We start from the raw sequence: 72,089 nt of genomic DNA on the forward strand, positions 1-72,089 counted from the left end.
ATTAGCCCTTTGTCAGATGGTGAGATTGTAAAAATTTTCTCCCATTCTGTAGGTTGCCTGTTCACTCTGATGGTAGTTGCTTTTACTATGCAGAAGCTCTTTAGTTTAATTTGATCCCATTTGTCAATTTTGGCTTTTGTTGCCATTGTTTGGGTGTTTTAGTCATGAAGTACTTGCCCATGCCTATGTCCTGAATGGTATTGCCTAGGTTTTCTTCTAGGGTTTTTATGGTTTTAGGTCTAACCCTTAAGTCTCTAATCCATCTTGAATTAATTTTTGTATAAGGTGTAAGAAAGGGATCCAGTTTCAGCTTTCTACATATAGTTAGCCAGTTTTCCCAGCACAATTTATTAAATAGGGAATCCTTTCCCCATTTCTTGTTTTTGTCAGGTTTGTCAAAGATCAGATGATTGTAGACATGTGGTATTATTTCTGAGGGCTCTGTTCTGTTCCATTGGTCTATATCTCTGTTTGGTACCAGTACCATGCTGTTTTGGTTACTGTAGCCTTGTAGTATAGTTTGAAGTCAGGTAGCGTGATGCCTCCAGCTTTGTTCTTTTGGCTGAGGATTGTCTTGGCAATGCAGGCTCTTTTTGGTTCCATATGAACTTTAAAGTAGTTTTTTCCAATTCTGTGAAGAAAGTCATTGGCAACTTGATGGGGATGGCATTGAATCTACAAATTACCTTGAGCAGTATGGCCATTTTCACAATATTGATTCTTCCTATCCATGAACATGGAATGTTCTTCCATTTGTTTGTGTTCTCTTATTTTGTTGAGCAGTGGTTTGTAGTTCTCCTTGAAGAGGTCCTTCACATCCCTTGTAAGTTGTATTCCTAGGTATTTTATTCTCTTTGAAGCAATTGTGAATGGGAGTTCACTCATGATTTGGCTCTCTGTCTGTTGTTGGTATATAAGAGTCCTTGTGATTTTTGCACATTGATTTTGTATCCTGAGACTTTGCTGAAGTTGCTTCTCAGCTTAAGGAGATTTTGGGCTGAGACGATGGGATTTTCTACATATACAATCATGTCATCTGCCAACAGGGGCAATTTGACTTCCTCTTTTCCTAATTAAATACTCTTTATTTCTTTCTCCCACCTGATTGCCCTGGCCAGAACTTCCAACCCTATGTTGAATGGGAGTGGTGAGAGACGGCATCCATGTCTTGTGCCAGTTCTCAAAGGAAATGCTTCCAGTTTTTGCCCATTCAGTATGATATTGACTGTGGGTTTGACATAAATAGCTCTTACTATTTTGAGATACGTTCTATCAATACCAAATTTATTGAGCATTTTTAGCATGAAGGGCTGTTGAATTTTCTCAATGGCCTTTTCTGCATCTATTGAGATAATCATGTGGGTTTTGTCTTTGGTTCTGTTTATATGCTGGATTACGTTTAGTGATTTACGTATGTTGAACCAGCCTTGCATCCCAGGGATGAAGCCCACTTGATCATGATGGATAAGCTTTTTGATGTGCTGCTGGATTTGGTTTGCCAGTATTTTATTGAGGATTTTTGCATCAATGTTCATCAGGAATATTGGTCTAAAATTCTCTTTTTTTGTTGTATCTTTGCCAGGATTTGGCATCAGGATGATGTGGGCCTCATAAAATGAATTAGGGAGGATTCCCTCTTTTTCTATTGATTGGAATGGTTTCAGAAGGAATTGCACCAGTTCCTCTTTGTATCTCTGGTAGAATTCGGCTATGAATCCGTCTGGTCCTGGAATTTTTTTGGTTGGTAGGCTATTAATTATTGCCTCAACTTCAGAACCTGTTGTTGCTCTATTCAGGGATTCTACTTCTTCCTGGTTTAGTCTTGGGAGAGTATAAGTGTCCAGGAATTTATCCATTTCTTGTAGATTTTCTAGTTTATTCGCATAGAAGTGTTTATAGTATTCTCTGATGGTAGCTTGTATATCTGTGGGATCAGTGGTGATATCCCCTTTATCATTTGTTATTGCATCTATTTTGTTCTTCTCTCTTTTCCTCTTCATTGGTCTTGCTAGCGGTCTATCAATTTTGTTGATCTTTTCAAAAAACCAGCGCCTGGATTCATTGATTTTTTTGAAGACTTTTTTGTATCTCTATCTCCTTCAGTTCTGCTCTGATCTTAGTTATTTCTTGACTTCTGCTAGCTTTTGAATGTGTTTCCTCTTGCTTCTTTAGTTCTTTTAATTGTGATGTTAGAGTGTCAATTTTTTTATCTTTCCTGCTTTCTCTTGTAGGCATTAAATGCTATAAATTTCCCTCTACACACTGCTTTAGCTCTGTCCCAGAGATTATGGCCCGTTGTGTCTTTGTTCTCATTGGTTTCAAAGAACATCTTTATTTCTGCCTTCATTTTGTTATGTACCCAGTAGTCATTCAGGAGCAGGTTGTTCAGTTTCCATGTAGTTGAGTGGTTTTGAGTGAGTTTCTTAATCCTGAGTTCTAGTTTTATTGTGCTGTGGTCTGAGAGACAGTTTGTTATGATTTCTGTTCTTTTACATTTGCTGAGGAGTGCCTTACTTCCAACTATGTAGTTCATTTTGGAGTAAGTGTGATGTGGTGCTGAGAAGAATGTATATTCCGTTGATTTGGGGTGGAGAGTTCTGTAGATGTCTGTTAGGTCTGCTTGGTGCAGAGCTGAATTGAGTTCCTGGATATCCTTGTTAACTTTCTGTCTCATTGATCTGTCTAATGTTGACAATTATTATTGTTTGGGAGTCTAAGTCTCTTTGTAGGTCTCTAAGGACTTGCTTTATGAATCTGGGTGCTTCTGTATTGGGTGCCTATATATTTAGGATAGTTAGCTCTTCTTGCTGAATTGATCCCTTTACTATTATGTAACGGCCTTCTTTGTCTCCTTTGATCTTTGTTGGTTTAAAGTCTGTTTTACCCAAGACTAGGATTGCAACCCCTGTGTTTTTTTGTTTTCCATTTGCTTGGTAGATCTTCCTCCATCCCTTTATTTTGAGCCTGTGTGTGTCTCTGCACATGAGATGGGTCTCCTGAATACAGCACACTGATGGGTCTTGACTCTTTATCCAATTTGCCAGTCTGTGTCTTTTAATTGGAAAATTTAGCCCTTTTACATTTAAGATTAATATTGTTATGTGTGAATTTGATCCTGTCTTTATGATGTTAACTGGTTATTTTGCTCATTAATTGATGCAGTTTCTTCCTAGCATTGATGGTCTTTACAATTTGGCATGTTTTTGCAGTGGCTGGTACTGGTTGTTCCTTTCCATGTTTAGTGCTTCCTTCAGGATCTCTTGTAAGGCAGGCCTGGTGGTGACAAAATCTCTCAGCATTTGTTTGTCTGTAAAGGATTTTATTTCTCCTTTGCTTATAAAGCTTAGTTTGGCTGGATATGAAATTCTGGGTTGAAAATTCTTTTCTTTAAGAATATTGAATATTGGCCCCCATTCTCTTCTGGCTTGTAGAGTTTCTGCCAAGAGATCCACTGTTAGTCTGATGTGCTTCCCTTTGTGGGTAACTCGACCTTTCTCTCTGGCTGCCTTTAACATTTTTTCCTTCATTTCAACTTTGGTGAATCTGACAATTGTGTGTCTTAGAGTTGCTCTTCTCAAGGAGTACCTTTGTGGCGTTCTCTGTTTTTCCTGAATTTGAATGTTGGCCTGCCTCACTAGGTTGGGGAAGTTCTCCTGGATAATATCCTGCAGAGTGTTTTCCAACTTGGTTCCATTCTCCCCGTCACTTTCAAGTACACCAATCAGACATAGATTTGGTCTTTTCACATAGTCTCACATTTCCTGGAGGCTTTGTTCATTTCTTTTTACTCTTTTTTCTCTAAATTTCTCTTCTCACTTCATTTCATTCATTTGATCTTCAATCACTGATACCCTTTCTTCCCCTTTATCAAATCGGCTACTGAAGCTTATGCATGCATCACGTAGTTCTCATGCCATGGTTTTCAGCTCCATCAGGTCATTTAAGGACTTCTCTACACTGTTTATTCTAGTTAGCCATTTGTCTAATCTTTTTTAAGATTTTTAGCTTCTTTGTGATGGGTTTGAGCATCCACCTTTAGCTCGGAGAAGTTTGTTATTACCAATCGTCTGAAGCCTTCTTCTCTCAACTCATCAAAGTCATTCTCCATCCAGCTTTGTTCCACTGCTGGTGAGGAGCTTCATTCCTGTGGAGGAGAAGAGGTACTCTGATTTTTAGAATTTTCAGCCTTTCTGCTCTGGTTTCTCACCATCTTTGTGGTTTTACCTGCCTTTGGTCTTTGATGATGGTGATGCACAGATGGGGTTTTTGTGTGGATGTCCTTTCTGTTTATTAGTTTTCCTTCTAAGAGTCAGGACCCTCAGCTGCAGGTCTGTTGGAGTTTGCTGGAAGTCCATTCCAGACCCTGTTTGCCTGGGTATCACCAGCAGAGCCTGCAGAACAGCAAATATTGCAGAACAACAGATGTTGCTGCCTGATCCTTCCTCTGGAAGCTTCGGCTCAGAGGGGCACCCAGCCATATGAGGTGTCAGTCGGCCCCTACTGGGAGGTGTCTCCCAGTTAGGCTACTCCAGGGTCAGGGACCCACTTGAGGAGGCAGTCTGTCCATTCTCAGATCTCAAACTCCATGCTGGGAGAGCAACTACTCTCTTCAAAGCTGTCAGACAGGGACCTTTAAATCTGCAGAAGTTTCTGCTGCTTTTTGTTCAGCTATGCCCTGCCCACAGAGGTGGAGTCTACAAAGGCAGGCAGGCCTCCTTGAGCTGCGGTGGGTTCCACCCAGTTGGAGCTTCCTAGCCACTTTGTTTACCTACTCAAGCCTCAGCAATTAGGGGCGGATGCCCCTCCCCTAATCTCACTGCTGCCTTGCAGTTGGATCTCAGACTGCTGTGCTACTAGTGAGTGAGGCTCCATGGGCATGGGACACTCTGAGCCAGGCGCAGGATATGATCTCCTGGTGTGCCATTTGCTAAGGCCATTGGAAAAGTGCAGTATTAGGGTGGGAGTGTCCCAATTTTCCAGGTACCGTCTGTCACAGCTTCCCTTTGCTAGGAAAGGGAATTCACCAACCCCTTGGGCTTCCCAGGTGAGAGGATTCCTGCCCTGCTCCGTGGGCTGCACCTACTGTCTGACAAGCCCCAGTGAGATGAACCTGGTACCTCAGTTGGAAATACAGAAATCACCTGTCTTCTGCATTGCTCACACTGGGAGCTGCAGACTGGAGCTCTTGCTATTCAGCCATCTTTGAATCTCATCGATCTTTTGTATTTCAGTGGTGTCAGTTATAATACATCCTGTTTCATTTCTTGGTGAGGTTATTTGGATTTTCTCTCCTCTTTTCTTAGTTAATCTTGCTAATGGTCTATCAATTTTATTTATCTTTTCGAAGAACCAGCTTTTTGTTTCATTTATCTTTTCGAAGAACCAGCTTTTTGTTTCATTTATCTTTTGTATTTTTTGTTTTTTTGTTTCAATTTTGTCTAGTTCTGCTCTGATCTTGGTTATTTTCTTTCTTCTGCTGGGCTTGGGTTAGGTTTGTTCTTGTTTTTCTAGTTCCTTGAGGTGTGACCTTGGATTGTCTATTTGTGCTCTTTCAGACTTTTTGATGTAGACATATAGGGCTATGAACTTTCCTCTTAGCACTGCCTTTGCTGTGTCCCAAAGGTGTTGATAGGCTGTGTCATTATTGTTGTTCAGTTCAAATAATTTTTTAATTTCCATCTTGATTTCATTTTTGAACCAATGCTTATTCAGGATCAGGTTATTTAATTTCCATGTATTTGCATGGTTTTGGGGGTTCCTTTTGGAGTTGCTTTCCAGTTTTATTCCACTGTGGTCTGAGAGAGTGCTTGATGTAATTTCAATTTTCTTAAATTTATTGAGGCATGTTTTATGGCCTATCATATGGCCTATCTTGGAGACATTTCCATGCACTGTTGAATAGAATGTGTATTCTGTGGTTGTTGGATGAAATGTTCTGTATGTATCTGTTAAGTTCATTTGTTCCATGGTATAGTTTAAATCCATTGTTTCTTTGTTGATTTTCTGTCTTAATGACCTGTCTAGTGCTGTCAGTGGAGTATTGAAGTCCCCTACTATTATTGTTTTGTTGTCTATCTTATTTCTTAGGTCTATTAGTAATTATTTTATAAATTTGGGAGCTCCAGTGTTAGGTTCATATATGTTTAGGGTTGTGATATTTTCCTGTTAGACAAATCCTTTTACCATTATATAATGTCTCCCTTTGTCTCTTTTAACCACTGTTACTTTAAAATTTGTTTTGTCTGATATAAGAATAGCTACCCCTGCTCACTTTTAGTGTTCATTTGCATGAAATGTCTTTTTCCGCTCCTTTACTTTAAGTTTTGTGAGTCCTTGTGTGCTAGATGAGTCTCCTGAAGGTAGCAGATAGTTGGTTGGTGAGTTCTTATCCATTCCGCAGTTCTGTGTCTTTTAAGTGGAGCATTTAGGCCATTTACATTCAATGTTAATAGTGAGGTACCATTGCATTCATCATGCTCTTTGTTGCCTGTGTACTGATTTTTGTTTTATTTTGTTTTTTGCTTTTGCTTTTTAACTTGTTTTTGTTTTATAGATTCTGTGTGATTTATGCTTTAAAGAGGTTCTGTTTTGATGTGTTTCCAGGATTTGTTTCAAGATTTAGAGCTGAGCTCCTTTTAGCAGTTCTTGTAGTGGGGGCTTGGTAATGGCGAATTCTGCCAGCATTTCTTTGTCTGAAAACAACTGTATCTTTCCTTAATATATGATGCTTAGTTTTGCTGTATACAAAATTCTTGGCTCACAACTGTTTTCTTTGAGCAGGCTGAAGATAGGGCTCCAATCCCTTCTAGGCTGTAAGGTTTCTGCTGATAATTCTGCTGTTAATCTGATAGGTTTTCCTTTATAGGTTACCTGGTCCTTCTGACTCACAGCTCTTAACATTCTTTCCTTCATCTTAACTTTGGATAACCTGATGACAATGGGCCTAGGTGAAGATTTTTTTGCAATGAATTTCCCAGGTATTCTTTGTGCTTCTTGTATTTGCAGTCTAGGTAACTAGCAAGACTGGGAAAGTTTTCCTGGATTATTCCCCCAGTTATGTTTTCCAAGCTTTTAGAATTCTCTTCTTCCTCAGGAACACCAATTATTCTTAGGTTTGGTCATTTAACATAATCCCAGACTTCTTGGAGTCTTTGTTTGTATTTTCTTATTCTTTTTTCTTTGTCTTTGTTGGACTGGGTTAATTCAAAGACCTTGTATTTGAGCTCTGAATTTCTTTCTTCTACTTGTTCAATTCTACTGCTGAGACTTTCCAGAGCACTTCACATTTCTAGAAATGTGTTCAAAGTTTCCTGAATTTGTTATTGTTTTTTCTTTAAACTATCTATTTCCTTGAATATTTATCCCTTCACTTCTTCTATCATTTTTTGGATTTCCTTGCATTAGGTTTCACCTTTCTCTGGTCCTCCTCGCCCCCCTGCCCCCCACCCCCAACACACACACACACACAATTAGCTTAACTAACCTCCTGAATTCGTTTTCAGGTAAATCAGGTATTTCTTCTCGGTTTGGATCCATTGCTGATGAACTAGTATGATTTTTGATGGCGCGGGGGTGGGGGGTGTTGAAGAGCCTTGTCTTGTCATATTACCAGTGTTGGTTTTCTGATTCCTTCTCATTTGGGTAGGCTCTGCCAGAGGGAAAGTCTAGGGTTGAAGACTGTTGTTCAGATTCTTTTGTCCCACAAAGTATTCCCTTGATGTAGTACCCTCCCCCTTTTCCTATGGATATGGTTTCCTGTGAGCCGAACTGCAGTGATTGTTGTCTCTCTTCTGGGTCTAGCTGTCTACTAGGCTCTGAACTGGTACTGTGGGGTGTCTGCACTGAGTCCTGTGATGTGAATCATATATGGGTCTCAGCCATGGGTACCAGTGCCCGTTCCAGTGGAGGTGGCAGAGTGCAATGGACTCTGTGGGGGTCCTTAGCTTTGGTGGTTTAATGCTCTATTTTTTGTGCTGGTTGGCCTCCGGCCAGCAGGTGGAACTTTCCAGAAAGCATCAGCTGTAGTAGTGTGGAGAGGGACTGGTGGCGGGCAGGGCCCTAGAACTCCCAAGATTATATGCCCTTTGTCTTCCACTACCAGGGTGGATAGGGAAGGACCATCAGGTGGGGGTGGCGCTAGGTATGTCTGAGCTCAGATTCTTCTTGGGCTGGTCTTGCTGCGGCTGCTGTGAGGGATGATGGATATGGCTGCCTGCAACGGCGCTCCATACAAAGAGAAGCGGGGGCAACCAGATTTCATAGTCCTGTAAGGATGGCCCAAGAAGAGAAATAAAAGACCTCTGAGTCCCATAAAGCTGCAGAGGAGCCCTCATTCACACAGACAGCAGCTGGGCACCATAATCCCAGCGTGCACACCTCGTATATGCAGCACAAGACCACTTACTAAAGCAACCACAATTGGTCAACACAGCCCTTACCCGATGCCTAACCAACTAGCCCACACAGTGCTTGCCAAACCAACACCCAGCACTGTCTTTCTCCAATGTGGGACAAAGACTGTGAGTCTTGGCTTTAAAAAAATGTCTCACCCAACTTTCCCGCCAAGTCTTACCTCCCAAAGTCTATCCTCTCTTGGTTGAAATGGATTTCCTTTTTAGCAGTAAAACTTCCACTCATCACTCAGCACTTAGTCTCAGAGTCTTTTGGTTGGTGTATTATTTCACATTTTTAAGCTAGTGGGAAGCCCAATCACCTGACTCATCATGCTTTCCAGGATAACCCATTTGGTTTTGAGTACCTTGGATAATTGGGGTGGGTTTTGTAATCTCCACTTCTATCCAAGTGCAGACTCCCAGGACTTTCCCACTCACAACCTGTCAAGCAATTAAGTGGTCCCCGAGCAGCAGTGTGGTTGGTAACAGGGCTACGAAGCTCCTGAATGCAACTGCTAGGTTCACACACCACACTTCCATAGATTCAGCCAGTAGGGAGACCATGAAGTCAAATACAGTCAGACAGTTTATTACTTACACAAAATGCATAAGAACCACCTGCATGGTGTCAGCTCCCTGCATCCCTAATTCCATAGCATGACACTGAACAAAGAGGCCAGATGACAGATGGCACAGGTGGTCGTTCTGCTACTGAGGAGTCAGCTCTAACCCTTAGCCAAATAGATAAACTCACAAAGAAGTCTGCAGTTGAACCCTGAGGGAGCAAGGTCAAAAGTCCTGTGATCAACTGAAACTAAAGAGACGAATGAGAAATGTCCTTGTGGTCATCTCCCACAAGATAGGGGGGTGGGTGGGAACTGCCCGTGGCATCTCTTTACCAGCTTGCTTATCCTTTCTTGCTCCAGGAGGAATCACAGGATACTTTGCCAAGACTCAGGTTGTGCGGCAGTCAATTCTGGTCCCATATGTAATCCGTAAAGACGTGGTCGGTATGGAGTTGTGCAAGGTTGTCAGGAAGTTGCAGCACAGCAGTTCCCCTGAATACTTCTTTCAGATCTCAAAGTTTGGGAAGAATTGAGTATCCCGGATGGTTCAGAAGGAGGCTGGCCACACAAGAGTGTGGATTGGCTAAAAAAAGGTTTTAATGCATCAAAGAGGGTGACTCCTACAAGATGATTCATGGCACACATGCGGGCCCTCGCCAGTCAGTGGTGTGCTCAATGGCTGCTCACCCACTGTGTGGGTGGATGGTCTGTATGTATCAGTGTCACCACAGTGTAACTGTTTCTCAAAGATGACTCTGCCCTTTTCCCAGGATCACCCCATATCTTGACCTCTCATTTTAAGTCCTTCTTACCTCCTTCAACACATGACTCAATCAATATCCTCTGCAGCTGGTAGCAGACAGGATAGCAGAGGGGACCCATCTTTAATCTGTGAAGGTAACTAAATATCCCTCTCCTTTTTAGTTTATTATTGTGACATAAATTCTATACCCTGCATCCTTCATAGTTGGCCATGTTAATTTTCTACCATGCTTTCTTTAACCAAAAAGGTAAAACAAACAATACTTTCTCAAAACTAAAGCTTTAACTTTCAACATGATTGTTTCTGATGTGGGTTTCAAGAGTCTATTTCAGCAGTAAGAAAACAAATGTTGACTTTCTTTTCATTTGGATCCTTTTTGTCAAAAACTCCAATCCTTCTCCAGGCAAAGTAAATCTCTTTGAATGATGAGGAGAACAAATAGTGGAAGTGTAAGAAAGGCAGAAAAGCATACACACTTTTCTCCTTTTCTTTTGAAAAGGAAAATCTAAAGTAAAGAAACATGAGTCTCAGTTTAAAAAAAGAATCAACATCAATTGAAAGTAAACCATGACGCAATGACTTGGACATTTTGTTTATCCATGTACAGTGGAGCAAACATTTTCTGCCCTAGGTCTTTAAAATACTTAGTGGGTTAGAAACTCATTAACTTGATTTGTTGGTTGAAGAATAAAGGTTCTCATGCAAATTACACTCTGTTATATCCTGGTCTTTCTCAGGAGGTTTTTCCCTTGTATTTCTTGGCTCCCAGGGCCCAGGAAGATCAGACCACCATTAATATGTACAGAATTCATCTTACCTCTTTTTAAAATACAAATTCCACCCTCAATATTTTAGTAAGGGCTCAGCAAACTTTCACTAAAAAGCAAAAGTCAGCAAACTTCTTTTTTGAAAGACCAGGTAGAAAGTATTCTTGACTTTGTAGGCCATACAGTTTTTGTCACAATTACTCAACTCTAACACTGTAGTGAAAGCAACCATAGACAATTTGTAAACAAATGAACATGATTGTGTTCCAATAAAACTTTATCTGCCAAAACAGGTGATGAGTCAGATTTGGCCCACAGGCCATAGTTCACTGATCCCTTTTTAGATGATTGTATAAACTATGATCATTTTTAAAATGTTGTTGTCATTAATCACTTAAGAGATAAACTATATCTTTTTCTCTTTTCTTTGTGTGTGTGTGTGTGTGTGTGTGTTTCAATTTGAAGCTTTGTCCTTTGCTTCAAACTCTGTTCAAAAACTCAGGAAAATTTCTGATGTTTGATACAGCAACCTGTGGATTTTCTCCTTTCTGCAGCTACATATTTATTTTTTATTTTTATTTTTTGAGACAGGGTCTTGCTCTGTCACCCAGGTTGGAGTGCAGTGTTGCAATCACAGCTCACTGCAGGCTCGATCTCTCAGGCTGAGGTGATCCTCCTGCCTCAGCGGCCCCAAGAGCTGGGACTACAGGTGTGCGCCACCACGCCAGGGTAATTTTTATATTTTTTAGTAGACGAGGTTTTGCCATGCTGCCCAGGCTAGTCTCCATCTCTGGCTCAAGCAATCACACCTTCTGCAGCTATTTGATAAGATGTTTCTGACAGTTCCTGGACCTAGGCACAGCAAGAAGTATTATCTTTGATAAATAATATTTAAAGGTAACTTTTTCACTATACTGTCTTTTAAAATTCTGTAACAAGAATGATCAGGTATGTCTCACCACTTAGCCAGCTGAGGGGAAGCTTGATCTTGGTTGTAACTGTAGGTTAGTTCTGTAAAATCAACAACACAACCATTACTCCTGCTACGTAAAATGGGCTATGATCAAATCCAATACACCAAACATTATGAGAATAACTGTCAGTGAATGCCCAATACCTGAATTGCACCCAGGGCATGTCTTAAGCACACTGTATTATCCAGAAACGACTGAAACATTATCTCTCATTCCTCAAGCTATTCTGCAATGTGAGGTTGCCACTTCTCCATCAAGGTGTGAGGGCTATTTCTGCACCCACTTCAATCTGACAGCTTTAACTAACAAGTAGAGAGTAACTGTGCAGCAGTCCCAGGCTTAGCCCACAAAACTAGCCTGTCAATCTCTGCTTTCAATTTGCGTGGAAACTTTTATTCGTAGACCAACAAATCCAGTTAATGAATTTTTACCTGACTTTTTTTTTTCTTCAACTTTTAAGTTCCATGGTACATGTACAGGATGTGCGGGTTTGTTAACATAGGTAAATGTGTGTCATGGTGGTTTACTGTACATATCACCCCATTGCCTAGGAATCAAATCCAGCATACATTAGCTGTTATTCCTGATACTTTCCCTCCCCTAGTCCCCACTTCCAACAGGCCCCAGTGTGTGTTTTTCCCCTCCCTGTGTCCATGTGTTCTCATTAATATTCAACTCTCACTTATAAGTGAGAACATGCAGTATTTGGTTTTCTGTTCCTGCATTGGTTTGCTGGGGATAATGGCTTCCGGCTCCATCCATGTCCCTGCAAAGGACATGATCTTGTTCTTTTTTATGGCTGCATAGTATTCCATGGTCTATATGTACCACAGTTTCTTTATCCAGTATATCACTGATGGTCATTTAGGTAGATCTCATGTTTTTGCTGTTGTGAATAGTGCTGTAATAAACACACATGTGCATGTGTGCATGTTTCTTTATAATAGAATGCTTTGTATTCATTTTTTCCTTTTCTTTTTTAAACAGAGTCTTGCTCTGTCACCAAGGCTGGAGTGCAGTGCCACAGTCTCCACTCACTACAACCTCCACCTCCCAGGTTCAAGTGATTCTCCTGCCTTAGTCTCCCAAGTAGCTGGGACTACTTGGGAGTCCCACCACATGAAGCTAATTTTTTTTTTCTTGCTAGAGACAGGGTTTCACCATGTTGGCCAGGATGGTCTCAATCTCTTGACTGTGTGATCTGCTATATTCCATTGGGTATATACCCAGAAATCGAATTGGTGAGTCAAGTGGTATTTCTGCCTCTAGATCTTTGAGGAATTGCCACACTGTCTTCCACAATAGTTACACTAATTTATACTCCCACCAACAGTGTAAAAGCATTCTTTTTATCTCCAGCCTCATCAACATATGTTTTTGTTTTTCTTTTTTGACTTGTTAATATTAGCCATTGTGACATGTGAGATGGTATCTAATTGTGGTTTTGATTTGCATTTCTGTAATGATCAGTGGGGATTTTGAGCTTTTTCTCATATGTTGCTGGCCATATGCATGTCTTCTTTTCTGAGATGTCTAATCATGTACTTTCCCCACTTTTTAATGAGGCTGTTTTGGGGTTTTTTGTTTTTGTTTTTTTTTTTTTTTTGGAAATTTGTTTAAGTTTCTTGTAGACTCTGGATATTAGACCTTTGTCAGATGGATAGATTGCAAAACTTTTCTCCCATTCTGTAGGTCGTCTTCTCACTCGGGTGATAGATTCTTTTGCTGTGCAGAAGCTCTTTAGTTTGATTAGATCCCATTTCTGATGGAGTATTTTAAATCCTGAGCTACCGTATAAGAAGTCCAGCCTATTCTGCAGGAGCGAGAGGTCCTGTGGAGAAGCACTGTGGCATATGGGACGTGCAGCTCAGTCAAGTTTTGGGATGATTCTTGCACCCCATCTCTGACTATGCCATTTGAGAAATCCCAAGTGAGAATCATGCAGCTGAGCCAAGTTAACACACAGAAACTTGAGAGAAAACAGGGAATTTGTATTTCAAACTACTAAAAGTTTGAAGGTGATATGTTAATAGCAGCAGATAATTGGAACAGGAACTGACAAGCATAGAGAAAATCTGCGTTGGTGAGAATTAAGGAATTCATGAAAAAGGAGAGAAAATAAAAATGATAACACAATGCAGATAAGCATAAAGTTAAAAATAAACTGAGAAGACTATATACACCCTCATTTGGTAAGAAAATATTAATACAAGTTCAATACAATGAATAGCTAGCTGGTAAAAGTCCTCATGTTCTGTATCCTGAGGAGAAGATTCTTGGTCTTGAAAAACAAAACAGCAACCTCTGAAAAAGCCTATTATGAGAGTAGGAGATATTTTCCTCTTGAGGTCACACAACAAAGTTTTGCAGCCACTTCCAGCAATGTCACCATGTCCTGAAGGAAAGGGCTGGCATCATTATAATTATATTTTAACTACATCCTCTGAGTTACATTTTAAGGTGGAACAAGACATCTTTCTAATATAAAAATAAAAGCAAATTATATTGACACATCTTCTCTTTGCTTGTAAGAGAGGAATGGGTAAACAAAAAGCCTAGAGGAATGAACACAGCTAGCTTCATGCTCTGCTGTGACCCTCCATGATTCTGCATCTGGCTGAAATTTTTATGGCTTCTGTTGAAATTCCCAAATGCTGAGAGAAAAAATAATAACTAAAAATAAAATTAATTTGAGGGTAAAGGAGAAAGTTGGTTGTAAGTGATGCTTTAGAAAAGGTGACCTTTTTGAGCTTAGGATGATTGTTGATACTCATGAATGAGTGTGTTTAAAATGAAAACATTCCTTCTGCTAAAAACAGGGCAAGGCTCCCAGCACACTCATTTTGGACTCTATTTTGGAGATCAGTGGGAAGTAAATACTTCTACGAAATGCCTAAAGCCTTGACCATTCTAAGCATCTGTATGGTAAAGAGGAGATTTCTCAGCATGGACCCCTCTGTTCTATTCACAACACTTCAAAGACTTGCCCACTGACGCAGGATGGGGAAATACTGTTTATTTGAAATGTATATAAATTAGAAGATAAAGAGTTATTTTGGCAAGTTAGAACATATGGAAAAGTATATTGTATATGTAAAACAGAGAGTTATTTTAGTTAAAACATATGGAAAAGTATATTGTGTAAGTCCGTCTAAAATGATGACAGAGAAATGTGTTACCTTAATAGAGTCAAGAATAAATTGAGGACTGTGATAGCAGGGAAAAAAGGACTTCCTACAAAACTAAGTTTGAAAAAATGTATATCAAAGCAATTAATCCCAGAGCACAAGTACAGAGAAGATGGGGCCTAGAAATAGATGAGAAAATGAAACAAAACAAAACAAAACAAAAAGCCTTATTCCTGGGTGAGAGTCCAATAGCTGGAACTGATAGTATAGGTTTCTAGTTAGCTAACATTTTACGAGATTGTTCACACTCAAGTGAGGGGTAAGAAATGAAAAACGTACAACAGGACGAAACATGTTCCATGGAGTACTTCCATCCAGATTCTCTTTGAGGAGCAACTCTTTGTGTCAGTCTGAGCCAGCAAAGTCAGGCTAGGTACATCACTGGTGCAGGTGTCCATTTTTGAACCAGGAACCAGGAACCAGAATAAAGTTCAAGTGTCCATTTCTTTCCCTTCTCAGTTGTTTCCTGTTTTTGTTTGTTTGTTTGTTTGTTTTATTTTGTTTTGTTTTCCAGTTAAATAGAGATGGTGTGAAGATACATATTTTTTTACAGACTCCTGGTTTTAACTTTAGTTATTGGTTCCTTAGAAATGTCACGGCAAAACTCTTTATTATACAATAACCTTTAGAAAACTTATATTGAGTTTTTTGAAGTTCAATTTCAACACAGAGGGCAAGTTTTAAGAGGGTAGAAGTAAAATCTCAACTCCACAGAACTTAGGCAAAGGATCATTCTACTAATTTTTTTTCCCCAGAATTTCTTCTCTGCAACATTCTAGCCAGAATAGGCTCTCTCTCTCTCTTTTTTTTTTTTTTTTTTTTTTTTTTTTTTTTTTTTTTTTGCTTTTGTCAATTGTAGGTTCTAAATTTAAAACTCAAGTTGAATTTTTTTAATTTAGCTTTGAATTCATTTTAGCTTTGAGAGCAGTATATTTAGCTACTGCCAGTTCACCCCTTGGTAGGACTAGTGGCTAAGCCAATTTTTTTCTCTTAAAACTGTATACATTTTCTTATCCTAGAACACAGGTTTTTCTAGATTATAATTAATTTTCCATCACTCAAACGAAAGGGAAATCTTTTTAATGCACACTGAAATTCATTTGAAACTAAGAAAGACACATTTGAGGAATATCTGAAATTATTTATAAAATTATAGCAATAAAAAACTGAACATTTCCTAAAGCACATATCAAGTGCTTGCTCTTTAACTGGATCATTCAAAATATAAAGTTAATGTTATGAAACAGTGTAACAGCTTAAAAAACTGCATTATATACACATTATTATAGAAATTCCTGAATTATTACTTTAATAGCATATCCAAAGTTGAAAATGAGCATTTTTGTGGATTTCACTTGTCTTCCATTTAGAAAGCTCTGTATTTCCATTCTGTCTCATAACTGGCTGAACACTCTTTGTTGCCTACTTTCCTTGACTTCCATTTCCTTGTTAGCTCCTTTCTATATCACCTAAATCCTCTTTTTTTTTTTTTTTTTTTTTTTTTTGGACTTTGCTGAAATTCTGGTCATGGATTCTCTGTGCTCCTTATTTTCAGTTGGAGAAACTGAGGCACAGAAAAGTTCAAATTAGTTGTTTAATCAAGTTGCCACAGTAAACAAGTTGTAGAGTCAGGATTTGAACTTAAGTGTATTTGCTTCCAAAGCTACTAGAGTTCAATGTTTCCACTGTCAATGACAATATTCAAATATTCTAAGATCTATGCTTGAACAGTTGTAAATCAATAGTGGCCCCACCCAATAGCTCAAACCTAGTCCTGGAAAATGTTCTTAAAAGCAGTTCTGTAAAAACAGAACTACCATTTGATCCAGCAATCCCGTTACTGGGTATATACCCAGAGGAATGTAACACATTCTACCATAAAGACGTATGCACATGGATGTTTATTGCAGCACTGTTCACAATGGGAAAGACATGGAATCAACTTAAATGCTTATCAGTGACAGACTGGATAAAGAAAATGTGGTACGTATACACCATGGAATATTATACAGTCATAAAAAACAAAGAGAGCATGTCCTTTGTGGGAACATGGCTGGAGCTGGAGGCCATTATCCTCAGCAAACTAACACAGGAACAGAAAACCGAATACCACATGTTCTCACTTATAAATGGGAGCTAAATGATAAGAACTTATGAACACAAAGAAGGAAACAACACATAGTGGGGTCTATTTGAGGGTGGAGAGTGGGAAGAAGGAGAGGAGCAGAAAAGATAACTATTGGGTACCGAGCTTAATACCGGGGTGATGTAGTAATATGTACAACAAACCCCAGTGACATGTGTTTATCGATGTAACAAACCTTCACGTGTACCACCAAACCTAAATAAAAATTTTTATAAAAAGAAGACATGAGGTGAGGGACAGGAGGAAAAACAGCTCTGGACACTCAAAAGAGGAACTGCAGAGTTCAGATATGATTAAAAAAAAAAAAAAAAAAGAGAGAGAGAGAGTTAGCCTGACCTAGAAGAGGAACAAGTTTCTCAGGTAGAACTGATGAAAGACTGTTTTGTTTATGTTTTATGTTTTGGTTTTTGTCTATTTGGAGAGTTGAGAGAAATTGAGAGTTTACACTTAAACCTTATTATATATCATTTGTGTATTTAATATACAACTGTTAAAAGCATATTTCACTGTAGGAGAAGGTAGTTCTTATCACAAAGTATAGGTTGAATAACTCTTACATTTTTATTGATGCTTTAATATATAGTTGTAATGTCAATGACCTTTACAGGTATTATAATATTTTTAGATTAAGTGGAACCTCTCAAACTATTGCAACAATGATTTTGGTAGCCAGTTTGGGCAAAACAAGAGAGCAGGCAATCGCACTTGAAAGATTCATTCTATTATAGGTGTGTTACTTGTTTCATTAAGAAATTGAGTGTCCTAAATTGTCCATCTTATAAAATTGATGTCTAAATCCAAACTCACAATGTTTTCCTCAAAACCATTTTCTTCTGCATTTTTTCTAACATGAAGAAAAAAATCAACTTTATTCTTCCAGTTGCTCAGGACAAAAACCTTGGTGTCATCCTGATTCTTGATTATTTTCTCACAGGCCACATCTGGTACCTCAGCAAATCCTATTACCTTTTTTTCCCAAACTTCTTCAGAATATGACCAGGTTTCATTATCCCTTCTGCCATGTTCAAGTTCAAGCCTCCATCATCTCTGGCTGGGATTATTGCAAGAGCTTCCTAACCATTCTCTCTGCCTTTTTCCTACTTCAGTCACTCCTCAATCATGCCGGTGTTTAAAACATCCAAGGACTTTTCTTCTTACTCATAGCAATGTCAAAAGCATTGCAATGACCTACAGGTCCTATACCACCTGCCATCTAATACCTTTCTGACGTCATTTGCTGCTATTCCCCTTGCTCAGTCTCTCTAACCAAAGTGGCCTCTTCTCTGCTCCTGGAACAAGCCACAGGGCTTTTATTTCTGGGGCACTGTTTTTCCTATTTCTTCTTCCTGGAACGGTCTTCCCATAGACAGTCATATAGCTGCAGGTTTATCTGAGTCTGTTCATGCTGCTACTACAGAATACCACAGACTGGGTAATTTACAAAAAACAGAAATTTATTTCACACAGTTCTGGAGGCTGGGAAATCCATGATCAAGAGGCCAGTATGTTCATTGTCTGGCAAGGGCTGTCTATCTCTTCTTCCAAGATGGCACATTGCTACTGCGTTTCCAGAGGGGACAAATGCTGTGTCCTCACATTGCAGACAAGCAGAAGGGCAAAAAGGGACTAGCTAGTTTCTTCTTGCCCTTTTATAAGGTCACTAATCCCATTCATAAGGGGTCTGTCCTCATGACTTAATTACCTTCTAAAGAGCCCATCTCTCAATACCATCACCTTGGGGTTTAAGTTCTAATATATGAATTTTGGAGGGACACGTACATTCAAACCACAGCAAGGTCTTTACTCAAAAGTTACCTTCTCATTGAGGCCGTCCCAGGACTTCCTATCTAAAATTTCACCCCGGTGTCCCCACCCCCAATGCTTGTTCCTCCCCACAATATCTTTTCTCTGTAGACTTCATCTATGTCAGTATCTAATCTATTTAACTCATTTATCTTGTTTATTATCTGTCTCCCTTTTTGGATTCTAAGCTCCAGGAAGACAGGGATTTTTTTTTTTCTGTCTTGTTTTGTTCACTGTAGTTTCGCCAATGCCTGTCACATAGTAGGCACCTAAAACATTTTTGTTAAATGTTGCTGAATTTCATTTAGATAAAATTGACACCATAAACTTTCTACATAAAATGATAGCAAAAATGTTTTCCATTTCTAAGCTTGTTAGGTATTCAGTTGGTCCTAATTAGCAGTTCTGAAATCAATTTTGATTATCTGACAACATGATGTCCAAACTGAGGTATTTATATTTTCTGTTTATCCCACTTTCTGGAACATTTGATAGCAGCTCTCTACCACAAACACATTTTTAGATTAAAATTACTTCGCCCCCCTATGGTTATCTGTGGGCACTTGTAACAAATTGTTTGCTAGTGCTGAGTGAGCCAGTGCTGATTGGCCATTGGGAACTCGAACAAACTTTAAATTTCAGCAAAATGCTCAGAGACTGCTAATCCTGCAACAAGAAGCCAGGTATTCTGAATTTAAAAGATACCAGGTAATTTGGCTTTCATGTTCTTGATAGCAAATAGCTTTATATCATAGTTGTTTACGTTTTTAAGATGCTTGCCACCCAAGTAGGTTTTTATTGCCTTTGAAAATCTTCTCTGCTGAGCACAACTATGTATTATTTGGTGCTTTGCTTTATAAACTAGGAAATGTGTTACCATGCTCTAGAAATCATCAACTAAAATTGATGATCTGATAACAACTTTCTCCTTTTTTGTTATTAGCATTATCAAGATCCAGAGTAACTCAGACTTTAATTTTCCTCTATCCCTTCACTTAACAAACTGTAATCAGGAATATCTGATCTTATTCATACTTTGAAACCTCGTCTGTGTTGATATTTCTACTGATCAGCATTAAATCATTTCATAAATTACTTACGTTGTCCTGATCTATAAAATGCTTGGAAGGGTCAACTATAGTTAGAATTTAGATCCATTAATTTAGAAAAACATAGCCTAGGATTTTAGAATATATTTAATAGCTATATTTATTTCTCCAAATACCAGCTTTTCCTTGAGATGTTTAAAGATTGCAAGAATATTTAGATTATTTTTTCCCATAAAAATATTTTTTCTTCATGAAATCTCAAAGTGGTATAAATTTACTGTTTTCATAATATAATAATAAGATCAATAGTCCAAAGACATGTTGACATTTTTCCAGTCTAATGGCTACCTAAGTGAGCTCACTAGTTCCTGTTGGTATATTTACCAAAACATAAACAAATACCTTTGTTTGTAACTAAATGTTAGTATTTTGAACATCATTTTGTTGAGCCCAATATAAGCCTTTAAGTCAACTGCACATGGATTTTTCTGTAATGAGATAAAAGAATAGAAAGTTATTTAAGGCGGCAGACAGTCTTGATTAAGAAAACTGGGTCTATAGCCACATTGCCTGGATACTAATCCCAGTTCTGCCCCTTAGTATTTGTGAGTTATAAGGCAAGTTATTTGATCTTTTTGTGTCTATTTCCTAATCTATACAACAGGCATAGTAACGCCACCTAACTTGTAGGGTTGTTGTGAGGCTCAAATAATTGAATGCATGCAAAATTCTTAGACCCAGTGCTTAGCTCATTTTAGTATTCAATAAATGTTAGCTATTAATGTCAGTGTTGCAAAAATTAGTTCACTCTCCAGCCCATGAATGGCTACTAATTCAGACACATTGCTAATGAACATGAGACACAGATTAGGGTACCAGCCCGGAGGGAGATAAGCTTTCTCCACAGTGCAATCTGCTGCCCTGACAGACTTAGAGTGTGTTATGGGCTGCTGCATCAACTTAATGTCATTTTGAATTATGCAAATAATTAAACAATCTCTTTCTAAAGACAAGAGGAAGAAGAGCTGATGATACAGCAAATAAATGTGTCTATAAAATATATTTCTATCAACTGACTTTACTGTTTTAATGATATTGAATAATTTTCATTTTCACATTGGAATAACTAGACATATGAAAGCTCCTAGATTAAAATGTCCACACTCGGGTATAAGTACATTATACATGGTCTATACACACACATACACAAAAAGAAATGAACTGCCAAGGGGAAGGGTGTTTATATATTCCTATGTGTTTTATCTCTTCTTACAGCCGCAGTTTATAACTGGCAATGCTTTGTGGTAAGATATTGTTGTCTTTTCACAGAGATTCTCAAAGATGCGAGTTTTCTGTGTGGGACTACTCTTTTTGAGTGTGACCTGGGCAGCACCAGTAAGCATTTACAAATTCAATTATGTTTCAGATAATCTCTTGTTCTCTTCGTTTGTTTTTCTTTCAAGCAATGTTTATTTAAATTAGTAGCATCTACCTAATTCACTTATTTTAAAAAGTACCAAGCAAACAGAAAGCATCCAGCACTTAACACACTTAACCAAGGAGGTTCTCAATAAACGTGTGCTGAACTATGAGATCTCACAACGTTGCCTTTTAAGGAACACCAAAACCAGATTTTTTGAGAAAACCAGGAGGCAGCCACAGCATTTCAAATCCGCTGATACTAATGAGTGATACTCAAAGACTCAAACTATAACATAGCAAAATAACCTTTTAATATTTTCCTGAAAACTTAAAGAATTTGACATGAATGTTTTAAAGCTAACCAACTAGATTTAGCAGATAGATAAAAATACAAAGAGACCAGAAGTCTTCTGTATTTCTTGCAACACCCCAATACTGTGGGATCCTAGTCGTGATTTTTCTCTTCATCAGTGAGGCTACAGATGGGATGTAGTACCCCCAAGCTTAGCCCAAATCAAGCTCCTACTTCCCTGTGTGTCTTTTCTTCCCTCTGACTCACCCAGTTGAATATTCAGGATGTGACCAAATTATCTTGTGAAAATGCTGAGTGTTAGTTATTTTCTGCAATGCAGACACAGTGCTAATTAGATAATGTCTGAGCAGCATCCTAACTTATCAGAACAACCTTTTTGGTTGGAGAACCATGGAAACAAATTGTCATCCCATTGCCAGTCATACTTATATATATAGGTCCTGAGTGAGTGGGTGACTAGTAGGGTAACCAGGCTGATGAGGATGACCAGGCAGCCGAGGGCCACATGAAAGGCAGTGAAAGTTGGGGAAATGTGTTCCCTTCTCCACACACTCTGTGCAACAAGGGTGTGCAGTACAGTCCTGTGGGGCCTGTACTGCTCACAACACGCATTTGTGAGGCCCCAGGCACAGACCTCACTCAATCAAGGCCTAGAGGCTCAGGTGTCTCTCCCACCTCTCACGGTGGAAGAATGAGTCTTGCTGTCCCAGCTCAAGTCAGCCAGCTGAAGACTCTATTTTGAGCAACGTATTCCAAGAAACAGCTGGAGTGGGGCTTTCTCATCATTTTCCAGTAAATGTGCTATGTCAACATCGATTCAGTGACCACTGATCAGAAGAGGACGCCAGCTTTCCTCCCCAGAGGCAGACAGTGCCACCTCCGTTACAGGGCCACATTCAAGCCCAAGATATCTGCCTGAGGGTATAGTGGGGAGAAGGGAGGGATGCGTATTTCAAATGAAAGCAGCTCAGCAAGGATGCAGAGGCAATATTTGTAACTGCGAATCATTAAATATGATGTTTTCTTCCAGGTATAAAGATGCCATTTTAGTAATTACCTAAATTTTTAAATGATAGATTGGTGGCTTAAGAAACTAGTATATACTCAGTCACTTGCATACGTCTTGGAATTACAAGCCAAATTCTAAAAGATTTTTAAAAGGAAGAAAATGAATGTTTATTAGGCTATGCAATTCAGTTAATATTCATCAACATGCAGTTAGACTAGAAAGACTTTGTTGTAAGTCACAATAAATCAAAACTGTACCTAGGTACTCTATATTGTCAAGTATGTTTCTAACCCATATGTGTGTGTGTGTTCTGTAAGAAGATCCCTGATACCCCATACTATGATTTCTTTCTTTTGCTTAGTATCTGCCCATCTCATTTTTATGCTTTCTTCTTCCTATAGTCCAATTTCCAGAACTGTTTGCACTGTTTTTATATTTTTGAAGAGTGATATAATGGTCCAAGTTTATATTCACAAGATTATATAAGAATCAACATAAGAAATGCAATAAAGGATAAAACTATAAAATATGCCTTGAAGATAATTACTATAAAGTTTAGGAACATTTCCTTTTATTACTAAATGCTTTTTCGTATTTAGTCATTTAAAAATGTATTATTTTAACCCCAGGACTTTGAGGCAGAAGATTTAAATCAAAATATCTTCTCTACTTCTACTGCAACCACCAACTGTATGAGTGTAGACAATTCTGTTTCTTCCACTGCTTATCTTATAAGGGTTACTTTGGGACTCAAATGAGATTATGTGTACAAAAGCAATTTACAAACTATAAAGTGTCCTATAAATAGAAGGTGTTATTGATAAACTATTGTTATTTTCTAGAATGGAATAGAATATTAGCCTGCTATGCCTTGGAGTCCAGCCATGGAGGTGCTTTCTAAACTTCTGAGTTTTGTATTTTGAAGATGATTTTATCCGCTAGAGTCCAGTCCGGAAAACAAAATCCACTACAGAGAGCTCAGTAAAGGGGCTGTCTAAGGGAAACTAGCTATAAAGTATAAGGAAGAACAGAAAGGCCAACCAAGGGTGGTGAGACCACCCAAGGATCAAAGTTACCACCACCCTTAGGGCTGAAGGGGAAAAAAAAAAAGGTGCTGCTCCTAGGCCCCTGGGTGGGGGAACTAGGACCACAAAGGAGATGTACCCGGTTCTAGAGATGCAGCCCCAAAAAGAAAGAGCAAAGAAGGACATACCCTGGCTTCTCTCTCCTTCTACCCCTCAGTCTCATGCCAGGCCTCCTTCACCCAAACCCGGTCTGAACACAGAGGACAAATGAGTTTGGGAAATGAAGGAATCAGTTCAGATTGAGCTGGAGATTTAAAGGCCCTTAGAGCAAGCCTGGACATTCCCAATATCTTAGTGCAAGGAACAACCTGTCTGTATTAAACAAAATATAGAAACTTACAGCTTCTTCAGGAAGAACACTTTCCAGGTAAATATGACGGCTGGCCTAGGTGGCCCTCTTTCTGTTTATCTCTTTATTCAATCTTTCCCTTAAGGGGTTCTCTCTTTTATACGATTGATCCACCGTGATGCCTGCTTCCACTGTAGCACACCCATTCAAACACGACCCAGTCCGCCCACTGGTTCCCGGTGCCACATCTGAGATAGGCTAGGAGTTTCTGAAAGAAAGAGGTAAATGAAAAATACTGAGAATTAAAGAACTGTTACATCTATTCCTTTCATAAAACACTTGCTCCCAGATTTATGGTTCCTGTTCTGCATGCTTTCCTGTGGTATACAAACTTTAGCCCAAAGGCCTGGGACAAACTGCCAGGGTCTATTCTTTCTTCATTTCTGCCCTTTCTGCGCTTCAATAGCTACCCTTCACCCTATGCTACCCTCAAGAAATTTTGACACTTTATGTCAAACCAAGAAAAAGAATTTGTCCTAATTTGCTGGCCACCTCCATTTTTCCTTCTCAGAATGAAACATCTGGCAGCAATAAGGTTTTATTCTTAGGTGTGATCCTACCCCTCATGTGAACAGCTATGGTTTGACTCTCCCTGGGCCATCAACAGCCTCATACCTTAATTCAATATTACAATTACTCAACTTATATAATTGATGCACACATATAATTTAAATCGTCAAACTCTGATTTTAGTTCACTTATATTTAACAACTCCCAGTTTGCCAGTGAAAACTTCTTTTTCAGTGGATTCCGATGGCAGCCAAGCTCCTTCATCTGGGGTGCCATCCCTCCCTTCTCCCCCAGCACACCCACTTAGCGGTTGTCTGAGCTTGAATCCAGTTCTGTAGTGGAGAAGGCATTGTCTCCCTCTGGGGGCAGAAAGTTGGCACTGTCTTTCGTAATACTGAAACAAATACTAACAAGATGAATGTGTCAATCTTCTTTTGGTTAGAATGATTTTCCACATTGAATAATATAACCCAGTGAGAGAAAAATAAATGAAACGTTTGTTTAATGAAGTTAATGAAATAGAATGTTCTAGTGGGTGAAGTTTTGTTTCTTGTTTCCTTTCAGACATTTCAACCACAGACTGAGAAAACTAAGCAAAGCTGTGTGGAAGAGCAGAGGGTAAACAGAATTCATCTTCTCAAATAACTCTATTTTGGCTCTGTAAAGAAAAAGTCAGTGAGAGAAAAGTGTAACTGTCAAAATAGTCTTGGGTACTTTGAATGGAAGTGCAAAATTATACAACATAATATTGGCACTTTCTAGTCAATCAGGTATTATAATTCACACACCATGTGTGACAGAAAAGAGGAAAACATTGTGAATAGAGATTTATTTCTCTCCAATGTGATTTCTTCCTTCAAATGAAACAATGCTTTGCCAGGCAACCTTCTCAGGGCTAAGTGAGTAAGAATTTGGGAACATTGCTACTAGCAAACAATATTTTCCCACACATGCACCTGACAAACACTTGGCTCTCAGAATGATAAATAAGGGAGTAAAGGGGAAGGTAGCTATCAGTTTTTAATGAGGAATTCTATGTCCATGGAGTCAGCTTTCCATATGCAAACAGTTAAAAGAATCCTCCCCGCTTTGCATGCCACCAAATTGCAGCTTACTTCTGCCTATCACAGAAAATTATGTTCTAAGAACTAACAATCTTCTGTACCTTATCTCAGCTGAAAATTACAAAGGCCAACATTGACAGCTTAAGAGCCTGAATGTTCATGCTGTGAGTTTTGCCAATTAGACATCAGACATGAATATTGTAAATCCTGCCTTTCTCCCGGTCCTCTCACCCCCTCCCACCTGAAAATATTTCCACATGCTCCAATTCCATAGAAATTTGGTAATAAAATCCATCCACCCTAGGACAGAAAGCAGTTGACAGGCCCTTCGGGAAAACGGATTTAGAGTTATGTAGAAAAGAGAGAAGGAACAAGTTGCTGTCTTCGGGAGCTGGCTGACACACACCCTCCTGTGGTTATAAGAAGTACTACCATTTGTCAGAGGCAGAATTCAGCTTCACCCAAGTTTTAAAGTTTCTCATAGGATTAAAAAGAGAGCTCAAAAATTTCTTTGTAAGAGATAAAATGTGCCTTAATATAATGTCGTGTTTTTGTAGATAACATACAAGGGTCACCATGAGAAACATGGACATTATGTTTTTAAGTGTGTTTACATGTCACCTGGGAAGAAAAATCAAACTGATGTAAAGGTAAGCTGAATCTCTGAATGACCATTCTTAGCACGACTAAACTCTGGACTAGCCCTAGAGGAAAATGTAGGGGAGGCGAAGTTTACTTTTGCTTGCTCTGGGATTTCTGTCTTAAGGTTGGCACTTTTTGTCCCTTCCCTCACTCCCCGGGCTCCTCAAGCCTCTCTACTACAAAACTCTGGGTCCCAGAATCTTCCTGATCCCCAACCCATGCCTTGGCCCACATCTCGCTCTGCTTCAGGACCTGCGGCTGCAGGTGTGATACTCATGGACCCCAGGTACCCATGGGCTGCTGTGTTATTGCTTCTAAGTAACGTTTGGTGTTTTATAAGGAAGTTTTCTTGACATATTCTACCATACGCTCTGACGGTGGGGATCTCAGCAGAGAACGGCTAAGAGGAGAAACCATTTTGGCCTAATGAGTGATACATTTTACTGTCTCTTAAATTCATTCCATGGGTAACTCCATCTGTGTTGGGTTGCTCAGAAGTAAAAGAATGAGGCCCTTGTCACTGCAATGACAATAATTCTTTTCACTCAGTCCCTTCTTGTAGATTCATTGGCCAAAGGGCTGGAAATAGCTTGAAATACCATCAGAAAAAGGGCTATTGACTTTTTCCAAATCTGGTTTTATTCCCCATGGAAGCAATAGTTTGTTTCCCTTCAGAATGTTATTTTCTTCTGCCATCAATATCCTTTAGATGACATCTCTAAGACTACATCTAACTGTAAATAAGTTAAAACATATCCATTTGACAAATACATGTGGAGTTCTTAACTAGTGTGTAAGATACTATGTGAGATAAAACGACGGAGAAACAAATTCTTTCTCTCCAGGATCTTAGAGTTAGAAAAGAAACAAAAGGCGCTTACAGAAATTATTGTGAAACACGACAGAATGTGGGAGGTGCTATGTGAGTAGTATCCAGAAGAGAAAAAAAGATCATGCTTTAGGGGCTTGGAGTAGAAAAAAATTAGTTCCTAGCCTCTAGTGTTCATAATGGAAACAATTGCACTGGGCCATGGAGGATGAGTAGGATTTGAGCAAACAGAAGTGAGGCCATTCTCCATGAAAAAACTCATAGGAATCAAAGCATGGAGACCGAAAAGCAGAGCATAGAGAAGCAGTCAGCCAACTGGTACACGGACCACCGAACAGTCAGAAATCATTTAACACAAGCAAATGTAAGAAAAGTTTCTTTCTATTTTTTGATATTTTCTTCAATGCAAAAATAGCCATCATAGACCACAGGTTAAAAGTTGTTTCATGTTTTCATTTATAAAATTATCCTATTCAGTCTTCTAATAAAATGCACACAATTCATTAGTGTATATGTTACTTTTTTTAAAAGCAGAAAAGCACCAAAAATAAAACATAACTTCCCACTTCAGACAAGAGAGAGAAAAAATTAGGAAGAGATTACTATAACCTACTGATTTTAGATTTAGTGTTTAACTCAAAAGGTTATATTAGTAATGAGTAAACAGCAATGAACTTGATTGCAAAGGAAAACATAAATGTCCAAGTAAAACTTTCTGAGACTCAATTACTCAAGACAAATATTTAAAATACTTTTTGTTTAGTGATATATTACAAAGTTTATTTCTATTTTTTTCTCATGGCAAAATCTTATTTCAGAATATACCCACCAATATTAAAAAAATTAATGAACAATAATGCCATAACTTTTACAAATAAGTAATTTCAAATTATATTTTACAAATATTACACATTGGCACTTTTGCAGACCACATATTAGCCAGCTTCTTAAAAGTACAGGGCACTTCTAAAAGCCATTTTTATTTTGAGATTCAAATGTTAGCTGATTCAACAATTTCCCCACTACTTCCAACGGTTAATAAGATACATGTATAAAAGCAGACAGTCCTCCAAGCAGAACAGTACCTCTGTTTGGGAGCAAAAAGAGAGAGAGAGTCCAATCAAAATCTATTTCAGATAACATCCCATCAACGGCTACAAGCTTGCAGAACACACAGCCTGGGGGTGACAATTGGCCAGTACGGGAGCGGGGGATCCAGAGTTTTTCCATCTTCATCTGCCTCTACAACCAATATTAGAGAAGTCCAGAGACTGGGAGAACCTCTGTGCATCCAGTAATCACATGACTATCATTAATATTATCTAGGAAAGAAACTATCATTCATTAAAGGGCTATGCCCAGTTCTGTATGCTTTACGTGCATTATTTAATAAAAATCATTTAATTCTTCCCAAAATATTGAAAGGTAGATATCATTTTTATTTTACAGCTAAAAAAAGCTAAGGCTCAGAGAAGTGAAATAATGCTCCCAAGATCACACAGCCCATAAATGGCAGTGAGGCAACTCATTCTAATGCATGTGCTCTTTCCATAGCACAGCTACTTTCGTGAGCACTGGATTGAGGGATTAAGAAAGACAATTTGGCAATTCCTGCCTGCTATTTCACTCAACACATTCCCTATGATCCTGCGCGATCTCAGCTCACTGCAAGCTCCGCCTCCCGGGTTCACACCATTCTCCTGCCTCAGCCTCCTGCGTACCTGGGACTACTGGCACCCACTACCGTGCTTGGCTAATTTTTTTGTATTTTTTTTTAGTAGAGACGGGGTTTCACCGTGTTGGCCAGGATGGTCTCGATCTCCTGACCTCATGATCCACCCACCTCAGCCTCCCAAAGTGCTGAGATTACAGGCGTGAGCCACCACCCCAGCCTGCATTTGGTTTTTCTATCTTCTTTGCTACCTTCCCTACACACTTGACCAAATACTGTGAGCTTCTGGCTGCATGCTCTTTTTCTCTCCATCAGGGAGCTCTCGTGTATTCTGACATCTTTAATGAACACATCTAAGATGTCCACATGCTTGACAAGAGCCAACAAATTGAAGTGGTGGTCAAAAAGACAGCACAAAATTAAGCTGTTATTAGTAAAAATAGGGCTGTGGTCAAGGCAAGGAAGCGGATGAATTCCCGATGCTTGGGGCTGATCAGGTCCCATCAGAGTCAAGGTCTGATTTGGGATCGCACAAACAAAAGGGAATTCATCATCAGGTGATGGGTCTGAATGGAGTCACCTAGCACAAGAGGACTGTAGTGTCAACCTGGAGAAGAGAAAGCCGCCAGTGAGTTCGAAGGAAAACTAGACTTTTTCAAATGTTGGGAGGGTTTCATAGGAAAGAGAAAATAAACTTATTAGGTGTTGCATCAGGAAAAATGGATACTAGTTTCAAGTTAAAAATTTATTGAAAAAATTACAACTATATATAAGTGAAACAATAGAATCTGAAAAGTAATAAACAATTAGCCTGTAAGATGTTCAAGGAAAGAAGAGTTGACCATAGGCTATGAAAACTGGGAAGGACTTGTACTGGGACCCCCCAAGAACCTGTGATACCCAATTCTCTATCTCTAACTGTATATTGCTTTTTGAGCTCAGGTTCTATATTCCCTTAACATCAATATGTCTAACATTAAAGTCCTTGTCTTTTTCACCCTGTCTCCATTTTTACATGTTAACATTCCAGTCCATTTTAGTTATTAAGGCTTTTTCTGCTTGGGCACCAAAAGAAGGGTTTTTTTTTTCTTTGTAATGTTTTTCTTTGGTATAATCCTAATCCAAGTGATTACATCTCATTACTGGATACTACAAAAGCTTCCTACACGTTATTTCGTACCACTGTTCCTCCTAAATCCTTAATTTGTATTTTGTTAATCTCCTATGAACTTTCACTAGCTCTTCACACTCTACAAAATAAAACCAAATTCTTCACCCTGGCATTCCATCTTCTACAAGTCTCCGGCACTCTGTTTGTCTGTGCAGACCTAATTGGTTACGATGTCTCTGCCTCACAGACCTGCCCCCACCCTCCACACCCCTCAGGATCACTGCCTTTGCCAATGAATATCACCAGATATTGCTTAGAACATGTAGCACCCAGCCTAATTTTTTCCATGTTCCACTCTCTCAATAAATATCTCTTATGTTGATTTCATATTACTCATCAATTCAAAGGCCTATGTAGGGATGTTGTATATTCCAGCTCATCCTACAATTTGGAGGTGAAAAGAAAAAATGACATTTAGTCTGTCTATAATCGTTCTGTTGCTCAAGAGCTCCTCATGGAGGAGCAAGGGAATGTGCAGAAATTAAATTCAGTCTGTTTAAACTTAAGGTTATCTAATAATTAAAATAGTTTATTTAAATAAATCAGTCTCTTCAGTTAAAAATGCTCAAATCCTCACTCCCCCTCCTTCTCCCTCTAAGATGGCATCCAGGTGTGTGGCTTACACCATCCACTACATACCGTGCACCAAATGGACAACATGGCTTACACCATAGTGAAGAGGAAGACTTGCAATCTTCAGATATGCATGGGATAATGTTGCCTAACCACTTGAATGTGTCTTGCCCTGCTTCATTCTAAAATGAAGTTGTTGGCTACCATAGCTTAGGATTCAATCAGTATAGCCTTGACTGGGGCCCAGTGGTGACTCAGTCTCTCTTAGCTCCCATGGGCAATTTAGACTTCTCTCTGTTTGAGTATGACTCACATTTGTCCCTAGTATGTACTCCATCTACGCTGCTCCTTTTAGACCCACTTCACTTCCTCTATGGCAACACTCTCTGGAAATCTCCAGACCAGATGCTCAGACACTTCTATATTTAGCCTATGCTGCAGAGAAATAGCGAGTGGCATAGGGTACAGTCAATCTCAGCTCTTTCTTCCTGACCGCATTGTTCTGCCAAGCTTACTGAAAGTTGACTGCACCCAAGGGTGATAAAACCCAGGATATGGAGCAGCATCTTCACAGATCCTGCCCCTTCCCCCACCAAAAAAAAAGAATGAATTGAAATATAGATATATAAATACTTTATTCTCCTGCTCCGCTTTCTCTTTTTCATCCCATTATTCTCCCAGGGACTTTTCTTTTAAATGTCAGAAGATTCTTCTATTTGCAGATTTTCTGTTTAAAAAGAAGCAAGAAAGAAAGGAAAGAAAAAGAAAACACTCTTTCTTTTAGGCAGAGGAATACCTCTGATGATCAGATTGAAGGAAAGAAAAGAGAGAGAGAGAGAACTAATTTTAATATATGAAATCCATTTTGCTTGCAATGACTCACTATTCCCACTCTGTAGGCTTAATCATATTATGTCTCAATTGTGTCCTGCTTCCAAACAATTGAATATGCCACTTATTCTTAAAATATTCTCACAATTTCCCTTCTGCATATTTGAATATTACCCGTTTTTCAAGCCTAGTTCATTCTTCTTTCTCCATGAAACCTGATTTGACCATTCTAGAATGACCTCTACCAGTAAACCTCTGTTGAGTTAATAGATCCTTTTTATTAAATATCTGGTGGATGGTTTTTATATTGCCTAAGAATTATTATATTTTTAAAATTTTACATGAAATAATCACTTCGTATTGAAAATTGTATTTTAGCAGGAAGAGAAAAACAAAGACAATATTGGTCTTCACCATTTGGGCAAGAGAAGATATCAAGAGCTATCATCTAAAGAAAATATTGTCCAGGAAAGAAAGAAAGATTTGTCCCTTTCTGAAGCCAGTGAGAATAACGGAAGTAGTAAATCTCAAAATTATTTCACAAATAGACAGAGACTGAATAAAGAATATAGTATCAGTAACAAAGAGAATATTCACAATGGCCTGAGGATGTCAATTTATCCTAAGTCAACTGGGAATAAACAGTTTGCGGATGGAGATGATGCTATCAGCAAACTACATGACCAAGAAGAATATGGCGCAGCTCTCATCAGAAATAACATGCAACATATAATGGGGCCAGTGACTGCAATTAAACTCCTGGGGGAAGAAAACAAACAGAGCAAACCTAAGAACGTTCTAAACAAAATTCCAGCAAGTATGAACTATGCTAAAGCACACTCGAAGGATAAAAAGAAGCCTCAAAGAGATTCCCAAGTCCAGAAAGTTCCAGTAAAAAGCAAAAGCACCCATCGTACTCAACACAACATTGACTACCCAAAACATCTATCAAAAGTCAAAAAAATCCCCAGTGATTTTGAAGGCAGCGGTTACACAGATCTTCAAGAGAGAGGGGACAATGATATGTCTCCTTTCAGTGGGGACGGCCAACCTTTTAAGGACATTCCTGGTAAAGGAGAAGCTACTGGTCCTGACCTAGAAGGCAAAGATATTCAAACAGGGTTTGCAGGCCCAAGTGAAGCTGAGAGTACTAATCTTGACACAAAAGAGCCAGGTTATAATGAGATCCCAGAAAGAGAAGAAAATGGCGGAAATACCATTGGAACTGGGGATGAAACTGCGAAAGAGGCAGATGCTGTTGATGTCAGTCTTGTAGAGGGCAACAACGATATCATGGGTAGTACCAATTTTAAGGAACTCCCTGGAAGAGAAGGAAACAGAGTGGATGTTGGCGGCCAAAATGCTCACCAAGGGAAGGTTGAGTTTCATTACCCTCCTGCACCCTCAAAAGAGAAAAGAAAAGAAGGCAGTAGTGATGCAACTGAAAGTACCAATTATAATGAAATTCCTAAAAACGACAAAGGCAGTGCCAGAAAGGGTGTAGATGACTCTAATAGGAACCAAGCAATCTTACATGAAAAACAAAGGTTTCCTAGTAAGGGCAAAAGTCAGGGCCTGCCCATTCCTTCTCGTGGTCTTGATAATGAAATCAAAACCGAAATGGATTCCCTTAATGGCCCCAGTAATGAGAATATACCACACAGCAGAAAATATCATTATGTACCCCATAGACAAAATAATCCTACACGGAATAAGGGTATGCCACATGGGAAAGGCTCCTGGGGTAGACAACCGTATTCCAACAGGAGGCTTAGTTCCCGTAGAAGGGAGGACAGTAGTGAGTCATCTGACAGTGGCAGTTCAAGTGAGAGTGATGGTGACTAGTCCACCAGGAGTTCCTAGCAGGGTGACGGTCTGAAGACCTCATCACCTGTGAGTTGACGTACAGGAGAGCCACCTGACAGCTGACCAGGTGAAGAGAGGACAGGGTGAAGAAATGAGTGAGCCAAGAATCCTGGTCCCCTTGGGGGAATTTTTGCTATCTTAACAGTCACAGTATAAAATTCTATTAAAGCTAGAATGTTTTTAAGAAAAAAAAAATCATTACAGATTTATGAAATAGGTAACATTTGAGTAGGTGTCATTTAAAAATAGCTTGTGAATGTCACAAATGCCTTCTATGTTGTTTGCTCTGTAGACATGAAAATAAACAATATCTCTCGATGATAATTTGTATTAAGTGATCTATAAGAAGCTCTGTTGTCTGTGGTGCTTCATTTCAGAGGCAACAAGCTTAGCTCTGCCTCCAGCACAGGGAGTGCCTATGAAATTGATCCGCTGGGGAAATGTCAACTGTGTTCCTCCACCCTCTCTGCTTGAGCCAGCCTTTCCTTTCCCCTCTGGCCTCCATTTGTGCTGATACAGAGATCCTACTTCATATCTTCTTCCACTCTTTCCTCTGTTGCACATGTTGCACATATTCTGCGGCAAATATTAGCTCCTGAAACAAATCTCCATGTTTTCATTTTTCTCAGTTCTACCTCCTTCCAGACAAAGAGGACTATAGGGTAGAGGGAGGGCAAGAGGGAGAATTTGAGGAGAAACACAAATGCAAAGCCAAAACAAAAACTTAGTTTGAGAAATATCATTCACTGGCTGATCCCAAATCATTTCCAGGCTATTTCTTTCTCTTGTCTTTCAGTGTAGAGGTTTTTCCAGCTATTAATAGCTTTGTGACACTGTTCTGGAAACTAGACGTAAGTCTCCTCGGTTAGGGAACGGGGAAGAGCTCTGGAAAGCTCTTGTGCCTCCTGATAAGAAGAATTTATATAGCTGGTATACCACCCTTTCTCCTTTCTTGCCCTTTTCTTGGCTTGACATGAACCTGATGCATGGAGGAGCAGTCATGTTGTGGCCATGAAGGAAAGGACAAAATAATCCTAGAGGAGCTACTGAACCAGCTCCATCATCAGCTTCCTGCCTCCAGAATCTTTGTCCTGTGAGAAAAAGAATGCTCTTTTTAAGTGACTGTTTGGAATTTTTGTTGCTGCTGTTATTGGTAGCTGAATTGAATTTGTAATTGATATACCTCTCCATTTTTTACATTCCTCCAAATGAGGAAAGTCAAAAGAAGAAAAGAAAGAGGCAGAGAATAGAGAAAGAAAAGTGCACACATTTTCTCTTTAACATGTAAGCTTCCAAACAACAGAAATCTTGACTGAGACATTCTGTACAGCACCTAAATTATTAAGTTGAATAATGTATGTAGCAAAAGTCAAGTCAATGTCAATATATTATGGCACCTTCAAAAAATCTAAACTCCCACATTGGGTAGATAGAGGGTGCTTCATTTACTAAATGAAAGTAGCCATATAAGCTATTGAATAAATCAGACTCTCAACATACACAAATAATAATGGCTAACACGATTTGCATAGATACCATGAGCCATGCTCTGTGAAGTCCTTTCATCCATACAAATACTCTATAATATGGTTACCATTATTACCCCCATTCTATAAATGAAGAAAAAGACACAGATCTGTAAGTATTTGCTAGGATTTATACCCAAGGAGTCTGGTTTCAGAGTGTTTACTCTTAAACAATCACTAACATGACATTTATTGCAAAGATAAATGTACATAATATACACATACATATATGGCTGTATGTATATATAGACATGTATGTATACACACGTGTACATAGATTGTGTGTATATTCATCCACGTAATAGGAATATGTGTGAGTATATGTGTGTTTTCGTGAGTGCACACACACACACACACACACAGAGAAACTTGAAAGAATGCAAAGTAGAACCTAAAAACAAGGAATATCTCCCCCCCGGCCCCTCATTTGTTCCCTATCTTCTGGAAACAACAGATCAGAATCAAGGGAAAGACTTAACATATCACCCAATGTTACCATCAGAATTCCGGAGTAAACTATTCCTAGTAATTTGCTTTTTAAAAAGTAAAAGACAATTTGTGGGGGAAAAAAAAAAAAACTGGAGGCAATTAATGAAGTAAAAAAAAAAAAAAACTCTATCAGAATTTAAATTGCAGATTAATAAATTGAAATCAACCTGCTACTTATATTTCAGGTTTATATCAGAGTTTTACATGTAAATGGTCTGATCACATGAAAACACTTGGCATGGTAAAAGAAAAATATGAACTGATGGAGAAATATTAATGCTTTCTTTGGGTAAATACAGATGGACCCTTCCAAAAGTCACCTGTCATAGTCTGCTATCTAGTGGAGAAACTGCGTATTTCAATTCTCTGGTCCGATTTTGTTTCCTCTCTCCAAGCTTCAGTTTTCATGGATATTTCTTCAAAACACTGACAATGTTCATATTTTTTTTTCACCCAGTTAACAGAAACTAGAAGTGTGTTGGAATCCACGATGCATTGCTATTTGATGCAGACGTGGAGGAATTAGTCCAAACACAAAAGGCCAGAGATCCACAAGGACAGTCAGTAGTCAAGAGTGAGGCCCATGTCTTATCCAAAGCCATGTTTTAGCCATCAAGCTGCACTAACCTCAGTTAAAAAAAAAAAAGATATCTGTTTCTGAAATTGGGCAAAAAATTTCAGCCTCACGTAGCTGCCTTATAAGGGACGATGGAAATTGACCTAGCCTGCCACCTTGTGATCAAAAAGAAAAGGTCGCTGTACCAGTCCTGCGAGCAGGGTCCAGTTCCGTCATTTATGTGCAGCCCTGGTACTCCATCCAACCTCACCTTCCTGGCCTTCTCTGCTTGTAAATATTTACTTTGATTTTATAATACTAATTAATCTGCTCTTGGCAAGTCTACCAGTCAGGGCAACATATCTGACCTTGTCTGAAATAACATTTAGCTCAGTTGAAAAATATTTATTGAACAACCATCTTTTACAAAATTATTTGGAGATCAAAAGAAGAGATGCTCTTGGTCTTTATCAAAACTCTAAGTAAGTAGGGAGAAAGTCATATGAAAGATACAAGGCAGAATGTGTTAAATAATAGAAATATAAGTAAAGTGAGACAGGAGTTCTGAGAAGAAGATGAAAGTCTAGCTGAAGGGAAGAGCCAGGAGATAGAAAAACGTATTTTACTTAACGTATTACACATAGAGAGGCTGCAGACAATAAGTCTCACTGGTAAATAAGAGCTTCACAGTGGCGTCCTTAAGTGATCCCATGTGTAGTTTAGAGCTTAAGAGAGGTCTCCCCAACCAGTGGATGGGGAAGGAGTGGTGAGTGAGGTAGGGGTCAGGGGAGGTGGAAGGAAGAAGACCAGCCAGGAGGAAGTCACTCAACAGGCTTTCGCTGTGGTCTAGAATAAACATCATGTTGTCTCCTCACTCTGTCTTTAGGGCCTGCCTGTAACTAAGTAGGAGCTCAAGACAGCATAATTTTCAAAGACATTATGATGCTTTTACAGAAGTCCACCTTTCAAAAACAACTTCGATATGAGAAGGTAAACTCTGCTAGTCAAGAGAATGATACTTAACAGTCATATGTGTTAAAATATGGTATTAGACGTCCCAAAGGAAAAGGAGAAGAAACAGATGAGTCTGGATGAATGTCAGGAAGAGGGGAATTGGGGGGCTGAAAGAGAAGGGGGTAGATAAATGGTTAGAAAAAACTTAATGAGGAAGCCTGGAAAGAAAAGAGAACAAAACTCCAATACAATCCTAAGTCCAGAAATCCAAATGAGAATAACGTCAAAAACAATGAGTGGACCCACACAAAAGCTGCAAGAAAATCTACCTGAAGCTGGGGTCTACACTTTCGAGAATAAGAACAAGAGGAGCTGTTTCATTAAATGAATAATACTCTATCAATTTGTGGGCATATGGTTTAGTGGAACTAACCATAGACACTCCCTGTTTAGAAGTGACTTGCTGGATTTGAATTTTAAGTAGATTTTTACAATTGTTAGGTTAACAGAATAATAATAGAAGTCAAACAATCTTAAATAATTTTTACTTAAAACAGCATTAGGAAGATAGAAGTATTAGGTTAGTGCGAAAGTAATTGCCATTACTTTTAATGGCAAAAACAGTAATTACTTTTGCTCCAACATAATATCATGTGAAGAAAGAAAGTTGTCTATTTAGCAAAGAGGTAATTCTGAGCAGGCCGGCTGGGGCAGATCTTAGACACATTGCATAAATAAGTGAATGGAGTAATATTTGTGATATAAGTCCGTGAATGGGATCCAGGGATTTCCATTTTTAACAGGTCCCTCAAATGATTTTAAGGCAAGCCAAAGTTTGAAATCACTAATATGGATGTCTTTCCCAGTGACCTTCAAATCAGGCACCTGGGCCTCCCACAAATCTATGGCTAGTCCAGACCTTCCCCTGTATTGACCTGCCATTGCAGGAATATTTCAGTTTATGATGAAAAATAGCTTGTCCTTGTGGATTATCTTATATCAACAAATAATAAAAATATCATTTAAAGTGAGTGTAAAAGGCTGGGAGTGGTGGCACAAGCCTGTAATCCCAGCACTTTAGGAGGCCGAGGTGGGGCAGATCACCTGAGGTCAGAATTTCGAGACCAGCCTGGGCAACATGGTGAAACCCCATCCCTATGAAAAACACAAAAATTAGTCGGGCCTAGTGACACAGGCCTATAATGCCAGCTACTTAGGAGGCTGAGGCACAAGAATTGCTTGAACCTGGGAGGTGGAGGCTGCAGTGAGCTCAGATCGCGCCACTGCACTCCAGCCTGAGTGACAGAGTGAGACTTTGTCTCAAATAAATATTAATTAATTAATTAACTAATTAAGTGAATGTACAAGATAGCATTTATAAACAGACCTTTAGACAGGCTCTTGCAAAACAGAAACTATTCACGGTGCATATACGTGACTTCCCCACTCGCTACTCTGTGGAAAATAATCTGGTGATTGTGGAGCCGTAGTGTGCCATCGGTCATGTACAAACCGGTCATCCTGACAGGATATGATCACAACCGTTCAAAGTTTACGTGTCTCTGTAAAAGACAGAACAGAAAGTGTGACAAGGAAACCAAATAGGAACAGAAGGAGCAAAAGTTGAAAGTACAAGAGCACAAAAGTCACACTATGCTGATTTGAGACTGAGCTTACTGCCTCATGTTGTGCAAAAGTGTGAGTTCTGGAAGAGCATTCCCTATTAATAGAATCTTTAGTTAGTAGAATTTTACAGCAATGATCCATAAATCTGTAGTGTTCTTCTACAAAATCTGCCTCTGTCCTGGTTCAGTGTTGGTGCTCTGCCTTCCACAGAGATCCAGGTTGATGAAAGGCCCTTCCAGGGAAGAGCCCCTCAGTTGCACCATCATGTTATTCATCAGGACCAGATGAATAAAGAAGGGACGTACAAGCGTGAAAGCCCCCCAACATCTGAGCCTACTGGTAGCCAACAGAAACAAGTTTCCAACCCCATCTTTTGGCTTCCACATTTCAGCTTACTCTGGTCTGTTCATCTAACACTTACTAAAAGCATGTGACAGTAAGCTTTGAATCAATTCACATATATTTCTCTCTCAAAATAATGTTTATAGTTTTCTGATTATGAGAGAAATGAAAAACCCATTATATAAAATTACCAAAAAAAAAATCAAGAAAAAAATTACACTTTCATCACATTTTTTCCTGCCAGTTCTTTTTCTAACTATATACTGACATATATTCTAAGAAAACATATTCTTAGTGTCCTTTTCTACTATCTTAATTTGTTCTTTTATCACATTACCACACATTTTTAAATTTTATTATATACATTTACCACAATTTGTTCAGTCTACTATTGAAGGATACTTAGCATTTTCCCAGTTTTTCTCTATTATAAACTCATGTTTTTCAACTTTACTGAGGTATGATTGACAAATAAAAATTGTATATGATGCTTAACCATTCTTTTTAAATGGCTGCATAAAATTTACTGCTTGGATTTACTGTCCTTTTTTTAGCCACACCCCTATTGATAGGCATTTAAATGATTTTTAGCTAATCATTATTCAAACAGTGTTACAATAAACAGCACTGGTCATATATCTTTGTGTATAACGGTAGGGTAAAGTTTTAGCATTACCAAGTCTATTTTAAATATGAGATACAAAGATGCAACACCAACTGTCATATACCTGAAACCAGGTTCTTAGAGCAAGTAGGTGAATATTGCACTTTACATAAATTTGCCTCTGTGACACTTCCACCTGCAAACAATATGCCCCAGGGCAGTTAATTCCAAACACTGGTGACAGACTAGGTCCCGTGGAGTCATCTGAAGATCTTTATCATAAAGCACAACCCCTGAAGCTCCTTCTCCAAAGATTCAGATTCTTTGGTGGGTCCTAGTATTCTACATTTTAGGAAACTTCCAGATGACACTAATACACAGCCAGGTTTGAGCAATACTGCCCTAAGAACCCTTGTTAAGGAGCTTTTAAAATGCAAAACCAGAAAACAGTCACTAGGTGGCAACCTCGCTCACTTTTTGAAAAGCATTTTGAAACAAAGAGTTTTTAACTTTCATTCACAATTAAATTTGGAAATGTCTCCCTAAAGGAAGTTTTTTTAAAAAAAAAAAAAAAAAAAACGTGCAATCAGGTGCCTCTCTTTTATAATGCCCATATCCTATTAATTTTAAACTCCATAATTAAAAAGAGGGGCTCTTTTGTTTGAATAATAACAGCCCCTTCTGGAAACTTAATCTAGTTTTTGTTTGCACACATCTCTCCTACAAAACTCTGAATTTCCTGTTTCCTTAGATAATAAAGTGGAACTTGTCTTAACTAAAAAGTCTCTTTTCTTTCTTACTAATGTCCGAATCTCATTAAAGCCAAGATCAGCTGTGTTTAGTTTTGTGAGGCTAAACCCCCTGATATTAACACGTTGCCATTCTTTTTCTAACCAGCTCTATACGGGTGCAGAGATTCTTGGAAGAAATCTTAGAGATCATCTGGTCCAGTGCTCACCTAAAGCAGGTTCATTGTGTTTCATCCCTAATAGCTGGTCGTTTTGCCACTGTTTACATACTTACACTAACAGGGAGTTCATTACCTTACCTTACACTTTTGGTGCTAGGCAGAATGATTCATTCATTTTCCACATGGCATGTTTCCTGTTTTCTACGCTTCTGCTCATCAAACTAAACATTTTTCAATGACCTTTCGTGTGCTCTTTCACCACACTTACCTCCAGTTGGTTGGGCACAATATTCCACATATTGTTTGAACGTCTCAGCAGACCATGTAATAGTCCACCCTTTATTCTGGCCACTCAATCCTGTTAACATAGTCTAGGATTGTGTTCGACTCCTTAAGATCTACAAAATGCCTATGATCGCACTTGGCCCAAAATACAGGCTGAGTTCATATCAGTTTCCCTTTCTCTTTATTTCTAATTATATGAGTACTAACTTCCTTCCGGTTTTTGTTTGCTCATGCGCTTACTCCATAAAAAACAATATTAGGCCAGCTCTTCTCTTTGTACCATATTATAGCATTTATTTTCTGATCCAGCATACATCATGCTCTACTTCATAATGCTATTTTATTGAAGTTTCTTCAATCTCGATTTTGTGATCCTAAATATTAACTATCACTCCCAGTTTTTGAGATGCAAATACTTCCTGGGTGTTCATTCAGCAGTTTGAAGAAATTCTGAACAGGGCAGAGGGCAGGCTAGGACAGTGCCTGCAGCATATTGATGTTGGCCCCCTTGTAGCCTGACGCTGATCTATTAATCAATACTTTTTGGGTGCAGCTGTTCAGTTAATAATGACTATGGCTCTATTATTAACTAGCCTAGATATGCTCACAAAAGAATTTTGTCAAATGCTTTGCTAATATCAATATGCTGAGCTCTACAGCATTTTCTAAATCTACAAGACCAGCAAGAAGATCAAAAATGCAATCAGGCCAGGCACGGTGACACACACTATAATCCCAGCACTTTGGGAGGCCGAGTTGGGCAGTTCATTTGAGTCCAGAAGTTTGAGACCATCCTGGGCAACACGGTAAAACCCATTGTCTACAAAAAGAATACAAAAATTAGCTGGGTGTGGTGGCATGCTCCTGTGGTCCCAGCTACTCAGGAGGCTGAGGCAGGAGAATCACTTGAAACCATGAGGCAGAGGTTGCAGTGAGCCGAGATCATGCCACTGCTCTCCAGCCTGGATGACAGAGCAAGGCTCTGTCTCAAGAAAAAGAAAAAGAAAAAATGAAATTAGAATACTGACAATACAGAAAACTGTGATAATGTAGACTTTAAAAAAAAAAAAAAACTAAAAGTGACTTTCACTCTTGGAAAGGTGAAATAGATTACAACCAAATTACAACTACAATCCCTGGACATATGTAAAACAGACGCGAGAAAACTCTGAAAGGTGGAGAGAATTCAAAAGATGGGCCAGGGACCTTAAGACTCAAGGAATGACAAGGCATTACGTTTCCCGGGCTTTTTTTGGTCTCATATATCCCAGACTTGGAGCTCAAGATGCTGGCAACCCGGAAACACCAAGTACAGACCAAAAAAGCCTACACACTCTAGCCAAAGGAACAGGAAACGGGCAGCCCAGCAACACTGAACACTTTTAGACAATAACCACTCTACTCCAGCCAAACACCACAGAGAAAACTGTGGCCCCAACCCCACCCACACAAGCCAAGGCTGAGTGGGGAGCCCAGACTTTCAACCTGGAGACGCCGCCATGAGGTGCCTCAGCCCCGTCACCACCACCACCACCACCTCCGGAGTGGTATCACAGAAGGCTGAGGAGAGAGCTGGTACTCTCATTCCAGCCAGCCTATTACAAGCAGTTCCTGTGGTATCGATGGAGACCATGAGGACAGCCTGGACTCCACTCCTACCAGGCACCTTCCTGCTGAGGTGCGGGCACAGGAGGTCTAGTGGAAAGTCAAGATTTTTACCAGTGCTCAGTGGTAACAATGCCACCTACCTACGGTGCCAGTGGAGACCATGTGGGGAGCCAGAACTTCCACCCTTTCCTGTAGTAATGAGGAGCCCCCAACACACACGCACGCACACATACAGGGATGTCAAGGGAGGCCAAGTGGGAAAGCTGGGCTTCTATCTCCACCCTTCTAAAGTGGTGTCATAGGAAGCAAAAATAGAAGTTAAATAATACCCAGAGTCTTATAATGTGAAAGTACCCAGGATCCAAATGAAAATCACTCATCATTCAAAGAAACAGGAAGATCTCAAACTGAATGAACAAAGGCAATCAATAAATGCCAACACTGAGTCAGCAGAGATGTTAGAATTTCCTAACAAATTATTGTGAAGCTGCCATCACAGAAATGCTTCAATGCAAAATTTATAAATGCACTTCCAACAAATGAAAAAGTAGAAAGTTTCAGCAAAGAAAGAGAGGATCTAAAGAAGAACCAGATGGAATGTTAGACATGAAAAAGACAATAATGGAAATTTTGAAAAACTCAGTGGATGGGCTTATTAAAAGAATGGAGGGAACAGAGGAAAAAATCAGTGAACCAGAAGATAGAACAATTTTTCAACCTGAACACAGAGAAAAAATCGCCTGTAAAAACAAACAATAAAACAAAAACACAAAAGCAGAGTCTCAGGGACCTACGGATCTAACACTTGCGTCATTGGAGTTCTAGAAGAAGAGGAAAAAAAGGGCAGGGCTGAAAAAGCACTCGGAGAAATAATGGCTGAAAGCTTTCCAAATTGGCAAAAGACAAAAACCTACAGATTTAAACAGGTGGGTGAACTGCAGACAGGCTAAACCTACAGAAACCCACAGCAAGCTAGAAAGATCATGCAGGTTTCTCCTTTCTGAATGAATAGAGTGAGAGAATCTGATGCATCCATTAGCCGAATTCCTCTAGAGTAAGGTCATCTGATCTCTCAAATAATGAAGGATTCTATTTCCTGACCCAATCAGAAGGTCAGCTGAACCTGTCATCAGAATGTTATTACATTTGCCTAAGAGTGAACCTTTCATACAGGGTGCTAGTTGGAAAGCCTGAGGTCAGAGTGGAGACTTTAGTGTGCCTGAAGGAACAGGCTCTTGGCTGTTTTTGTCTGTTTGCTAATAAATGCTTGACCATGTGGTAGCATTCTGCTTTCACTGTTTTCACTGTTAGATACCACCATGGGAGCAAAGTCATGGGAAAATAATTCCACAGTTCCTGGCCACTCCTAACTATTGGACGTGCCAGTGCTTATCAGAACAACCTGATAATTGTGAATAGTTTAATTGACTTAGGTCATTCACAACAATGTAGTACCAAGAATCTCTGTTAAAACAAGCATGCTAAAGAATTAAAACACATTTTATAGGTGACATATTTGGAATACACTAAGCCAGACTTCTTTATTTATGATAAGTTATTACTTTTAGGAAAGGTCGAATCATGTGATTTAGATGGGGAGAAATAATACATCAAATCCTACTGGTGTAGGACTTTATACTTAAATATTTGGGTAGAAATTAGGGTAGTGGACACTTGTGTAGAGGCTCCTCTAAGGACTTACAATAAATACAATAAATGGGAGAAACTAAAAGGAAAATTGGAAAACATGAAAACCAAGTATGAACTATCTGGGAAATATATTCATAAATATCATTAAACCACCCTAAAACTTAGGGGCTTGAAACAAAAAACATTTTATTTAGCTTGTAGGTCTTTGGCTTGGCTAGGAGGTTCTTCCAGACTGGACTGTTAGCTGATCTCACCTGGGCTCTCTCATGTATCTGTGCTCAGTTGGCTGGTCACGTATAGCCTCCCTCCCTCATTCACATGCTTGGTGTTCAGCAGGCTGTTGCCTCAGTTCTCCTGCTCATGGCCTTCATCCTCCAGCAGGCTAGCTCAGGCTCAGTCTCATGACAGTCTCATATATAAGCACTTTCCAATGCCTTGCTTGGCTCATGGTTGCTAATGACTGGCAACAACAAATCACAAAGATAAGCCCTGAGATATACAACTGCTTAAGCAACAACGACCTAACCAACTAAGGCTGTGGTGAGAGGAGGGGAAACATTGCAGCCATTTTTTTCTCGCCCTTAAAAGAGTGTGCCAGCCACGCAAATTATACCAATTTATGTCTATCTTTGTCTACACTCCTACTGAATAATTTTCTTGCAATGGATAAATGAGCCTTCCATTAAACTTTAGTCTGATCCTGCATATAAATATAATTTGCTTTATGATTCAGATTTGAATGAGTTAAAAAAAAGTATAACAGTATGAGTTTCATTCATTTACTCAACAAATGTTTATTGAGAGTCAACACAGTACTAGGCATTGAGGACAGTGCAATGAACAAAATAAACTAAAATTCCTACCTTTAAGAGTTTACATTTGTGGTGAATACCAGCAATAAACAAGTTATATTTAAAAAAATACTATACGATATAGCCACAGAAGCTAAGGAAAATACTAAGTTGGAGAAAAAGTCTAAGAGCTTGTGAACAGGGCTAATATTTTGTGTAGAGTGGCAAGAAAAACTCAAAATGAACACATGACTTATGAATACAACCTCAAAGAGAGTAGGGAAAACAGCCAAGATGATATCAGATGAAAAAATGTTCCAAGCAGAGGGAACAGCACATGCAAAGGCCCTGAGGCAGGCATGTGCCTGGCATGTTGAGGAACACTAAGTATGACTTGAGTGGCTGCTACAAAGAGGGTAGTCAGGGTAGTAAGAGATGGGGTTAGAGATACAATGGAGGTGGGGTCAGGGAGAGTGTCAAAATATAAGATTTAATAGGTCATAGAAAATAGTTTGGCTTTTATGATGAGTGGAATGGGAAGCCATCAGATTGTTTCGAACAAGGCAGTGCCATCATCTGACCTCCATTTTAACAGGATCCCCCAGCTGCTGGGTGAAGACTGGGGCAGAGGCAGAAGCCGCAAGGCAGGTTAGGAAGCTATGGTGACAATCTAGGAAAGAGGAGAGGGTAGCTGGGAGTAACAGTAGGTTTGGAGGGAAGTATTTGGATTCAGGATGTGTTTTGAAGGTAAAGTGAATAGAATTTGCTGGTGGATTGGCTCTGGGGTGTGAGAGCTAGGAAGCACTCAACAATGACTCCCAAGTTTTCAGCCTGAACAGCTTTTGAGGTTGAGAATCCTGTGAGAGGAGCAGGATTGCAATTAATGAATATTAGAAGACTAAATTAAACTTGAAGTTCTTGATGCAAGAGAGGTTGATTCCCCCATCTGTCCTCTCGTCCACTGCAATGCACACCCAATCAACTCCCAATGCCAGAACTTCACATCCTTGCCGGAAGACTTTTTTGCCAGTGGAGGCTACTTTACCACCAACATCCCTGGAAGTGCTGGGGAATTAATGCCCTCCAGGAGCAGCCATCAGCCAGTAACTGGCAGGATTTGGTGTATAAATACCCCAAGTTCCCTCATCTTTTGGCTAGGAGAACTAGGAGGCTGTGTTTTATACTAGCCCACAGAATTCTGGAAAGTAGGAATATACTCAAATTGCCCACAGTGGTAGCTGGCTTGATAATAAGTTCTTTGTTGGATTTCTTTGTCTCACTTCCCCATTTCCTTACCTTCATATCTCTCTCCATCAAAATAAAACAAACAACAACAACAGGAGCTAGTACTCGAATCCTTTCTTAGAGTCTGTTTCTTGAACAACTGAAACTACGATAATACCTATTAGACATCCAAAAGGCAATGCTATGGAAGAAGATGGACACTTAGTCTTTGTGATTTAGGCAACAATCAGGCTAGAGATCTGAATTTCAGAGTCAGCATCATATGGATAGGTTAAGAGTCATAGGAATAGCTGAAATTATCAAAGGAGTGAGTGAAGACCGAAAAGTTCAAACCCTTGATCACATTGAAGCTTGGAGGTCAGAGAACTGAGGAGGAACCAGCAAAAAAAAAAAAAAAAAAAAAAAAAATAGTCAAAGAGGAGCAGCCAGAGAAGTCAGAGGAAACTCAAGGAAATGAAAACACTATTTCTAGTAATTAAATGTATTAATACCGGGTCTCACTGCAGATTGAAAGAACCAGGATCTCTGCTCTTCCAGGTTCACACTAGAAGTCTACATATTTTAAAAGGCTTTTCAAATATTCCTTAAGCACAATAAGGTTTAACAAGCATTGACCCTTAGAAACTCCTGTCTTCCCCTTTTCTGGGGGAGACTGGTGGTGTAGGTAGCGTAGCACAAATGGGCTTTTATTCTGTCCTAGTAAGTTCATGACAGAAAAAATTGCTCAACGACAATTGACTTCCAGTAGCTCATCCTGCCATCTAAGCAAATTGTGCCCTCATAATTAGAGGTAATTTTATACATATATATACAATGTGGTATGTGTGTGTGTGTGTGTGTGTGTGTGTGTGTGTGTGTGTGTGTTTGTATTTTTAATTAGCTGGATACAGATCTTTTTTTCTGGAGCTAAGGTTAACCTGAAGTGATAATGTTAGTTGCTAGAGGTTTCACGCTCTTGAACTGCATCATTAACCCAAAGCAGGTCTGTAGGAACTTCCATTCTTTTTAAGATGTAAAATCAGATCAGATAGCAAGACTTCAGCTTTACTTCAATTCTACATATATTTCTTTTACAGTAATGACTATATACTACTGAGGCTAATTTTGTTGTTGTTGTTGTTGTTGTTGTTGTTTTTGACATGGAGGCTCGCTGTGTTGCCCAGGCTGGAGTTCAGCAGCGTAATCTGAGCTCACTGCAACCTCCGCCTCCCAGGTTCAACTGATTCTCCTGTCAGCCTTCCAAGTAGCTGGGATTACAGGTGCCCACCACCGCTCCTGGCTAATTTTTATATTTTTAGTAGAGATGGGGTTTCACTATGTTGGCCAAGCTGGTTTCAAACTCCTGACCTCAAGTGATCTGCCCACCTCTGCCTCCCAAAGTGCTGGGATTACAGGCGTGAGTCACTGCACGTGGCCTGATTTTTAAATTACCAATACTTATGTATCCAAATGAAATCTCTTTGAAATCGTCATCTTGGGAAGTTATATGCTACATTTCTGAAATATTTTAGAAACGCCTTCAGAGTCCACAGCAACTGTATTTGACTGTCACATCTTTGTTCTCTTAGGTGGTCTTGATTTTAGAATTTCCAGTGCCATTAGTACTAATAGTTAACACTATTTCATAAGTCTCATAAACTGACACCTACAGAGTAGTCCCAAGAATATTTACAGAAAAACATTATAATACAAGCTTAACAGATTAACGTGACCACTTCATAGGCAATAAAATAAAATAAAATAATAAAAACGTGTTGTGATAGTTAATTTTATGTGTCGACTTAACAGGGCTAAGGGATGCCCAGATAGCTTGTAAGCATTATTTTGAGTATGTCTTTAAGGGTATTTCTGAAAGAGATCAGCGTTGAATCAATCAGTACAGAATATCACCCTCATCAACGCAGGTGGGCACCAACCGATTCATTGAGGGCCTCAATAGAACAAGAAGGTAGAGGAGCGTTAATTTTCTCTGTCTGCTTGATCTGGGCCATCCATCTTCCCCTGCCTTGGGACATGGGTGGTCCTGGTTTTTGGACCTTTGGACTCCAGAACTGATACCAGTAGCCCCCCAGGTTCTCAAGCCTTGAGTCTTGGACTGAATGTCACCACCAGCTTTCCTGGTTCTTCAGCTGGCTTCGGTATATAGTGGGGCTTCTTGACCTCCATCATCACATGAGCCAATTCCCATAACAAGTCTCTTCTTGTTTATCTGTATATATTCTATTGGTTCTGTGTCTCTGGAGAACCCTGACTAATACAAGTATGCTGTTATTAGTTGTTAGTAGAATAAAAAACAGTGGAGATCCACAGAGAGATCGGACATAATTCATGAAGCCCATGTACCAATGAAAATGCATAATTCACGAAGCCCAGTACCAATGAAAATGCAGCATCTCTTGTTCAAAAAGCAGGGGGAAGTGCTATTAAGTACTAAACCACAAAGCCCCTTGCTTGCTTCCCATATTTCATCAGCTCAAGCCCATGCTCCAGCGTTCCATCAGACTTCAGTTATAAACTGTAAGTTTAAAGATAATCAGTAAGAATCTCAAGATGGTAAGAGGAGAGAAAGAAACCCAGTGTGGGTCCCTTCTGTGTGGGGGGTTCTATGTGACAGCCAGCCATACAGAGATGACTTCTATTCAGAAAACACCAACTTCCACTGATGTATGGGAAAGTTACAGACTCTGTCTTTACTCCTCCTTTTCGCAATAACATATCTTATGTTTTCAGTATTTCCTTCCGTTTAGGTAAAAGAGAAAATTCAGGAGGCCAGGAAGAGTGTATGCATTAGGGCAGCACAAGCAGTCCCTCTGCAGTGGGGTCAGAGGGAGAGAAGTGCCTGGGGATAACCCCTTGCTGGCTGGCTCACTGAGCAGGCCAGGAAGTCCAGGAGCTGGTAGCTTATTTTACCTCAAGTTCAAGCAAACATTTCCCCTGCAGATGGGTTTCAGCAAACACCATAAACGCCACTTTATACAAAACTTCATGGAAACACAGTGGGACAAAACGAGCCTCGTCCCCACCCACTCTGCCCCACCTCACTTCCTTTGCTTCCTGTGGCTACCATGTCTAATTCAAGGGACAGTCACAAAAATACTGGCTATTAAACACCTTGAGGTTCATTGATATTCTCAGTGTGTTGTAGGTGTCTGCTAAAATACATCGGTGATTTAAAGGAGTCTACCAGCTCTGAAACCAAGTTTCTTAATTCCCTGAAGCAGTTCCATCGGGGTGTTGTATTACCTTTTCCGTGGTAATTTTCTCCCTGGCAGGAAACCACTTAGTTCTTTTGTATCTCAGTAAGTCTGGGACTATGATAATCATGTTGCGGGACTTTTCCTTAATTCACCTAAAGACACGGTCCTTGTCACAAGGCCACAGAAGTAGCCACACTTCTTTGCACACTTGAATTTGAAGGGTGAGAATAATGGGATTTATTGGGCAAAAAGGAGAAAAAAAAACAGAGTGAGAGTCCTCCTAGTATAGGCTTCCCGCCTCACAGATTGAATCTCAAATTCCACCCAGGAAGAGGAGGGGCCAGGCTCCTCCCCACTGCAAATGACACAGACTTCCGCGGTTCCGCCCCAGTGCACACTCCCCCCAGCGGGAAGTCTGGTTGGAGATTCTCTGGGGACCCCTTCCCAGCTGGCTGTCTCAATTATATGCTGAATAAAGCTCAACTATGTATCATAATATGAGAAAACAATGTGTAGAGACGATCTGTAAATTTTACCTATTCCTCCCACCCCCCTAAAAACTTGCAGTCAATGTTAAATGTAACTTTTAACATTGACACACTTTCCTAACTACCTCCTATATATACCAATAATGAGAGGTTTTGAGCAAAGTTACTTTATTTCTAATCATTAATTTCCAGTTACAGCATATCACAGATTTTCTTAAATCACTTTGAGGTACTTCTGGAAGTTCTCGAAAGAACTTCAAAATAAAATAAACTTTATTTTTTTAATTGATATTAACTACTCAACAGTATTCGGAGAAAGTGGGGATATTATGAAATCAAGTTTTAAGATACCAAGTATCCTTTTTACTTCCATAAAATTCTTACGTCACTACTCCAGTCATGTTGATACCATCTGAATTCAGGTTGTACCAACCATATTTTGCTTTAGTCACTGCTGTTTCCCTCCCAATAAATATCATTCTCTATTGATTAAACCTAAGTATATCAAATGAAATTGATATAATACGATGAAGTTTCAGAATGACCCTGAGGAAGAAACCCTTAGACAAATGAGTTGAACTTTCCAAGAAGTTCCTCAGACAGGGGAGAAAAAAGACAGCAAACTGGTAAAGGAAGAAATTAGAACCATAAGGACAAAATTTTCCCCAAAGTGAGCTTGAGGTAAAAGGTTTTCCAGTCACAATGAAAACAGAATTTGCCAACAAGGTCATGATCACATCAGACAACTTACAATGGGGAAAAGGAAATTTACAGAAAGCTTTGTTTATTTTTAACAACAAAATTTGGACTATTTCCAAAGTACCTCTGGGAAGTGCCTGTCTGCCCTTGACCATGATGTTGCTCCTTTTTCTCTTCTCTCTCCCTCAAACCTTCCCAGCACTCAGATGCCAACTTAAGGGTAGCAGGGAAGCACTCAATTGCATTTGAAAGTTCTAACCATGTTTTCTTCCTTTGACTTACATAATTGATTCAGGTGATTTGGGCATTTATCATTGGTAAGGCATTACTTATTAAATTAATGGGAAAACTTGTGCTCCTAATTTAATGCAAAAGTTCTATGCCTTTCTGACCTATGTGGTCTGCATTATTTTTGAAAAGTATAACTTAGTTATTTGTATTGTAATCCATTTAACAAACAACCTCACTGTAGTTGGCACAGTGTAATAAACTTTCTCCGGCAGCCACAAGACTTCATGCACAATAAAATGAGTGATTTTTGAGTACATCCTTAACAGTGGGAAATGGACTATATTGTTGTTCATTTCAGGGAGAATCCTGTGAAAGGAAAATAAAAATCTGAGGACCCCAAACTCACTATGCCAAAAGGAAAAGTCAGCCTTGGGAACTGAACCACACAGAACTGCCTCCCATTTTATTCCTAAATAGCAACAAAGATAGAAGGCCACCTACCTCCCCAGGGGGCCTCCCTCACAATTTGCTCATGAGAGAATTTCCTGTGGGCTTCAAGATCTTTACCCTAAAACAGTTCTGTTGAATTTCACCCTGACAATGTGTAAACTAACAAGTTATCTTCACAGGTACGGATCAAAGGACAGGACTGCAAGTCATCCCTCCCCTGGCCTGAGACAAATAATATTCGACTTCTTCCTCTGTGTTTACTTTACCTCATGTAAAAATGCAGAGTCACTGAGCAATGCATAATTGACTATTTCTCTATCCCCTCCTTTCACAAGTAAAATGTAGATTCAGTAAATGATGATCAAAGCCTCAAAAGAATGCAACAGCTTGCTCCTTTTATCTATTCCCACCCACACCCTAACCCCTGTGCCTTTTTCTTTTCTCCTTTCCTTGCTGCCCATTCTTTCCCCTTTAAATATTGAAGTCCCAAACCTCCTTGGAAAAAGCACAGATGTTTCTGTGGTTTTGTATTCCTTTTTCTTGTCCTCAACCTTGGCAAAAAAAACCTCTAAAATGGCTGAGACGCACCTCCGCTATTTTCTCTGATTTATATTCCTGCTATTTCAAGCTGGTGAATGGAACAAGGTAGGCGTCACCTATTTCCCAAGAATGACATCAATTTGCAGCATGATCTCTGAAAAATCATTACTCTCCATCATTAGAAGACATAGCTCTTTTGGAAGGCCAGGGAAACACATAGGATGCCTGGTTCCTTTGTAGATATTCTGACACAAGTCTTTGGACTTCTCTAGACTGGTGGCATTCATGTAGATGGGTGTTCAAAGATGCACAAAGGACAATATTAATATATTTTGAGGCAACTCTTAAGAACTGAAACACCCCCTACAGACCAGTCAACTTAGATGTCTTCTAGGGTAATTAAATAAACTCCATAACCCAAATAAATTCCAGGGTTCTTGGTGCTGCTTTCCAAGGTGCCCTTGGTGCCCAGTGTCTAGGTGCTGCTGTCCAAGGAACACAATTATCCGTAGTGGCTTCTAAATAATATGGGCTTAGGGAGTCCATATATTATTGGAGGGCTACTAAAGAGCCTATAATAGCAGCATTTTTCATTGCATTTTCTGTTATGCCCAGACTGTTTGTTCCCCAAAGAAGACCACCAGAGTCCAGAGTCAAAGCCAAGCGGCAAGGATCTTTACTACAAGTTCGAACCTGGTCCCTCCTTTACACAGTATACAAGAGGGTCCCGAACAATGCGAGCGTTTGCTTTTTATAGCCCGAAAGTTGTAGGGGAACAAAGAAATTCTTTTGGCTCCTGCGCTTTCAGTAACCTTGAACGGCTGTCTCCTTATCGGAGACTTTCCAGGTGGTGTTTGTACTGGGCTCAGGGAGTTTGAGAGATATATGGTGGTGGGATGGGAGGATGGAATGTGTTTGTGCTAGGCTCAGGGAGTTTTGAGCCCGGGGCTGAGGAATGTGCCCAGCTCCTTTCATTCCCCCCTTCTTTTCAGGTATCTTTAGAGCCAATCTTGGGTCTTATAAGTCTGATTCTGTTTCAGCATTTACAGGTTGGTATTGGGCTCTGAGGACCATGAGTTGTACGGTGTCAAATCTCTCCCTAACAAATTGTAAAATTCTGTTAACAACACAAGGTCCTACGGTAAGCAGAAATAGTAGACTTAGCAGGGGTCCAAGGAAGGGGGCTAACAGAGAAAACATAGAGGAATTCCACCATTGGTCTGCAGCTGAAGCAAACTGCCGTGTTTTTACTTCAGTGCTTAACTTGCGTAACTGTTGGACCCGGTCCTCTACAAGTCCTGATTCATTTATGTAGAAACAACAGTCTTCTTTTAGAAATATACATGTACCACCTTTTTCTGCAGTGAGTAGGTCTAGGGCCCTCCGGTTTTGCAAGGTTACCTGAGCTAGGGACGTGAGCTGCCGCTGAAGGGAGGCAAGGGACTCAGCCGACTCCTCCATAGCAACGGCAAATTGTTGGTATAACTTGTTACTTTCTATGAGGGTGTGACTTAGGGCTCCCCCTGCCAGTCCGGCCGCAATGAAGGATGCGGTGAGGGAGATTCCTGCAATGAGGGGGAGAAATATGGCTCGTGCAGGTCTTGGTCTAGGGTCTGGGTGAATAACAGCACTAGTCCAGTTACCGGTATACCCTAGGAACTCGCCAGCAGTTAGTAGAGTCAACCGGGGAACTAATGTGACAGGGAGACACAGTAGGTTATTAACAGAAGGACTAGGTAGGTTCTTAGATAAGGTTCCATTACACCAGAAGAATATGCCTGATGGAGCCCTTAAGGTGATATTAGGGGGCGTTGCAGTGATGCTGCAGAGGCTGGAATTGGTTCCTGAGAAACAGTAGGGAAACTTCTCCTGACTGGGGTTTAGGTATAGGGGCACGTTCAGGATAGGAGCATACGAGTGGTTTCGGAGGTTGTTAGCTTGGGCAAAGGTAGAGGGTCCCCATGGCAGAGGGACAGCTGTTAGCGGTGGACGCCCTAGAGTGGCGCACAGGAAGCAGCCAGACAGGCTATGAAGTCCTGTAAGGTTAGCAAGTTCTAGTCCTTCTTGTAATAACTTTAACCAGGAGAAAGGACGTAAGTCTTGTGTTAGTCTGTTTTCCTGTCGTTGGATATTCCCGTGGACCAGGGGCAGTACTTGCACTAGGCCTCGCCACAGATAGAGGTGACTGCTAGGCCATGTGGAGGAGGGGGAGTAGTATACAGCCCCATGTTGAGGTGTGGTCCAGCGGGAGTTCCAGGGGTCTCTAACTATCCATGTATATGGAAAGTCTCTATCCCGTCTACGATAGAAGGGCCATTTAGGATCTAACTGTTTTCTCTCTCCCCAATAACGGGGTCTGTGGATGTTACAATAGTTATAAGGACAGCCAGCATTTTGGTGCCACCAATAGTGTTTAGAATTGTATTTAGTCTGATCAAACTCAAAGCATATTATTGGTGTCATAGGTTTGGCTATTTGAAAACCAGTAAAATTTAGTAGAATTGGGCTGTTGCACCCTGAGGAAGGGCAATCAGCACTGGCCAATAATTTTCCGGGCTTATGAGGTTGCCCAGGGTGGGTTCGGTTTTCATAAAGCCAGAATCTCCAGACAAAGGGATTATGAGCTGGTTTTGTGATTTCTCCAGCGGCTACTAGGGCGACTAACGTTAGGGTTAGACTACCTAACTGCATGTTTGCAGTGAGCTATGCTGCCGGCGCAGGGTGAGTTTTAAGGGGTTGTTCTTAGCTCTGTCCACAGTCCACGTGTCCGGTGCTTCAGCCGCCGCCGTGATTGGTCCCAGAAGATCGGAGGTTGGGTCCACTGGCTTGACGTGGGTGTAGTGGATCCACGATGCGATGCCTTCTACCTTCAGGGCGGTGGGTGTGGTTAGGAGTACCTGGAGTGGTCCTTTCCACCTGGGTTCTAGGGTCTCTTGTTGGTGTTGCTTGACTAGGACCCAGTCTCCCGGCTGGTACGGATGGGGTGTCGGCGGGGGACCGGTCTCATATAGTTCCTTCAGCTTGGGCCAGATTTCTTGATGAATTTTCTGCAAGGCTTGTAGGGAAAACAAGAGTTCAGAGACATTTTCTGTTTCGGACTTGAGCAGATCATCTTTTAGGCCGGGAACTAAGGGTGGGGGTCTGCCATACATAATTTCATAAGGAGTAAGGCCCAGTCTGTAAGGGGTGTTACGGGCCCGGAACAGAGCATAGGGGAGAAGGACCACCCAATTAGCGCCAGTCTCCATAGTCAATTTAGTTAAGGTCTCTTTTAAGGTCCGATTCATTCTCTCTACCTGTCCTGAACTCTGGGGCCTGTAAGCGCAATGTAGTTTCTAATTTGCCCCAAGGATGGAAGCCAAATCCTGACTTACCTTAGCGATGAAGGCTGGCCCATTATCTGACCCTATCTGGACGGGGAAGCCATACCTGGGGAGGATATCTTCCAGGATTTTCTTTGCTACAACCTGAGCAGTCTCTTTCTTGGTGGGGAATGCTTCAGTCCACCCTGAAAAAGTATCTACAAAGACAAGTAAGTACCGATACCCGTATTTTCCTGGCTTTATCTCAGTAAAATCTACTTCCCAGTAGATACCGGGCCTGGTTCCCCTGAGCCTTGTTCCCGTTGCAGCCTGGGATTGGGGGTAGGCGTTGTTAAGCTGGCAGACTTTGCAACTTGTCACGATGTTGCTGGCCATCTCGGCTGTATGTCTGAATTTGAGCTTAGAGCATCTGATCAGGTCTATCATCCGCCGAGCACCCAGGTGGGTGGTTCGGTGGATGTGTTCTAACACTTGTTGTCCTAATTTTTCTGGTAGGATAGTTTGGTCATTAGTATCAGTCCACCACCCATTCTGGATCTGTTTCAGGGGAAGCTTGTCAATCCACTGGAGATCTTGTTCTGAATAATCAGGGAAATATGGCAAGTCCCAGGGGCCCGGGTCAGGGAGCTGGAGTGCAAGGAGTTGGCTGGGAGCCTTCGCCACCTTTCTTGCAGTTTGGTCCGCTAGAAAGTTGCCTTGAGCAGTTGGAGTAGTTAGTTTCTGATGCCCTGGGCAATGCACAATGGCTAACTTTTCTGGCCTCCATAGGGCTGTTAGCAGGGCTAGGATTTCTTGCTTGTTTTTTATTTCTTTTCCTTTAGCCGTTAGTAACCCCTGCTCCCTGTAAATGGCCCCATGTATATGCGCTGTTGCAAAAGCATATCGGCTGTCTGTATATACCGTCAGCTTTTTCCCCGCCCCTAAGGTAAGAGCTTGGGTGAGCGCTATCAATTCGGCCTTCTAGGCCGATGTCCCCGGGGGCAGGGGTTCCGCCCAGATTACCTTAGTCTCTGAAGTCACTGCCGCTCCAGCGTACCTCTGGCCCTGATGCATGAAGCTGCTCCCATCAGTGAACCAGACGAGGTCGGCGTCAGGAAGTGGGCGATCCTGCAGGTCTTCTCGAACTCCGTGCACCTGAGCTAGTATCTCGGTGCAGTCATGGAGTGGGGCGTCCAGGTCCGGGTTGGGCAGCAGCGAGGCAGGGTTTAAGGTCGTTGGGGGCAGGAAAGTTATCCTGAGAGGATTTAGTAGTAATCCTTGGTAGTGGGTGAGTCGGGCGTTACTCATCCATCGATTAGGTGGCTGTTTGAGTACACCTTCGATGGCATGTGGGGTAACGACCCACAATTCTTGCCCCATGACAAGCTTATCAGCATCCTGCACCATCAGAGCCGTGGCTGCAATCATTCGGAGACAAGGGGGCCACCCGGCAGCCACTGGGTCTAACTTCTTTGACAGGTAGGCAACTGGCCTCTGCCAGGGGCCTAAGTTTTGAGTTATTACTGCCTTAGTGATACCTTTATTTTCATCTACGTATAAGTGGAAGGGCTTGGTAACATCAGGTAGTCCCAGTGCAGGCGCGGAGAGTAGGGCAGTTTTAATCTGTTGGAAAGCCGACTCGGCTTCGTCTGTCCACTTAAATGGCTGCTGCCCCCGTGTTGCCTGATATAAGGGTTTAGCCAGTTCTGCGAACCCAAGTATCCATAGTCTGCAAAACCCCGCTGACCCCAGGAATTCCCTCACTTGTCGGGTGGATTGCGGCCTGGGGATCTGCAGAACAGTTTGTTTTCGGGCGTCTGTTAACCAGCGCTGCCCTTCTTTAAGCAGGTATCCTAGGTATGTTACCTCTGATTTACAGATTTGAGCTTTCTTTGCTGAGGCTCGGTATCCTAGATTTCCCAGAGCTTGTAAGAGACCTTTGGTCCCTTGGATGCAAGCTTCTTGGGTCTCAGCAGCAATCAGGAGGTCATCAACATACTGTAGTAAGGTTATTTCAGGGTGTTTGTGTCGGTACTCACCCAGGTCTTCATGGAGGGCCTCATCGAACAGGGTAGGAGAGTTTTTGAATCCTTGCGGCAGTCTGGTCCATGTCAGTTGGCCACTTATGCCTCTATCAGGGTCATTCCACTCGAAGACGAAGAGCTTTTGGCTCTGAGGGGCTAAAGGCAAACTGAAGAAAGCATCTTTTAAATCTAAAACAGTGTACCATTGATGTTTAGGGTTTAGGGTGCTTAGGAGGGTATATGGGTTAGGCACAGTTGGATGTATGTCCACAACCCTCTTATTGATTTCTCTTAAGTCTTGTACAGGTCTGTATTCTCCACTATTAGGTTTTCGTACCGGCAACAATGGAGTATTCCAGGGTGAGTGACATGAGCAGAGGATTCCTTGGTCAAGGAGCCGGCGGATATGCGGGGCAATTCCTTTCTTGGCCTCTAGGGGCATCGGGTATTGGCGTACCCGCACGGGGTCTGCCCCAGGTTTAAGTTCAACAAATAAAGCAGGACGGTGTTTTGCTAGTCCTAAGCCCCCCGTTTCCGCCCAAGCTTCTGGATATTGCTGGAGCCAGGTTGCTACGTCCTGGTCAGGGGCCGGTTGCTCCTGGTGGAGCCGGTACTCATCTTCTAGGGTTATAGTTAGGACGGACACGGGTTGATTGTGGGAGTTGGTCACGATGGGCCCCTCAGGGAGGAAATGGATCTGTGCTCCCATTTTAGTTAGCAGGTCTCTCCCTAATAGGGGACAGGGGCTCTCAGGGATAACCAGGAAAGAATGGGTTACATTCTTGGCTCCGAGGTTTACTGTTCTTTGTGTTATCCATGGGTATTTCTTAACTCCTGTGGCCCCTTGTACCCACGAGGACTTGGAGGATAATTTTCCATTAGTTTTAACTAAGACTGAGTGCTGTGCTCCCGTATCGACCAAGAACTGGACTGGGGACCCCTCCACTTGCAAAGTTACCCTAGGTTCGGGGAGGGGATCCAAACCCCGTCTTCCCTAGTCTTCATCTTGAGTGACTAGTACGGGTGTAGACCTAGGGGGTTCCTGTCCTCGTTGTTTCTTTTTGGGGCAGTCTCTTACCCAGTGGCCAGCCTCCTTGCAGTAGGCACATTGGTCTTTTTTCAGATTATCATGCCTGGGGGGCCGCCTGGGTTGGGTGTACTCTGGCTGTAGATGCTCTTTCTGTACTACTGCTGCCAGGACCTTGGTCATTTTTTCAGTGGCCTTAAATTGCCTTTCTTCTGGAGTATCTCTGTTATTGTAAACCCGCTGGGCTATCTGAAGGAGGTCCTGAATCCGCTTTCCTTCCAAGTCTTCTAATTTCTGGAGTTTTCTTTTAATATCTGGGGCTGCCTGATTTACGAATGACATTACAATAGCTGCCTGACTTCCTGGAGCCTCTGGATCTATGGAGGTGTACTGTCTAAAAGCTTCCATTAATCTTTCTAAGTAGGTGGCTGGGCTCTCTGTCTTTTCTTGCAGAATAGAATATACTTTAGCCAAATTAGTGGGCTTGCGAGCAGCTGCCCGGAGACCTGCCATTAGAGTCTGGCGATAAAGGCGTAGCCGTCCCCTACCTTCTGCCGTGTTGTAGTCCCATGCCGGCCTGGTCAGAGGAAAGGTCGCGTTTATGAGGTCGGGGTTGGCAGTCGGTTGACCGTCGTCCCCCGGGACCAGCTTTCTAGCTTCTACCTGTATTCTCTCTCGCTCTTCCGTGGTAAACAAGATTCGGAGGAGCTGCTGACAATCGTCCCAAGTGGGCTGGTGGGTGAACATGACACTATCCAGTAAAGACAGTAAATCTTTGGGGTTGTCTGAAAACCGAGCACTCTGAGTCTTCCAGTTATACAGATCACTGGTGGAGAATGGACAGTACTGGAGCCTGGGGATTCCTGTGTCATCTGGGGGTCCTATTTCCCGGAGGGGTAAAGCCACCGTGGAGTCAGGCGGCTGGGGGGGGCTAGTCCGCGAAGTGCGCCCTCGCGTCCGCCCCGCCGGCCCCTCAAAGTTACTTTCTCTTTCAGCAGGCCCGTGAGTGGCGGCCGCCTCTGCTCCGCCTGCTCTCTCCCGTGACTTAGCCCGAGGGGCCGGGACCTGGGGCCCGGAGGGGTACGGAGGGGGTTCTGTGAACAGTGGGTCCCCGCTATCAGGTAGAACAGGATGGGAGGGGGCAGTTGGTTGCTTGGTTTTTAGTCGTCGAGCAACCAGTGCCTTAGAGGGTTCAGAGGCTAATTGGAAAGGGGACAGCCAAGGAGGCGGGTTTTCAACAAGGTCCTGCCATATGAGGATGTATGGGATTTGGTCTAAGTGGCCCGCATGTCCAGGTAGGAAAATCTTGGATTTTACCCTAGTGATGACAGCAAGTCGGAAGGTCCCTTCGGGTGGCCACCCCACATCAAAGGCAGGCCACTCGGAGCGACACAGAGTAATTAGCTTTCCTTTCCTGATTTCCATACCAAGATCATGGCCCCTTGCTCTAACTTCTTTGAAATTATTTGTAAGGAGAGATAGAGGAGTACTCTGGGTATTGCCCATCCTGTAACGATTTGTAGTCCTTTCCTGTAAAGGAATGTGGGTTAGAATCCCAATAGAGGAAATCTGATCTGACTTATTACTGATAGCTAGCCGGGAGCGTGGCGCCGGAAGCCGGGAGCCCGGGGACCGGGGCCGGAAGTGTGGCGCCGGAAGCCGGGGAGCCCCGGGACCGGGGCCGGAAGTGTGGCGCCGGAAGCCGGGAGCCCGGGGACCGGGGCCGGAAGTGTGGCGCCGGAAGCCGGGAGCCCGGGGACCGGGCCGGAAGTGTGGCGCCGGAAGCCGGGAGCCCGGGGACCGGGGCCGGGAGCGCGGTGCCGGAAGCCGGGAGCCCGGGGGACCAGGGTCAGATTCAGACTGCAGGCGCGCACCCGGGGACCGGGGTCAGATTCAGACTGCAGGCGCGCACCCGGGGACCGGGGTCAGATTCAGACTGCAGGCGCGCACCCGGGGACCGGGGTCAGATTCAGACTGCAGGCGCGCACCCGGGGACCGGGGTCAGATTCAGACTGCAGGCGCGCACCCGGGGACCGGGGTCAGATTCAGACTGCAGGCGCGCACCCGGGGACCGGGGTCAGATTCAGACTGCAGGCGCGCACCCGGGGACCGGGGTCAGATTCAGACTGCAGGCGCGCACCCGGGGACCGGGGTCAGGTTCAGCTGTTGCCCGGATCGCAAACACGCTCCCGGCAACTCAGATCGCAATTTAAATCAGAAGAGAGCCAGGGGACGTCTCCCACCGGTCTCCACTGGCCATCCTATAGCGCGTCCGCCAGGACTGTGCCAGCCTCAGTTTCAGACCTCGCGAGTCACAGATTCAGATTCAGAACAGACACACAGACACAGACAGACACAGACAGACACAGACAGACAAACGGAGACGAGCCAGCTCACCTATCAGTAGATCGATCTCAGCAGATCCGTTGACCAGGGGTCTGGTGGGCTTGGGGAATCCCGGACGGGCCCCCAGATGTTATGCCCAGACTGTTTGTTCCCCAAAGAAGACCACCAGAGTCCAGAGTCAAAGCCAAGCGGCAAGGATCTTTACTACAAGTTCGAACCTGGTCCCTCCTTTACACAGTATACAAGAGGGCCCCGAACAATGCGAGCGTTTGCTTTTTATAGCCCGAAAGTTGTAGGGGAACAAAGAAATTCTTTTGGCTCCTGCGCTTTCAGTAACCTTGAACGGCTGTCTCCTTATCGGAGACTTTCCAGGTGGTGTTTGTACTGGGCTCAGGGAGTTTGAGAGATATATGGTGGTGGGATGGGAGGATGGGATGTGTTTGTGCTAGGCTCAGGGAGTTTTGAGCCCGGGGCTGAGGAATGTGCCCAGCTCCTTTCATTTCCATAAGACTAAGAAAACACTGATTATTCTTCCCAAAGAATTGACTTTTTTGATGTCACCACTGAAGTTTAGGAGTCAAAACTAGTCATGTGTAATCCTAATCCTTTCTTGCTTCCTTTGACCAGTGTCAATGGGAATTCTATAAACAATCCACAGTAATATATGTTTTGAAATTTCCTTTCCCCTTCCTCTTGCACTCAATTTCTCTCCCCGTGACTCCCTGAGATCTCTCTTGTCACCAACCTTAAATGTTTTCCCTGAAGCCTACTGATTTACTACCCCCTTTCTGTCTCTCCTAATTCTTTTTCCATACATAGTAAATCTGGCCTTTTATTTATGACTTCTACCCAACCATATCTTCTTCTCAGGATTTTCTTCCCAGTTAACCTGGTCTACATTGATGTTTCTCAACCTTCTTTTCATTATTGCTTTTCCTAAGAAGACTTTGTAACTCCCTCCCACGGATACACCATATATTTGCTTATGTGGCTATATGTATATCTGGGTTTTATACATAAAAAGAGTATAATTTTTCACCCCTCAAGAGCCAGTCCTCCTTGTTGGGAGCAGTATCATCCCAGCTGAGAATGCATGGTCTCCAACACAGGCAGGATAAGCAGAGAGGGGCCAGAACTGACAGATGAGTGACACCAGCAAACTGCAAGTATATTTTATGAGAATTCTAATTCTATTCCATTTCGATGTATATATATAAGCATTTGGGTGTACCACTGTAGCCAGTGTTAGTCTTAAGCAATATGGCATAATGTAGCTCTCCTTCTTACCTTCTGTCTTCTCTTCTTGTTATCCCTGGATAATTAGTACCCCTCACCACTTTATTTAAAACTCATTCTTACTCACGCACCCAGTAAACTCCTAAGCATTCAGCATCTCACCCCCATCTGTGAAATAAAACCAGCGAATCTGGCATAATTCTTACATGTGAAGGACTAATCCCATACAACTGATGTATTACTCCTCTGGGAATCGTTTCCATTTTAAAAGAACATCTTTACAAAAAAAAAAAAAAAAGAAGAAGGAGGAAAGTATCTCCCCCACGAGAAGCAAGTCTTACTGGTAGTTCACATAAAGCAGGCAGGGAGATGACCTGGAATAAAGGCATTCTCTATCCCAAAAGTCATAAGAAGAGGTAATTCAAGCACCCCTACTCTGCCTCTTCATAATGCCTAGCCTACCACTCATACCCAACGTCTCTTCCCACTAACATTACCTGTTCTTGGACACAGGAACCTCGGAGGACAAAGAGTATCTTTAATATCTTTGTATTCACTGTATAGCATCTAGTACAATACCTTGTATATTGTTGCCACTCAGTAAAGCCAAACTGAACTCCCAGTTCCATATTTTCCTCATTTTAATATGTAGTCCTACCTTACTTCTTCATCCATTAATTAGAAATCCTCAGTCTTCATCCATTAATTAGAAAAATCAACCCCTATTTCTATCTTCTCTGTGGGCTTGATTATCAAGGTTTCTATTTGGGGCAGCATAGTACAACTGTAGTTTTCAAACTGTTTTGCTTCCAACCCACAGTAAATATTACATTTCACATCATGGCTAACTCCACTTACACACACACACACACACACACACACTCACTCACAGGGCAATATTATGTGGATACTCTGCTAATTTTATTTTGTTTCATTTCTGAAAATTATAGTTGTGACACACTAAATAATTCTCATCATCTAGTACTGAGCTGTGACCTACAGTTTGCAGAACAAAAGACAGGCTGAGAACATCTATGAGCTTTGACACAGAGTCGGATGTGGGTCCAAATTCAGCCACTGTGCCCTAAAAGTTTGTGATGTTGGCCAAGTGATTTAGCCTCACTAGGCATTGGTGTGGTCTCCTTTAATTCCCTACATAATTTTCCTAGGTGGCTAGATAATATTCTACTTGAATTGACCATAAACTCAATATGAACCAAAGGTGAGAAATGACATTACAAGGCTAGAAATTATCATAGGCCGTTAAAGATGGACTCTGGTCAGACTGTGCTTGCACCTCAATGGGTTGGAAAGCCAACAGCATGAGGAAGAATGAGGGCAATGAGGCTGCTTTCCTTGTAAGAGAGGCCATAGGAACAGTGGCAGTGACTTCAAAAATCCGAAGAGCTGATATGTATTAGGAATGGACATTGTCTATGTATCTAGAGGGCAGCCCTTGTTAAGTAGAAATTTTATATTACATGCCTCATTAAGTGTTGTGGACCACAACAGAAAACTGTTAACTTGAGTGAAGTTGCTGAAACTCACAGAAATGGGGATAATTTAATATGGGATTATGAGAGAGTTGAAGTCTTGTAGGAAGTTGACTGAGAATAGTTACTATGCCAGTTTTTTTTTTTTTTGAGGCGGAGTCTCGCTCTGTCGCCCAGGCTGGAGTGCTGTGGCCGGATCTCAGCTCACTGCAAGCTCCGCCTCCCGGGTTCCCGCCATTCTCCTGCCTCAGCCTCCCGAGTAGCTGGGACCACAGGCACCCGCCACCTCGCCCGGCTAGTTTTTGTATTTTTTAGTAGAGACGGGGTTTCACCGTGTTAGCCAGGATGGTCTCGATCTCCTGACCTCGTGATCTGCCCGTCTCGGCCTCCCAAAGTGCTGAGATTACAGGCTTGAGCCGCCGCGCCCGGCCTTACTATGCCAGTTTTTAGCTTTGCAATAGTTTTTTGAGATGGAGTCTCGCTCTGTTGCTTAGGCTGGAGTGCAGTGGTGTGATCTCGGCTCACTGCAACCTCTGCCTCCAGGGTTCAAGTGATTCTCCTGCCTCAGCCTCCTGAGTAACTGGGACTACAGGCACATGCCACCATGCCTGGCTAATTTTTGTATTTTTAGTAGAGACAGGATTTCACCATGTTGGCCAGGATGGTCTCGATCTCCTGACCTCATGATCCACCCGCCTTGGCCTCCCAAAGTGCTGGGATTACAGGCATGAGCCACCACACCCAATCTAGCTTTGCAATGCTTTTAATCAGAAAGAAAGCACTGAATAGTCTAGCTACCTAGAAAGCACTTGAATATTCTAGCCACCTAGAAAAATTATTGTAGGGGATTAAATAAATAATGCATTCAAAGCCCTTTTTGTGGCACATGGCACATAGTTTACATAATCATTAGCTCTTATGCATTCTTTGAATTCCTCCAAGAAAGTTAGAGAAAGAAGTTATGTAAACATAAAATATGACTTGTATTTTACTCATTAGATTCTAAACTATGTTCTCTAATTTAATGTTATTTCATTTTGGGGGGCTTAGAAAACAATATCCCAAAATACACTGTTTTGAACTTCAAACTAACAGGACCTGGGAGTAGCAAACACAGAGAAGGCTTTCTCTAATCTTTCCTTACCTGACTATGGGAAGTTCCTTTACAAGGAACACAATCATCAGCCAGGGGAGGTTAACTCACAGGAAAAGAGACTAAAGGTCTAACACGTTGCTCAGAGAGACTTATACCACAGGCTACAATCTATTTTTCAGAGGGCTGCTACTTGAGAGACTTCATCTACATAATAAGACAGCCTTTGGTTTCAGTGCATTTCTTCCCCTCATTCTCTCATAGCTTGTCACCCTCACCTTCCAGGAGCCCCAGCCCCTATTCTTTTCTATATGGTATAAAAACATTCTTCTTTGAGTCATATTTTATGAGACTCTCATGTATATGCACATAATAAACCTGTATGCCTTTTCCCCTAATGATCTGTCTACTCCAGAGACTCAAATTTTACTCCAGAGACTCAAATTATTGAAACTTCATGGAGAAGCAGGAAAGTCTTAACTAATAACTTCTTTTGCAATTTTTTTTTTTTTTTTTTTGGGATGGAGCCTCACTCTTCTTGCCCAGGCTGGAGTGCAGTGACGCAATCTCGGCTCACTGCAACCTCCACCTCCCAGGTTTAAGCTATTCTCCTGCTTCAGCCTCCCGAGTAGGTGGGATTACAGGTGTGAGCCCCCATGCCTGGCTAATTTTTATATCGTTAGTAGAGACAAAGTTTCATCATGTTGGCCAGGCTGGTCTCAAACTCCTGACCTCAAGTGATCCACCCAACTCGGCCTCCCAAAGTGCTGGGATTACAAGCATGAACCACTGTGCCCGGCCTGATAATTATTTTTTTTATAACATGTAAAGGGAAAGGACAATGTAAAATAGGTTGAGGAGTAGAAAAAGGGGAAATTATTTGTGACTGAATTAATACCTCCAACACCAGTCAAAATTTATCTTAGAAAAGGACTTGATTTTATGACTACAATATGGATTTTCCCCAAAGAGTAACTTAAAATAAATATGAGAACCCAAAATCATAGGATCATGGTGTTTTTGAAAGTGCCACTTAGAGTGGAAATGTCTTATGAAAACAAGCACTCTTGACTTGCTCTGCCCTTATAAATCAGGAATCAGTATTCCAAACTGATGTAGGAAAACAGTGAAAAAGTTTCTTTAGATCACAAACCTTATATTGTTCTACTTAGAGATATAACAAGATTACTCCCGAAAGGAAGAATATAATCATATATTATAAGAAAAATGCATTTTATGAAAGCACTTTGAACAAATGATAATAATAGAGCTGATGGCAAAATAAATCGGGTCTAAATAATACCAGAAAGAGTAAAATCAATGACTATCCATTGAATACCTAAAAACTGTGGGAGACTGAGTGAAGTTGCTCAAGAAGTTAACATCTTGGGGAACCAAAAAAAATGCAGGCACACTTATTCATCACAGTGAGTTAAGTGATATCTTGAGACAGCATGAGAGGTAACGCAGAGTAGTATATAGCTAACTGGCCAATGCAGGGCTAACTGCTCAGGGAAAGCAGATATTGCTGAGAGTGAAGATGACCAGGGAGAGCTTTCTAGAATGAGATCTGAGACTTGATACCATTTGCTCTTCACAGTCGCCTGTGTGAAAAAGCACTAGCACAAGCCAGTCTAAGCCAGGATAAGGCCCTGCTGGAAAGAATGAGTTAGGGGTTACTGAGTATGTTGAGTTTATCATGAATGCAACTCTTGAGTGGACCTGGACATTAAAGGGCAATGAAGCACTTGGAAATTCTGATGACTTCTGTTGTTTATACATTGGAGAAGAATTATGTACTGCATAGTCTGTGGATGCCACTCTGGCATTCTCCTAGGATCCACAAAATTCCCTCCCTTTTTAAATATAGTCGTTGCGAATTTAGGATTTGGGCTTAGACACATGTGAAAATATGACACAAATCCTTCCTGATGAATAGTTCAAAACACCCAGTTATAATTATGTAAACACTGAAAAAACGTCACAAAGGAAGTAAGAGGTTTACATATTAAAATGAACACTAGCATTACCAATGGTACGCAAATATAATTTAAGTCTATTATAAGAAGGTTCAAGATTTATTCCAATTTTTTCTGCCAAATTTTGCTGTCACTTTGTGCTAGGGTATGTAAAGAAAAAAATGTCTTAAAGAAAGATTTATGTTTTATATTATCCAGGAAGATAATTTTCTATTAATAATTGTCCCCTGGTGACATCCAGACGTTTGGCAAGAGTAATAGGGAGAATGGGGGTAGTGATTCAGAATTATTTGATTTTTCGATTTATCCTCCTTTGATCAAGTTTTCAGGGAACTTCTGAAGTTGACAACTACAGCAGCCCACCAAGGAGGAAATGATTTAGAAAAATAAGAGCTCCAGTGCTAGGGAGGATGGCTTGTAGTTAAATATAGTATATGTGTGTTTCTGAAATCATTCTGAAAGATTCTTAAAAGTATTAATACCTAGACAAACTAGGTATGGGTTGGAAAGCCAATAGTGTTGGCTAGTGAACTAAGAAATTAATGGGCCTTGGGGTAAATGTAGAGCCTTTCCGTTCTTCTCCTTTTTTTTTTTTTTTTTTTTTTTTTTTTGAGACAGAGTCTTGCTCTGTCGCCCAGGCTGGAGTGCAGTGGCACAATCTTGGCTCACTGCAACCTCCGCCTCCCTAGTTCAAGTGATTCTCCTGTCTCAGCCTCCCAAGTAGCTGGGACTACAGGCGTGTGCCACCATGCCCAGCTCATTTTTGTATTTTTAGTAGAGATAGGGTTTCACCATATTGGTCAGGCTGGTTTCAAACTCCTGACCTCATGATCCGCCCACCTTGGCCTCTCAAAGTGCTGGGATTACAGGCATGAGCCACCACGCCTGACTGAGCCCTTCCATTCTTTTCTTTTTAAATTCATTTACTTTGGAGACTCAGAGTAAAAATCACAAATACAAAAGAAAGATAACTTCTTTGAAGGTTTAAGCAAATGTTATTCCATGCATGCCTAACGTGAAAGAAGAATTGACGGGTCAACAGCTCTCATATTCACAAAACAGATTCCCTAGAAGGACATCAGAACAATGTTCTCCTAATTAAACAGGAAGATACACTACAATAGCGCCCTTTAATTTCAAGTCTAGGAAGTTGAGTTGACTATAAACTCAATATGAACCAAAGATGAGAAATGACATTACAAGGCTACAAATTATCATAGGCCACTAAAGATATATTCTAGTTAGATCGTACCTGCATCTTGATGGGCTGGAAAGCTAAGAGTGTGAGGAAGAATGAAGGCAGTGAGGCTGCTTTCCTTGTAAGAGAGAAGACCAGAGGAACAGTGGCAGTGACTTCAAAAATCTGAAGAGCTGATATGCATTAGGACTGGACATTGTCTGCTTATGTAGAGGGCAGCCCTTGTAAGTAGAAATTTTATATTACATGCCTCATTAAGTGTTGTGGACCACGGTTGAAAACTATTAACTTGGGTAAAGTTTCTGGAATTCACAGAAGTGGAGATAATTTAATATGGGATTATGACAAAGTTGAAGTCTTGTGGGAAGTTGACTGAGAATAGTTATAATGCCAGTTTTTAGCTCTGCAATGTTTTAAATCAGAAAGCAAGCACTGAATAACAGTATGATATGCTTACCTCTGGTCTATTTCAAAAGGTACATTATTTTCTCATTCCTTTGAAATCTAAAAATACCCTGCTTCTTGTATGAATAAAATATTTTATTTAGATATAATAGTGAAGGAACCTGTAGGCTTTACTTTGATTAAAAAAAAAAAAAAAGAAAGAAAAAACACTGTTTTTGCCAGTTACAAAATCTGGAAAATTATAAGCAATACTGTTGGTTGAACTAATCATAAGACTCAGTGCTTCTATTTTTCCCCTTCTCTGCACACTGCTTCGACTTGTTGCTCTTTCCTTTGCTAAATATAACTAGCTTCCTGCTATTTTCACAGCTGACTGAAGAATTTCATTAGGAAGGAGGAAAGCTAACACCATGACTCTGATGAATAAAATGGTCAGCTGATATCTCTCCTTGCTCCAGTGGAAAAAATTACAGCTAGAGGTGCTGGGTGACAAAGTTGAGTTTATTAAAATAACCAATTAGTGTAATAAGCAAAAGGCAAAGCCTTCTCACTGTTTTCCTGAGGCAGGCAGCTATTAAAATCTCCAGTTAAAAATATAAGAAGGGATGATTTCTCTTCTTGATTTCAAGACCATAGTCTTTTAAAATATTACAAATTAGTCTTCCCTGACCCTATGCAGTTCAGTATGTCTCTCCTTTACTGATCAGTCCTGCACATTTTTAGTGACTTCTCATTGCCTGCAAATCCATATCCCCAGACCAGCCTTCAAGGTCCAGATGTAACTTTCTATCCTTACCTGCCTTTCTGCCCTACATAAACCCTTCACCCCAACCAAAATAGTCTTTACACCTTTGCCCAAGCATACCTTTACATCCCTGTCATCTTTGTCTGGACTGCCAGTCTCCCCTCTCCCACCTATCCCAATGTATCAAAGTCCAGTTCACATCTTTCCAACTCTGCCACTGCCAGGTAGATTCAAATCATTCCCTAGCTAGAACTAATTGGTCCCTATATCCCTTACATGGTATCATATCTAGCGTTTTCAGCTCCTTTCCATTGACATGGATCATTGATCCAAGAAGCTAAAGTTCCTAATTGCCGCCCATTGACAGTGGTTAATTGCCTTCAGCATTAAGAGTGAGACTATCCCTCATGATTTAACAATTGCTAGTGATAAGATCCTGCATGTGAATTAAATGTCGTTACAGAAATATTGAAGTCAAATAAAATTTTTTCCCATCTTACCTAAAGTTATAGATTTTTATTATATTTTACTTTTTGTCTAAAAAGTAATATACTTACTTTTTATAAAAATTGTAGAATTATATGCAATTCATAGTAATAGAATTTCATTTCCTACCTGTCCACAAAAGCTGAGTTCATAGACTGTGACTTCCCTATATGAGTACATAAACATTTACTTAATACTTTGTGAAAATTGTATAGTAGGTCATCATACAAATATAAAATCATTTATTTAGTTGTTGTTCTGCTACAGTAAATTGAGGAGTTACTTTTCCCTATTTTATTTTATTTTATTTATTTATTTTTTTTTTTGAGGTGGAGTTTTGCTCTGTCTCCCAGGCTGGAGTGCAGTGGCCGGATCTCAGCTCACTGCAAGCTCCGCCTCCCGAGTTTACGCCATTCTCCTGCCTCAGCCTCCCGAGTAGCTGGGACTACAGGAGCCCGCCACCTCGCCCGGCTAGTTTTTTTTTGTATTTTTTAGTAGAGACGGGGTTTCACCATGTTAGCCAGGATGGTCTCGATCTCCTGACCTAGTGATCCGCCCGTCTCGGCCTCCCAAAGTGCTGGGATTACAGGCTTGAGCCACCGCGCCCGGCCCCCTATTTTAAAAATTATAAATAGTATTATAATAAATGGTTTGTTTATGCATTCTTGGACATTTATAAAAATATGTCTATGGAGTAAATTTCTTAGAAGTGGAATTTCTAGCTCATATAGATTTCTGCATTTTTTATATTGAGAGATTGCCAAATCAATATTCTTAAGAAATTCCAACTCTCTCTCCAACCAATATCCTTTACATTGTTTTTCTGCTCACAATAATAGTTGAATTAAAATATTAATGCATCACATTATTAAAAAGAGATACATTACTTTGGTTCTTATATTCCATAACATTAATTCTAAACCCATGTAGAAGTGTCAAGAAACTTCTTGGCAAAAATCTATGAACTTGAATTCAAAGTTGTATTTGAAGATTTGTGAAAATTTGAGAATTCCTTAGGGACTAGGTAAATATCAATAGGGCCCTGATTCTTGTTAGGACAAGGAAGAACAGAATGTAAGCCATTCTATTGCCAAAGGGAGATGAAAGTCAATGAACTAAATATGACCATTCTGCAACCCTAATGAATTAATAGATCTAGACAACTGTCATCAATGCCTGTTAAACTCACAAAAGGGTGACAGCCAGACATGTACCTCTTGATGAATCTATACAAAACCACCTATGAAATAGTCATGCACAAAATGTCTTATCTAAATTTGATGTTTTGACAATATTACTAAGATGCAATCAGAAAATCTGACAAATGACCCATTTCTTTAACAAACTGCAAAACCAGAGAGAAGAGAGAGAGAACCTATAGATTAAAAGAGATTTACAGAAGAATTCTCTTAGCCAAGTTAACTCTTGAACAACATGGGGATTAATTGTGGCAACTCCCAGTGCAGCCAGATACCCATGCATAACTTTTAATTGCCCCAAAATGTAACTACTAATAGCCTATTATTGACTGGAAACCTTGTCGATTGATTAACACATATTTTATATGTCATATGTATTATATACTGTACTCTTAAAGTAAGCTAGAGAAAATAAAATGTTATTAAGAAAATCATAAGGAAGATAAAATATATTTCCTGTTCATTAAGTTGAAGTAGATCATCATAAAAAAGTGGATCATCATCTTCATGTTGAGTAGGTTGAGGAGGAGGAAAAGGAAGGGTTGGCCTTGCTGTCTCCAGAGCGGTTGAGGAGGAAGGAAATCCACGTATCAGTGGACCCACACAGTTCAAGCTGTGTTGTTGAAGGATCAACTGTCTTTGGATCTTGATTCAAACAAACAGTAAAAATAAAATACAAGATAATTGAGGAAATTTAACGTTGATTGGTTAATTCAGGAAATTATTATTTTCAGGTGTGATAATGGTATTGTATCTATTTTAAAGGCCCTTACCTTTTAGAAATACATAATGAACTATTTACAAATGAAATGCCACAATGTTTAGGATATGCTTCAAAATAACCTGGGTGGGAGTTCAGGTAGGTCCAGAAATGAAAGCAACAAGATTGTACTAAAGCTGATCATTGTTGAAGCTGCTTGCAAGGTATATGGAAGTCCATTGTACTATGCTCTAAATTTTCTATATGTTTGAAATTTTTCATAATCAAACATTTAAAAACAGAAAACGTTTGCATTAAGATGTCATAGAATATTTCTTACTAACTGCTAAGATCCACTTGAAGAGGATGGTTTTAGAAAATTTGAATGCTCCTACACAATGGCCACAAGTTCACTAAATTACTGGAGGCTCACTTCCAAGCCCTCTGCCTGTGATTTTAGGCAAATGTAAGAATGACAGCCAGATGGTATGGAAAACATACTTACAAGTGGGTTCATAAGCCAAACAAAAGCTGTAATTTAGTGGAAGGAACTGACAGTTCTCTTTAGCTTTCAAAATGTTTTTGAACTCAGAAAGGGGCATGCATAGTACTCCAACACAAACGTGTAATCTTTGGCCCAGACAAATGGATGCTCTTGTGGACAATGTAGAATTTGTCATTTCCTTCACATGGAATTTGCTTTGGTTACGCCATCTTACCACATCCTTCCTTAGAGGGTCCTCTTTTCCTCTTCCACTTTGTGCGTCTTCTACCTCCCTCCAGCTTGTACCAGAGGAAAGAAAACATTATTTTCCTTGCCCAGCTATTCAAACACATTGCTACAAGAAACTGCGCTTTAAATACACAATACATTGGGTTACTTCTGGCCAGTCTTATTTATTAATTAACTCTTTACTGCAGCCAAAGCCAAGGCTGATTCATTTATCAGAAGCCTTAAAGTCGTGTCTCTCTAGAGGGTTAGCAGAGCAGTCACTGTTTCTTCTTGTTGTTTTTTAATTGAAAACACAACATGAGTGACCTTCAAATGCACCTTTAATTTCCATTCAATCATCATATTACTCCCTCAACTTCTCTATTTCATTAAATATGTATAAAGTTCATTTGGAAGTCTTAGGGTTAGAGCCCAGAATGTGTGTTATAAATATGTGTATTCCAAAGGACAAGACCATGGAATGTAAACAGAAATGGTAAATTGTGGTGTAACAACAGAATTTTTATTTAGTTTTTTACTTTTTCATGCATTGAGTGGGGCAAAAACATTATTTCAATCTTGATGCCAAACATTTAAAAATTATAATTAATCTAGCTACCTCTGTACTCTGCAAACTACTGCCTGCCTGCCCCTCTAAATCCATTGTCATATTCCCCTGGTCTAAAATCTATTACCTGGAACTGTTAGAACACATACTAACATATAAAAAGCACTCCAAAAATCTGCAGTAAACTGTTTAGTACAACATTTCCCAAACTTACCTCTCCTTTTATTTGCAGTATATTGACATCCTAAGAGCACATTTTGGACTTGGGAACCTTCTCTCAATCATATTAGAAATACTTTGGGTCGAGGGAAAAATAAGTAGAAAGGATAGGATGGATGAGTAAACTGTATTTTTGAACACTTTCAAGGGGCGTTTATTTGAAAAATGAATGCATGGGCTA

General features: G+C 40.7%; 1 protein-coding gene and 1 long non-coding RNA gene across 4 annotated transcripts; one reads left to right on the forward strand and one right to left on the reverse strand.

Annotated features, from left to right (window-relative positions):
- Positions 1-19,252: 19,252 nt before the first annotated feature.
- MEPE (matrix extracellular phosphoglycoprotein) lies at positions 19,253-33,309 on the forward strand. Of its 3 annotated transcripts, none has more exons than XM_005555380.5 (5): positions 19,253-19,308; positions 20,979-21,044; positions 24,902-24,955; positions 25,959-26,051; positions 31,498-33,309. In XM_005555380.5, exons 2-5 carry the CDS (start codon positions 20,991-20,993, stop codon positions 32,962-32,964), a joined length of 1,668 nt encoding a protein of 555 aa, XP_005555437.3. In that variant the 5' UTR covers positions 19,253-19,308; positions 20,979-20,990; the 3' UTR covers positions 32,965-33,309. The 3 variants fall into 3 exon arrangements, with proteins under 3 accessions (XP_005555437.3, XP_005555438.3, XP_045248579.2); XM_005555381.5 differs by having other exon boundaries at positions 31,501-33,309; XM_045392644.3 differs by lacking the exon at positions 24,902-24,955.
- On the reverse strand, positions 19,307-38,072 carry LOC123573598 (uncharacterized). The gene is made up of 3 exons (XR_006698242.3): positions 37,898-38,072; positions 36,581-36,677; positions 19,307-24,035 (listed from the first exon to the last, which is right to left on the reverse strand). It is a non-coding gene; the product is annotated as an uncharacterized lncRNA (long non-coding RNA).
- Positions 38,073-72,089: the final 34,017 nt, after the last annotated feature.

The sequence above is a fragment of the Macaca fascicularis genome, chromosome 5 (genome assembly GCF_037993035.2).
Source record: "Macaca fascicularis isolate 582-1 chromosome 5, T2T-MFA8v1.1".
In the NCBI taxonomy this organism is placed as follows: domain Eukaryota; kingdom Metazoa; phylum Chordata; class Mammalia; order Primates; family Cercopithecidae; genus Macaca; species Macaca fascicularis.

Excerpts from the sequence above, each read along its gene's own strand:
- MEPE (XM_005555380.5), top strand. The coding sequence starts at position 20,991 with ATGCGAGTTTTCTGTGTGGGACTACTCTTTTTGAGTGTGACCTGGGCA. Across the intron at positions 21,045-24,901 it reads GTGTGACCTGGGCAGCACCA|ACATTTCAACCACAGACTGA; the intron begins GTAAGCATTTAC and ends GTTTCCTTTCAG. Across the intron at positions 24,956-25,958 it reads GCTGTGTGGAAGAGCAGAGG|ATAACATACAAGGGTCACCA; the intron begins GTAAACAGAATT and ends GTGTTTTTGTAG.